The sequence below is a fragment of the Daphnia magna genome, linkage group LG5 (assembly GCF_020631705.1).
Source record: "Daphnia magna isolate NIES linkage group LG5, ASM2063170v1.1, whole genome shotgun sequence".
In the NCBI taxonomy this organism is placed as follows: Eukaryota; Metazoa; Arthropoda; class Branchiopoda; order Diplostraca; family Daphniidae; genus Daphnia; species Daphnia magna.
In genome coordinates, this window is record NC_059186.1 from 5,091,304 (window position 1) to 5,160,916 (window position 69,613).

The 69,613-nt window shown below is 38.6% G+C and overlaps 10 protein-coding genes, 3 long non-coding RNA genes and 2 pseudogenes across 17 annotated transcripts in view; 9 read left to right on the forward strand and 6 right to left on the reverse strand.

The window, feature by feature from the left end:
* LOC116930786 (glutamic acid-rich protein) overlaps positions 1-794 on the forward strand; it is a 2,655-nt gene extending 1,861 nt beyond the window's left edge. For both annotated transcript variants that reach the window (XR_006646618.1, XM_045173544.1), the window contains one exon: positions 1-794. This exon is cut by the window's left edge. The gene's annotated coding sequence lies outside the window, so the exon portion shown is untranslated.
* Positions 795-10,186: 9,392 nt separating this feature from the next.
* Positions 10,187-10,725, reverse strand: LOC123472615. Its single transcript, XM_045174486.1, has 2 exons — positions 10,497-10,725; positions 10,187-10,428 (listed from the first exon to the last, which is right to left on the reverse strand). The coding sequence occupies exons 1-2, from the start codon at positions 10,633-10,635 to the stop codon at positions 10,187-10,189; spliced, it is 381 nt and encodes a 126-aa protein (XP_045030421.1). The 5' UTR covers positions 10,636-10,725.
* A 323-nt stretch (positions 10,726-11,048) lies between these two features.
* On the reverse strand, positions 11,049-13,325 carry LOC123472616 (annotated as a pseudogene).
* Positions 13,326-13,356: 31 nt separating this feature from the next.
* On the reverse strand, positions 13,357-13,959 carry LOC123472617. The gene is made up of 2 exons (XM_045174487.1): positions 13,647-13,959; positions 13,357-13,557 (listed from the first exon to the last, which is right to left on the reverse strand). Exons 1-2 carry the CDS (start codon positions 13,957-13,959, stop codon positions 13,463-13,465), a joined length of 408 nt encoding a protein of 135 aa, XP_045030422.1. The 3' UTR covers positions 13,357-13,462.
* Positions 13,960-21,684: 7,725 nt separating this feature from the next.
* On the forward strand, positions 21,685-22,215 carry LOC123472270. The gene is made up of 2 exons (XR_006646625.1): positions 21,685-22,013; positions 22,097-22,215. It is a non-coding gene; the product is annotated as an uncharacterized LOC123472270 (long non-coding RNA).
* A 449-nt stretch (positions 22,216-22,664) lies between these two features.
* Positions 22,665-23,302, reverse strand: LOC123472419. The gene has a single exon (XM_045173888.1). The coding sequence runs from the start codon at positions 23,252-23,254 to the stop codon at positions 22,703-22,705; it is 552 nt and encodes a 183-aa protein (XP_045029823.1). The 5' UTR covers positions 23,255-23,302; the 3' UTR covers positions 22,665-22,702.
* Positions 23,303-25,234: 1,932 nt separating this feature from the next.
* LOC123472259 lies at positions 25,235-26,408 on the reverse strand. Its single transcript, XR_006646611.1, has 3 exons — positions 26,195-26,408; positions 25,951-26,132; positions 25,235-25,893 (listed from the first exon to the last, which is right to left on the reverse strand). It is a non-coding gene; the product is annotated as an uncharacterized LOC123472259 (long non-coding RNA).
* A 2,433-nt stretch (positions 26,409-28,841) lies between these two features.
* LOC123472618 lies at positions 28,842-30,115 on the forward strand. The gene is made up of 4 exons (XM_045174488.1): positions 28,842-29,154; positions 29,243-29,323; positions 29,410-29,885; positions 29,948-30,115. The coding sequence occupies exons 1-4, from the start codon at positions 28,842-28,844 to the stop codon at positions 30,113-30,115; spliced, it is 1,038 nt and encodes a 345-aa protein (XP_045030423.1).
* On the forward strand, positions 29,960-32,489 carry LOC116922357 (annotated as a pseudogene).
* A 42-nt stretch (positions 32,490-32,531) lies between these two features.
* On the forward strand, positions 32,532-32,926 carry LOC123466335. Its single transcript, XR_006646612.1, has 2 exons — positions 32,532-32,617; positions 32,686-32,926. It is a non-coding gene; the product is annotated as an uncharacterized LOC123466335 (long non-coding RNA).
* Positions 32,927-34,801: 1,875 nt separating this feature from the next.
* LOC123472257 lies at positions 34,802-38,923 on the forward strand. The gene is made up of 6 exons (XM_045173532.1): positions 34,802-34,905; positions 35,234-35,457; positions 35,531-36,583; positions 38,107-38,299; positions 38,368-38,479; positions 38,536-38,923. The coding sequence occupies exons 1-6, from the start codon at positions 34,802-34,804 to the stop codon at positions 38,695-38,697; spliced, it is 1,848 nt and encodes a 615-aa protein (XP_045029467.1). The 3' UTR covers positions 38,698-38,923.
* A 3,310-nt stretch (positions 38,924-42,233) lies between these two features.
* On the forward strand, positions 42,234-43,665 carry LOC123472258 (heat shock protein 110-like). 4 transcript variants are annotated; one of them, XM_045173536.1, is made up of 5 exons: positions 42,234-42,303; positions 42,451-42,607; positions 42,669-42,896; positions 42,967-43,261; positions 43,343-43,665. In XM_045173536.1, exons 4-5 carry the CDS (start codon positions 42,971-42,973, stop codon positions 43,571-43,573), a joined length of 522 nt encoding a protein of 173 aa, XP_045029471.1. In that variant the 5' UTR covers positions 42,234-42,303; positions 42,451-42,607; positions 42,669-42,896; positions 42,967-42,970; the 3' UTR covers positions 43,574-43,665. The 4 variants fall into 4 exon arrangements, with proteins under 4 accessions (XP_045029471.1, XP_045029472.1, XP_045029469.1 ...); XM_045173537.1 differs by having other exon boundaries at positions 42,240-42,394; XM_045173534.1 differs by having other exon boundaries at positions 42,240-42,390.
* A 1,914-nt stretch (positions 43,666-45,579) lies between these two features.
* On the reverse strand, positions 45,580-47,399 carry LOC116926095. The gene is made up of 6 exons (XM_045173533.1): positions 47,189-47,399; positions 47,059-47,126; positions 46,757-46,990; positions 46,357-46,693; positions 46,130-46,297; positions 45,580-46,064 (listed from the first exon to the last, which is right to left on the reverse strand). Exons 3-6 carry the CDS (start codon positions 46,974-46,976, stop codon positions 45,623-45,625), a joined length of 1,167 nt encoding a protein of 388 aa, XP_045029468.1. The 5' UTR covers positions 46,977-46,990; positions 47,059-47,126; positions 47,189-47,399; the 3' UTR covers positions 45,580-45,622.
* Positions 47,400-48,985: 1,586 nt separating this feature from the next.
* Positions 48,986-51,055, forward strand: LOC116923895. The gene is given in 6 exon segments (XM_045174489.1): positions 48,986-49,026; positions 49,103-49,456; positions 49,571-50,106; positions 50,109-50,375; positions 50,470-50,643; positions 50,703-51,055. Coding segments are annotated over 6 exon segments (1,725 nt in total).
* Positions 51,056-56,056: 5,001 nt separating this feature from the next.
* On the forward strand, positions 56,057-57,900 carry LOC123472352 (jerky protein homolog-like). The gene is made up of 5 exons (XM_045173752.1): positions 56,057-56,546; positions 56,664-56,792; positions 56,863-57,104; positions 57,169-57,352; positions 57,683-57,900. The coding sequence occupies exons 1-5, from the start codon at positions 56,057-56,059 to the stop codon at positions 57,898-57,900; spliced, it is 1,263 nt and encodes a 420-aa protein (XP_045029687.1).
* Positions 57,901-69,613: the final 11,713 nt, after the last annotated feature.

The window sequence follows — 69,613 nt, forward strand, 5'->3', positions numbered from 1 at the left end:
AGAAGGAAGGGAATCAGATAATGAAATAGTACAAAACGAAGAAAAAGACGAGGAAGGATGGGAAAAAGAAATGAAAAAACGGGAAACAAATATATACCAGAATAAACATACTAGTTTGAAACATTCTTTTTTATAATAGAAAGAGGAAAGAAGGCATCCGTCGACTGAGGCTTCCGAGGCCAGCGAGACGGCTGCTGCTGAGGCTGAATCGTATGAAATCATGGTCAAAGCGAATCGATCATTCGCGGACAGAATCGGGGCGGTTACGCGTTCAAAATTGGCAATTGAAAATAGAGCTACTATTATTCACATAAACTACAAAGAATGGAAATAAAGATAAACAATTTTTGTAGATCCTAAATTGGCACAATTGCCTCATGTAAAAATAAACCGTCTGCCGTCATCTATTGCTCACCAGGAAAAAAGAACAGAAACAGGAAGAGGAGAAGGAAAAGGAGCAGGAAGAGGAACAGGAAGAGGATCAGGAAGAGGATCAGTATCAGGTTCAGGAACAGGTTTAGGAACAGGAACATATACAGGAAGAGGAAGAGGGATAGGGAGAGGAACAGGAACAAGAACAGGAAAAGGAACAGGAACAGGAACAGGAACAGAAACAGGAACGGGAACAAGACGAGTAGGAAGACCACGAAAAGAAGAAAAACGTTTGTTGAAGCAGTAAAATTAACATTGTGCGTACTTTTTGTGTATGTTTAAAAATAACTGGCAGTAACCTAGTCCTTATTTTGATATTAATCCGGTCAGGCAAGAGGAATACAACGAATTCAGAAGCAGAAGATTTTTTAAAATTTTGATTAAAAAAATAAATAATACGTCTTCTTCGGCAGTAATCTGGGCTTACCGACGGACGAATTATTTATAATTCCGGACTTATCGACAAATATATTTATTCTTAAGAGATAGCTTTGTCTTAAGTTAGTTGCACGTCATTTTTTAAAAAGGTTGTTTCATCTTTGAAAGAAAATGTATTTGTAAAATTTTTTTTACATTCTACGAACCCCAAATTTCACATCATTGTCAGCATGAGTTAGTAAGTCCTTCAAGGTCATTAATACTGGAACATTTTAATTTCAATTCGTTTGTAAATAGTTCATATTCAACCGCTAGATGACGAATTGGTAGAGAATATTTTGTTAAAGAAAATATATATGATGTAAAATCGACCATTCGCAGGTATGAATGAATTTAATTGGCTAATTAAATTTCCCGCACAATTTTTTCATCTGGTTAAAATTTTAATAAATTTCAGGGAGACCCGGGTCGGATCGGGTTGCCCAAAACTTGATCCTCAACACGCCCCGAATGCCCTTATCAAAACCCACCCAAATATAAAGTAAAATGGAACCAGTTTTTAAAAAATTAACTTTACTTGAACGATTATTAATGAAATCAACAATTTTGAAACATAAGAAAGAGCTATGTCTTAAGAAAATATATGGTCTATGAAAGCCTCGCTTAGGGCGTAAATCGATAAAATTATTTACAGTTAAAATTTAAAATTATGGTAAGTGTGATGAAATCTCCTGTTCAATAAAGCAACCGTTTAAGGTCTATAATTATTTAGAAAATAAAATAATGTTTTCTTAAGACAACCCTTCTTCTGTTACTTTGAGAAAAACCAAGACAAACCTGTGTCTTAACTTTGTGAGCATGTGTTGGATAATTGTCCTTGATGAGATTTTAAGGCTTTTCGGCATCTTTTTTTACCCTTTTTAGATCATGCAACGCAGCAATCGATGGTACGTTTTGTCTGCTATGGAAGTGCTATGTTTATTTGGGAGTTACAATTTTAAATAGGTAATTTTTCTCTATATGTTTTTTAATTTATTTGAAATGTTAATTATTTATTTGTTATTTCATTTAAAGAATGTCGGTGTCATGTTATGCAAACGGTCTTGAACCGGATGCAAAACAGTGATAATTAGAAAAATTAAAGCTTGTAAATGTTGATTGCCCTTACAGTATTTCCAAAACTCTTTGGAAATGTGGGTTTGATTGCTGTCCAATAGTTCCTAAGTTGTCTACCCCTGAAATTTTCATTTATCTAGTGTAAAGTAAAAGCTACGAAAATCTATCTTAAGCCCCTGTAGCTTATAAGGGGCTCTCAATAGAATCGAAACAGGCAGTAAAGGACGGATGGGTACAGGAGTTCAGGGCCATGATTCCTTCCTCTGTGTAGTAATGGGGTCTTAACTGCTTCACACTCTGGATGAGACTGATGTATTGCTCAAGCCCTCTATCGGATAACGACGACGGTCAGCTGACTACACAACATCTTCCTTTTTATAACCAAACAAAAGAGAAACAAACACAAAATTGTTGCTACGGTACAAACACCAGGAACAAGAAATAAAAACACCCACATGAATACAATTAGTTGACCGTAGTAGAATGAACACAAAACGTTACCAAATTGAATTAGTACAAAAAAAAGACATAACATGACACGGTAGAGAGTCATCCAGGATAAGACGTGAACACTGCATACAATAATTACTGTGTGTACAGCTAACGATTAATGCCATATCAACGTCCGGAACGGGTCACGCGTACATCCCGGGACACACCGAACACGATCTGGGTTAACGTTCCGGAGATGTAAAAATTCCCCTTGCTTCCGCGGAATGAGAGTGCCGTGAGGGGAATTGAACACGACCGGTTGTATGACGGCGAGAGACTGATTTGAATCCGTGGAAGGCCTCCATGAAATCTTCAAACGTGTCCGCATTTGCCACTGCTTCGGGTTGGCCCACAGGAGGATTAAGGATAACTGGACTAGGTGTGGTCGGAACTGCAACTCAAGAGGTCTAATCATCAAAGAAAACACTCGACGATCTGGTTACTCTAGGAGAATTGAAATGCCGGGGACAAACATTATTGCAGGACTTCGCAGCCGGTGCCGTTTGAACTTGTCGGAGGGCCGCTTTATTCACATTTATCGCCTGCCGATTTCTGCGGAATAACCGCCCACAGTTTGTGCTGACAATGTATGAGTTTGGTCAACTTCACTACACCTTCAATCCACTTTTTGGAAATACGAACTCGCACAGGTGTGCCAACCGCCAAATTAGAGAGCACTTTTGAGCGAGTTGAAGAGTTAAAAGCTTGATTCGCCTGATGGCGTTGGAGTAGTATTTTCACAGCCTTCTCATCGACATTTTGAAATTCTAGAGCTCGCTTATTAAACAATAATCCGCCAAGAAGATTTCGTTTTTGAAGTAATACTGCTGGAGAAGGCAATCCGTTTCCGACTGGTGTGGAGCGGAGAACTTGTAATATATCCAGAAGAGTTTTTCCTTCACCCTTTGATTTGATGAACGACTCCTTGACTGTCTGTACTGTCCTTTCCGCCAGGAGCACGAGGGAGGTGTTAAAAAAATGGCTGCTAGGCTGGGTGGGAAACTGGCCAAAGGAGCCCTTTACTAGATTGCGAATAACTCGGCCAATCAAATCCGGAAAACGATTTCCTTTCGGATTTGCATTGAGGGATGGCCAAGCAAACTTTTGGTACAATAATTTTTTTTTAAACGCTTCTCTTTTTCCCAAAAAGCGATACCAAAGACCCCCCAAAATTTAAAAAATTTGAAAAACCCTGACTTTAACATGAAATATCTCCCGAGCGGCAGGGAATTTTAGAATTCTGAAAAAACAGGCAAATCCGGAGTAAAAAAATGGATAGGTCTGTATTTTTTTTAGAATTTTACATCCCATAGCGGAATAAGAAAAAAACAGGGTCCATGAATTTGGTGCACTTGAGTGGTGGATTGCTTGTTAAAAGGTATCCGTCGAGCTGGGCGAACTACTGGGACAGCTCCTTGCTTGATTTGAATATGATGCTTTGTTGGGAGTTTAGCAAATCCTTTAAACTCTTGCAAACTTATTGAGAAGAACGTCAATTGTAGGGTGATTTAAACTGGTCGAAGGGCACTTCAATTCCCGAGGAACTTCTACAGAGTTAACTAACCTTACCACATTCAACTGTTTGCAGGAGGGCAATCCCAGAATTGGAACGTCCACTTCATCAGCAATTACAAATGGCACTTGTAACTGAAGCCCATTATACACAACATTTAGTCGCTGTTGGCCGACCACTTTAACTGGTTGACGATTGTACGCCGTCACACGAGGACCTGGTTGCAATCGTTTTGTCTTTGCAATTGAGTCAAAGAGCTGTTTTGGCAACACATTACGCTGAGCTCCTGTATCCACTTTAAATTTTTCTGGGACTCCGTCTAGATGTAAAAATAGGAACCACGAGTCTTCCAGATCTGGGACACCAATTGATGATATAATGAACTCTTCAAGTGTTACCTCCGTTTCAGTTTGTAAAGACGAGCAGTTCTTGTTTTGTTGATTCAACTGCTGCTGAGTGTTCAACTGCCAGTCCGGTCTATCGGAGCGTTTCAAAGTCCCGCGCTGAGAATGTGGATTAGATGATTGTCCACAGACTTTTGCGAAGTGATTGTTCAGACCATACTTAGCACACGACTTGCCGTATGCAGGACATTTCCCTTTAGCATGTTGATTTCCACAATATCGACAGAGCCATCCTTGGCTTTTTTCCTTGGCGCCGTGCGATGTTTTAGGACTTGGCCTTTTGCTCGCGCCCAATAAATTCACGTGCAACTGCGCCTAAGCGGCTTCCGTTCCCAACTGAATTTGACCAGCTAATTTTCTTGCTGATTCACGCGCCCGACAAATTTCAACGGCTGTCTTCAAGTCAAGTGTCGATTTGCACAACAATTGTTCTCTGGTGTCGTTGTCAGTTATACCAATCACCAACTGATCCCTCAGTAAGGAGTCTTGTTGTGTGCCATAGTTGCAGAATGCTATCAACCCTTTAAGATCCAACAAAAATTTATCAAAAGGCTCGTCGAGAGCTTGCCTGCGCGACATGAACTTAAACCTTTCGAAGGTTTCACTCTTGTGTGGTCGAAAATAATTGTCGAATTGGGCAAGCACTGGATTGATTTTCAGTTTGTCTCCTTGATCGGTAAAAACAAACGAATCATAAATTTTTGCACCTTCCAGTCCCAGACACGTGATGAGCACGCTGACTTGAACATCTTCATCCTCTTTGTTTTTCTTAGTCGCTTTTAAAAACCAATTAAACTGATTCTTCCATGAGTCCCATTGTGAGGCCTGATCACTGTCGTCGAAATTAAATGCTCCTGGAGGTCGGAGGCCAAAATCCGCCATGATGACACTGATTTTATCAGATTTACTTCTGACACCATGTAGTAATGGGGTCTTAACTGCTTCACACTCTGGATGAGACTGGTGTATTGCTCAGGCCCTCTGTCGGATAACGACGACGGTCAGCCGACTACACAACACTCTTGATTTGTACTAATTAAAGCTATGGTAAGTATATAATCAATTACAATAGTATCTATATTCTTTTTTAATTCATAATTATTTGCGATACAGGTTTCACCTTCGCAAGCCCTAAGCAACACACCACACCAACCATGGGCAGCAATTGCAGCGCAAGGATGTGCAGTAGCCTGTTCACACTGCACTTGTGCTGCAGGGTAAGATGCTACGATTGTGCTATAATACATTCGTTTTCTTTATATTACATTTAACAGATTGGGAGAAGTCTGCAACCATGTAGCCGGCCTACTTCAAGTATGCATGGTGTCTTCACAGATCCACGAACAAATCAGCTGTACTGAAGAGCTCTGTACATGGCAGGAAACTATTCCAAGCCGGTAATATTTTGATATATATTTGGATTTATGTGTAGGCGTTATTATGTCTATTTTATCTGTTTGAGGGTGTCTTCACAAAAGTAGCTGACATGGGCGTGGTTATGAAGGAGAAATTACTCAAAGTGAAAATACCATCTAAGGAAGATATATTTACACTCCTGTCAAAATTATCAGAAATGCCAGGTGACCCTGCTGGAATACTATTAGTTACAGAAAGCTCTAGCAATTACATACCTCCTGCGTTGAAGATCACGTTGTCAAAACCTCTTGGAGTTTTGTTCAAAATGGATAACATTGGCAAATCACTCCCTGAGCTGAGAGATAGAAGTCTTGAACTCTACAACAAAATTTCAGTTACTATTCAGCAACGGGAAGCGATTTGTTCATTGACGGCTAATCAAAGGGATAGCAAATACTGATTTAAATATCGTGCATACCGCATTACAGCATCGAAATTTCACTCTGTATTGAAAACTAATCCCAGTAAACCATCCGTGTCTACAATAAAGGATATTTGCTACCCAGAAGCTTTCAAATTCAGTACTGAAGCAACAAGGTATGTAGGCCTAATGTTTTACAAATAAACTATAAATTTTTTTTGAAAATGGTAACATTTTGTCAGACTTTGTTGGGAAATAATGTAAGGGCAATCAACATTTACAAGTTTGAATTTTTCTAAGTATCGCTGTTTTGCATCCGGTTCAAGATCATTTGCATAACACGACACTGACATTCTTTAAATGAAATAACAAATAAATAATTAACATTTCAAATAAATTAAAAAACAAATAGAGACAAAATCACCTATTTAAAATTGTAATTCCCACATAAACATGGCACTTCCATAGCAAACAAAGCGTACCATCGATTGCTGCGTTGCACGATCTGAAAAGGGTAACAAAAAGATGTCGAAAAGCTCTATTGTGGAAAAAATGCATTGCAATAATGGTAAATAAAATTATTATGCTTAAAAATACTTACCTAAAAACAGTAATTTGACAAAATGTCTAATTGTTGCTGCTCCTTATTCTTTTTTCCATTCCATATAACTTTAATATGATTCGAGACTTCACTTGAAGTTGAAAAAAAAAAGTTTTTTACTATAAATAACGAAATAAAAATCAATAGCTTCAATTATTTGTAAACGACAGACAGATTGATAATTTTTTTTATGGTTGCCTATTATAATTGGTCAGTTGGGCTATTCAGGTCACTTTTACTACTGTTTTCTAAATGAGAACTTGATTCAATAAAAATTTCGTAACAAAATTTTTCGGTGATGGGTTTCTCTGCCATTCAAATTCAAAATTAGAGAAATAATAATGAAAAACAAATCCCTCGTGTATATAACTTTCAGTTGTTGACAAAAAATTCATTTGTTTAATTCGTCTGCTTATTTTACAATTTTGCAACAAATGGAAGAGGAGGAGCCATAATCACAGGTGTATTGTGAATTGAGGAACTGAATGGAGGTCCAGACCTCCATTCAGCTGAATTTAAGAAAAACAGGTTGGAGAGATGAATTTGAAAATTCAGCTGAAGTGAATTTAAAATGGAAATTCATGCAAAAATGGACTTTTTTTCACGTTTAAATTCACTTCAGCTGAATTCTTATTCGAAGGTTTACTTTCCAATTACCCTAGGGACTAAAGCGCAAGTCAGATGGACAATCATTCTCAGGAGAATCCTTGCACCCCTACACACTCGTTCATCGATTAAGAACACGAGCTTTTCCCCTCATAAGCACTGTGTTAAAACCTCGTTATTTTACCAATGAAAATAAAATATTTCGAACTACGCAAAATTTTTTTTTGCACATAAAAATATGGCGTTTTTTATTTGGGATGAAGTGGAGCATGTGCTTCGTCTATCTCGACGATATGTTATTATTTAGAAAGACGTTTGAAGAACATTTAGCTCGCCTAGACATTGTTTTAAAAGCCGTAGAGCTCGCGAACCTTACTCTTAATGTCATTAAATGCATTTTTTGGCCTCGGTAATGTCTCATTTAGGTCACGTGATTAACGCGAAGGGCATCCATCTGGAGTCAGAAAAGATTTGAGCAATTACGGTGATGCCAGTAAAAAACCTTAAGTCTTTGCGAGCCTTCCTTGGCCTTGCGTCATTTTTTAGACGCTTTATTGTAAAACCCCTACTTACTTCATCTTTAAGTAAATAGCTTTTACTCGATTAAGGAAAGCTGCGGACTTCGTTCGATGGTATATTCCCGTAAAATGTTAACATGATTCAAACAAGTCGATGAATGTCTCAAACGATTGGAGGCATACATACAGGCCATAGCCGTATAGCCAGCGTCAAGCACAACAACGACACAAATAAGACAAGTTTAAACGGGGAACGAGCAAGCCAGTAGCAGGTCGAATAAACGACCTGACACTTGACTCGCGAAGGGGTGAATCAACACTAGACTGGGTAAACAGCCCAGCGTTGACTAACGAAGAATTACAATTGATGGGGTTTTATACGACAAACAAAGTCAACGCGATCACCAACGCAAGGTGAGCGTAATGAAAGGATGGAAAGGAAAATTACTTGTTTCCAGGAATGAGAGGGAGGATATTTTTCCAAGAAAGAGTGAGCTGATGCATTCCTTACATTATACTCGATTTCACAAAAATTGCACAACCCCTACACCCATTGTTAAAGAAGAATGTCGTTTGAAGATGGACGGACCAGGAGGAGGCGACAAATAAGGAAATCATTAGCCGAATGACGTCAGCACCAGTGCTGGCACACTTCGATGACGCGTTGAAAGTGACAGTATATACGGACGCAAGTCAGATTGGACTGGGTGCCGTTATTTCGAAGGATTCAGGCGATGGACAGCGGCCTGTCGCCTTTGTGAGTAGACAATTAACGAAAACTGAAACTAGGTATCACGTTAATGAACTGGAATGCCTTGCGGTAGTATGTGCGCTCAAGAAGTTAAGATCATATATCTACGGTAGACATTTTAACGTAAAAACGAACAGTTCTGCGGTAAAATGGCTGATGAATAAAAAAGTTTTAAAAGGTAAATTTTGAAGGTGGGTACAGGATTTGCAAGAGTTTACCTTTGACATTGAGCATGTCAAAGATGTAGAAAATCAAGTGTCAGACGCTTTGTCAAGGAATCTGGATGAATCCCGCTCAGGAACCAGGGATCCTGGGACAAAGGACGCACTTGTGCCGTAATGATACCTCAAAAGCCTTTTGCCCCGCATAAACTCGCCCTCTTGCAGCAGCAAGATGACAAATTTCGGCCAATTTTCACTCTCTTACAATTCGTAACGCCCAATAAGGTCTCTCAAGGGTTTGTCATCCGGGAAAAAATTCATTCCAAAGTTAGCTTAAGAAAGATGAGGAGTTATTCGTTCAACGGTATACAACACTGCTGCAAAACCCCGTTAAAGGAGTCGCCATCGGGTGAGCTCCTGGAGTTGGCTAAACTCCGTTAGAGGAGTTCCCTGGTTACCCTAGAGGTCTTCAGAGCTTTTCCGAGTTTGGTTAAAGTACAGAATTCGGATGGCAATATTACAGTGCATAGACCTTCAGCGAATGCTGAGTTGCACCATCTCGCAATTCAGCCCAATTCCATCTATGTTTTAGTCCCATAAGGCCATGTTGAGAAAAAGTTTTTTAAAGTCTTAGCATTATTATTAGTGCAAATTTTTTCTTGCGTGTAATTTTAATATGTAGTTCGAATTTATTACGATTTTACAAAAGAAACTTCCCTAGTAGTTATTTTGAGTCGAAAAATCGTCAGAAAAAAAAATGCATTCAAAAGGCATATTAAATGCATTGGTTTTTTATTGATAGTTTAAATGCTTATTTTAACGTTCAAATATGCATTTTCTTGACGCATTTGGAGCTAAATCTTCAAGGGGCGTTTTTCATCCTACAAGACGCGTTTTTTAACTTTAAAATTCGCATTTTCTTGACGCATTTTGAGCCAAGTCTTTGGGGGATGTTTTCCATCCTTCTGGACGCATTTTTTTACTTAAAATAATGAATTTAGATTATAATATATTAATTATAATTTATATTAGATTATGAAAAAATTATGCGTTTAGATATCGTATTATTTTGGATTTCTTTATTGGAAAAGAAACGATTTTGTGGACAATGTTTGGAAAATTGTCAAGTGTTTTTGGGGGTCAGTTTTCTAACTTTTTGAATGCATTTTTAAACGTTAAATAATGCATTTAAAAAGCGTAAAAATATGCATTTATTTGACGTATTTTTATGCATTTTTTATTTTAAAAAAAGTTTTTTTGGACGATGTTGCGACAATTTCAAAGTGTTTTCGGGGGCTGTTTTCTACATTTTCGAACGTATTTTTTTACTTTAAATAATTCATTTAAAAAGCATAAAAATATGCGTTTACATATCGTATTTTTAGGCATTTCTTTAAATAGAAAAAACGAATAATAAAAGATCAGACAAAAATTTTGCTACTCGTCCAAAGCAGTGTAATACTGTCTGTATTCGGTTGGAATGAAACGATCCCAACTGCTCACACTGAAATCTACTAATACATGTACTTGCATAACAGTAGGTTTCAAATCATATGGATAGTGCTGAAGCTTAAAAATATCTTGAAAATCAGCTTCCGTTGAAATTTCCTTAGATGCATGATATACGGTTGTCTTCAAATGTGTTGCTCTTCCTACCATGTAACGGCGTGTAATAGAAACTGCAAAGAAAGACAGAAATTGTTTGAAATGTTTTCAAAGTTAAACCGTTTAAAAGTTAGGAACTTACCAGAGTCAAGGAATGTCTCGAGACTAGTTGCTTCCTTGAGGGAAGTTTCCTTTTTGTAAAAATTACCAACGTCCATTACAAAAATTGAGATTTCAGTTTCAATTTTATGAATTTTTTTGCCATGATAGTAACGTGCCATGATAGTTTAACTAGAATCAATTCAAAGTTTTCTGGAGAAAAAGTAATCAGAATGTAAACGCAGTACGCAGCTTCACTAACGAACAGATCTGTCTGACTGTCTGTCTCGTGTCTGGTACAAACAATCGATACCACCCACGAGGTACTAGCTACTAGGTATCGTTAATTGATATCGATAGACTTTTTTTAATTAAAAAAATGCCCTTCAAAGACATCGATCAAAATGCGTATAGAAAATGCGTATTTGAAAGTTAAAATATAAGCATTTATACTATCACATTAAATGCATCGAATTTTCTTTTTAGAAGCATTTATTTAGGTGTTCTTAATCTTTAAAAATTGTGTGTTATTATTTGCTTGCCGTGACTTACATAAAAAATGAATTGTTTGAATCCTATTGTTTTTGTTATACTTTTATTCCTGGAAAGTATGGTGGATGGGAACAACAAACCCTTTTTGTTTAGATCTCGGTGAGTCAATTACAGGGAATTCAATATTCTTTGTTGCGACAAATTTATAAGGAATTGCCTCCATTTTCCCCTGTATGAACGTAAAATCCCACTCATCAATAGAACTAACATTAGAACCGAGATATGTTTTGAAATGAGACGAAACATATGGTTTGACCAAAGCATTTTCCAAAGAACGGAATTTCACATCAACTAGGGTATATGTACCACTGCCTGTCGGGAATTCGACAATATCTTTAACAATTATTATTGAACCATTGCGCAACATACATACGTTGTTTGGATACTCGTTGCCTAAAACAAAAGTAGAAAACACCAATTTTTTTTTGTGTTTTCCTTCGATTAACAATGAATTTAATGAACACATTTTTGCTACTTTTACCAGCTACGGATTTTGATGCTTCAATTTCAAATGATTCATCACTGTTCAAAATCAGTCCGTCCGCGGAGGTAGGTAACAAATACAAGCTTCTCTCAATAAGGCGATTACGTAACTGTTCTACGGGTAAGTTACCCGATGCTAGGAAATGACGGAAATAACCTTGAAAATTTTTATAAACGAAAGCACTCAGACATTCTACACCAACTTTATATTTTTCCACGTCGTCTGGAAGATGAATCATACAATGCGATAGATATCTTAGTGGGATTTCTTTGTCCATAACAATTTGAACGTAATCTTTAATAACAGTTCTTGCCTTTTCAATATTCTGTATGGAAACTGGATTAGGATTGAATGCACCCAGCAATAACATGAAATACGGAATCATCAAAATATGTTCTAGGTCGCCATCGACCATCAGGCCTTGAAAGACTTGAAATAGTAACACATAAGCAAACCTACGAAGTTCGTGGATCTTATAGCTGTTTCCACATTCGGATAAACTCCGCACTTGGCTTCCACCATACTCCCAAGGCGTGCATTTCCTAAACAGCATCAAACGTTTATCAACTAGCCCCAATGATTTTTTACTCAATCGTCCTTCACTTCTTTTAAACACGAACCCTTTAAGACGCCTTCCGAACCCACCCGCCCAAAAAGTATGCATGGGATCCAAAATGAAACCCGTCACCATAGGGAGATCGATTGGCTTAGTCATGAAGGGACTTAAATCGTCAACATTCAAAAGTTGATTGTCGTTACTTTTGTAACTCTTTGTGTAACTTAAAAAATTGCAATCTAAGCGTTTGGGCGCATTCAAATCTCTTAATTCAATAAAAGCCTTCTTACGACCCTTAAACCGCTTGGGAATTCCCATTTGAACACATCTTTCACACGCCCAATATCCATTACACGAAATAATACGTTTCAAATACGACCTCATAGGAGTGTCAGCGATGATGCAGCGTAATGAAACAGTAAACTGGAGTCCACTGGTCTCCGATGTATTACGATTTTTGAGATGCAGACGTTTCAGCTCTGATATCAACGCCCTCAAGAATTTCTTGATGTTTGGTTTGCTGGTTCCTTGGAAAAATGCAAGGATACATGGCTATGAGTTATCGATCCTTCTAGGGGGGGCAGCAGAATCATAACAGTGGCTAATGGAATGCACTCTCCCCAATATAGGTGTCAATGTCGGTTTCTCAGCATTTTTGAAGATTTGTACACCATCAATAAATATATCGTATTCAAAATGGGGTAACTTTTCAACAGTAGTAGGCATACTTTGCGCCCGCTCAAGATTGCCACATAGCAGCCCACGTTTGACATTTGACTTATGCAATCGGGAGTCGAGGGTTTCAACCTGAAATATTTAAGAATGTTGATTAATTAGAAAAATTTTGCAGTGGTGAAAATATGACATACCTTTGTACGAATACAAGTTGGGAGAAGTGTCGAATCTTCTTTGTAAATTGAAACATATTGCAACAGGTCGGAGTGCTTAAAAAGTAATCCAGGAGAAGAACAAGATAACGCGTTTTCTAGACCAAGGTGCAAATATTTACCACCACTAATTTCCACAGTTTGTGGTATGTCACACTTTGATTGGTTTTGTCTTCCACTGGTTGTCGTACTTGCACTTAAACCATTAGATGAAGAACAAAACGATTTGTTGATTTCAAGGAGAGTTCGACCAGTACTCGGTAGGCTGTCGTAACAAGGATCCGGCTGATAATGTTTCAACAGTTTCAGCAAATAACTCATATGCTCCAACTTTTGCCTCGTGTGAACCGCAAAATGTTGAAGAAGTTTCAGAAATGATAAGGGATTCCCCATGTTTACAGAGCTACAAAAATCAAATGAAATGTCCTCAATGGAATCTGTAACCTCAGCATGAATGTCTATAAAGATAAAAAGTGTTTTTATTTCTAAACAATTATGACCATTCTCGATAACTAAACTCTTTCACCAATTTAGTACACCATACCTATTGGTACTGGTTGAAAATCTTGAGGTAAGCATTCTTCGACTTCAGTATGTGGAGCTGAGTTGGATGATAAACATTCTGCTGCAGACATTGAAATGCGAAAATACAAATTACCCACTGCATGTTAGAAAATTATGTTAAAGAAAAGTAAATACTTAAAAAGGGAGTACCATGGTTAACATGAAGTTCTGATGACTCTGTTTGTTGTTTGAGATTGTATTTTTCTATCAGGATTGCAGCATTTGATTGTTGGATATCATGAAATGTATTCCTGTTCAGGCCCTCTTTTATCCACTTACTAATGATTGCATTTGCTTTCTTCCTGTGGAAATTGGCACGTTCATGAGTTTGTAAATTTAAACACTTGATTCTTCTGCCGAACACTCCACCAAGCAGCAAAATATCCGGTATAAATTGGTCATCCACACTAACTTCCATCTTGAATCTGCTGCTCTTAGGTGAACTACTCATTCTGGCTGTCATTCTCAGTTTCGTCTGCTATTCTAGCGTGGTGTAAAAAAAGGTTGACACCTTTTTTAAAATACTAGGTGCAGGACCAATCTTCATCTGCAGGTGCAGTGCAACAGAGTCCAACAACATCAGACCAATCTTCATCTTCAGGGCTAGTGCTAAATAATCCAACAACATCAGAACAGTCTACATCTGCATTTACAGTGCAGAATAATCCAGCAATATTACATCAGTTCATGTATCCAGCTTTTCCGCAGCCTGATCATCCAACTGTTGATTTGGTGACAGATAATGCCATTATGTCACAAGGAATGCGGAATGAGATATCACAGTTGATACGATCTGAGCTACAAAATTTGTTGCATCCTATTTTCAATTAAATGAACACGAAGCTGGAACATATTTCTCAACAGTATTGTGCTAGTGTTGTAGGGGAAATTTCTGAAAGCCTACCAGCAACCACACCAGCAGCATTGGCTGCCTTTGATAAGGCAATAGAAAATAACATTCATGTCCAAGTGTGCTTGGTGAAATTCTTTGCCAACAGTCACTGCTTGGAAACTGACAAAACTATGAACAAGGCCATGTCCTTGATTTTTGGATTTGTAGTTGCAGACTCAGCCGCAAATAAGTTGCAGTGGAAGGGAAGCTGTAGGGGCAAAGATAAACGCCCTGGTCTATCACCATTACTCACCGTAAATTCTATCCTAGGAGGTAAGATCTCTCCCTCGTATCTTCAAATTGTCTCCGAAAGTTTTTAAGAATTGTTTTGTTGCTTTATTTTTAGTCACCTTAACAACGTGCTGGGCAAAAAGAAGCGAAATGGAAGCAAAATCAATAACTGTACCGCAGATCGTCAGCTTGATAAAAAAGGCGAGGACGGCTGCAGGCGTCCGCCATCGTGCCGATTCGTGTGAGGCAGCTGATTCTGGCAATTCTTCGGATGAGGCGGAGGGGAGAGGATCAAATACTCCAAGTCAATCACATATCGCATTAAGTGCCAGAATAAAATTGATCATGGAAGCAGTAAGACATTTAAAAAAAAAACTAGTTAAGTCAGGAAAACTTTGAAATGTAGTTTTTTATGTGAGTTGAATAAAAGTTCCTTACAGCAATGTTTGTTTGAATGCCTTTGTTTTTTGCTTGAAAAGGATAATTTTATGGCGAAAAATATGCATCTAAATATCCTCCAAATAACGGTTTTAAAATGATATAAATATGCGTTTTTTACTGTTAAAAAAGCCATATTTTTTGGTTTCATAAATGGATCTAAATGTCGAAAAAATAAAGAATTTAAAATGTTATAAATATGCGTTTTTTACTGTTTAAAAAACCTTATTTTTTGGTGTCAAAAATGGATCTAAATATCGAAAAAACAAAGATTTTAAAATTATATAGATATGCATATTTTTACTGTTTAAAAAGCCATATTTTTTGGTTAAAAAATGGATCTAATTATCGAAAAAATAACGATTTTAAAATTATATAAATATGCATATTTTTACGCTAAAAAAGTAAGTTATTCGACGCAACGAAGCCCTCTAGAGATCCATTTTTAAAATGCATTTTTTAGCAAAATGCGTCTGAAATATGCGTTTTTTTTGCATATGTCGACGCAAAATAACTACTAGGGTTAAACAACCAGGGTCACACTTTTCCACTCAGCAGATGTGTCATTTTTAAAAACCTTACTAACATTACAGAAATATTAACAACTTAATAAACATAAAAGCTAAATACTTCCAGGACAATGCACGTATTCCGTAGCTACGTAACTATTGAAGGAAAAGAATAACACTGGGCTTCATTATCAGGCAATCAACAAAGAACGGGTACAAAAATCCGAAATATAATGAATTTTTTCGCTGCAGTAGCTGAGACACCTCAGTCCCAGTACCCTCATCCTTCTTGACTCTTGACCTGAGAAACCCGGAAAAACACACATTCCACCCATGCGCACCATTCCACCTGAATCGGGAGGTTAGAGACTGGCTGGTTTTGATAAACGTCACTACTGATGACGCCACAGACCAAGGAATCAAACCACTCGTGGTAAAAAGCGGTCCCACAGCAAAAAAAGTGGTCGTAGCCCAGGATCTCTAAACCAGCATCTTCTCACACACTCTTCACGACGTATGGGTGTCCCAGATGGCGAATACCAACAAACAACTGATAACAACCCAAAACGTTATTAAGAAATCAATCCCTAGCGGATTTCATAGCATAGTCTCAATGATAACAAACAAAATCCAGCATGAATTCCTTTACCAAAAACATCCGATCTTACTAGAGAAACAACAGGCGTGATGACGACTATGACCAGCCACCCTACCGCTGCTTCAAGAAACACGATTGTAACGAGTATAACGGCAGGCCAACTGAGCAAACCAGCGTACCAGCCCAGGGTACAGCTAACCTTAACTTGACCCTAAACCCCGGCCCTTCAACCAACAATTAGCCGCACCACAGGCCTACTGGAACCCAGCCATGCGCAACCAAGTGCACCAGCCAGAGGAAATGCTTATATGCCCCGGCACCCCAGGACTTGCAAAACCAGACGTAATACGGTAATAACTAACCACATGCCGTAACACAACTATTTTGAAATACAAATAGAAAACCCTAACGTATTATTTTTCATAAGGTAAAGAAATACCCTACCCCAACTGCATTACAAGGGTAAGCTCTGACTGCAAACCTCACAAATTCCCTAATACAGGGCCCTGAATAAGATCCTCCGAAATAAGGTACTGATCAACCAATCCCAGTAAAACCTAGCCGTCGTCGAAATAGAGGCGTTCTGCCTAGGCCTCAGCTCCATTACGTCCAATACAGGGGAAAACAAGGGATTTTAACAGGAGAGAACCAACTTACGCAGCGGACTCGAGCAGTTAACATAAGTTTTCACTTTGGCAACCAACCAAAGACTACAAATAAAAAAAGCTTAACAACCAAAAGCTGTACACTTGTGTGATGAATTGGGTCTTCCTTACGCAAGAGAGGGGGAGGGACAAGAAATGAGGATAGTCGTTTCCCGGTTTCCTCTGCTACCTTGGTAGCTGTGGAGGACAACGCCTCTATTTTAGTGGAATCTTCGAGTCTTACCCTCTTGGCCATTGAACCATTTCCTGCTGATTTTAGGATGCCGGCCCATCAGTCACCGTTCCCGCTCCTGTTCTGGAAGAGACCACTCCACTACCTGTTAAAACTAGTGGTAGAAAAAGAATTTTATCCCCCCATCTCGACGATTGTGTCGTAAAATTGCCTAAACGTTTATAGCTCTTTGTTGTTTAATTTTGATTGGAATTTTAAATCCCATATTTTAATTATAAAAAATTTTTTATTGATTTTCGCTCTCAATGAAAGTGACTGGCTATATCGAAATGTGTATTTTACCATGTGTACCAATGTGTACATTTACCTCCAAACGTTAATCAGAGGTTTTAATCCTTGGACTCTTCTTCATCCAAAGAGTTGAGAGAGTAGAAATCAAACTAATTTTATATTTTTTTGCCATTCAATGTCCCTCCTTTACCCCTCTACTTTCGTCTACCACTCCACTCCCATAGTTCTTACATTTCACCCAGCTCCCGTAACCATCATCATTATTACTTACGGACTGCCTCCATGATGAAAATTCCGAACAAAAATTTTAATTTAAAAGCCATCTATTGGCTAGGTAACGGGTCTTATGAATATTTGTCATGCATTGAAGAGGTAGAGTAGACAGGGATATGAACCATAACAGGCAGGGTTAGGTAAGTCTAGACACCCTGTTTTTTATATGTCCTACGGGATTACAACTAAAAAATTAGGAATAGTAGTATATTACCGATTTTCATGTGTAATTGTTATTACATGAACTACTATAGTAACGTTAAGCCTATCAAGCCGGGAAATACGTGGTGCTAACATATTTTACCCTTCGAATCACTTGTTAGAATTGTCTAAAATTCTGTTGTAGATCTTGGTGTAGATTACTTTTAATATTTCGTTCAACTCTAAAAGTCTAATCTTTCCTCAAAAAATGTTAAATTTCCCTTTAATTTTTCCACTTAATTAACAAATTTTTAAAGAGGATGAATAGGGTAACGTGAGCAATGTAAATTCATATGAAATGTTTTGGAGCTAACGAAAATTAAATTCATTAAAAGAATTTCCAAAGTAACTAATTACGCGTGAAAAGATCAGTGTGTGAAGCGTTGGGTCAGTTTGAAAAATGAAAAAAGAAGCCTTAAATGTTTTTAAAGCGTACGACGCGACTTCACCGGCAAGACTGAGCTTGTCCAACGAACGAAACATAGGGAAACCGTCTATTCTCTACTCTATAAAGCAACAACGAAAGAAGGAGGAGCCTAATGTCTGTGCTTTTGCTGTGGGGCTGGTGGGGTCGGCTTCCGTGAATCGGTGGGATGGCCTTTGGAAGACTAAAACGTGGAAATTAGAAATTTTTCAGTCGGCGGGCGTTGCTTATAATGGGGGCATGTGAGCCGACGGGCAGATAATGTGATAGACGGGCAACTACATTTTGACTGTGAGGAAAAGGACGGGCAAGGGCAATGATAAGGTAGATGAGCAACTACAATAGACAAATTGGCGAGCCGGGGGTGGATCGACGGGCAACTTTAGTGGGCAATTTGGCGGGCCATGAGTTGGTCGATGGAAAGAAACTGTGAAGGGGTAGACGGGCAAAAGCAAAAAATTAGTTGACGGGCAACTACAGTGGGTGTTTTGGCCGACAGAGACTTATGAACTGTGGACTGTGGAAGGTTGATTGTCTTTAGGCAAATTGTTTAAAATTGTTTTTTAGGCAAACTAAAAAATGAGTATGGGTTGGATTTACTGGTTACATGAGGGCACCCACGACAACAGCAGTGCATCATTTTTGTACACTCCACTTAAAAACGAGGTATGTCAAGTGATTTTAAATTTATGTCCTAGTTCGTACTGAATACAGACATGGAACTTCCCATGGAGTAGTGTGCAATAACAAACAAATCCGTAAACGTGCTTTGCGGGGGCTGCACTAATTAAAAAAAATAGAAGTGCATCTTGTGGTTAAATTTCATTTATTATTTAAAAATAGTTAGAAATGAAGGACAGAGCCGCAAAAGATAACAAAAAATGCACCGTTTCCTGAACTTTAACATGTTTTTCCCCCAGACTGTTAAGTTAACCAGTTTTTGCTAAAATAACTGAAAACTCGGGTTCTTCCATAAGGGTCCACGTTAAAGTCGTCATTTCGTTTGAAGCTCCACCACAGACTACGAAGTAAAGACTGATATCATCGCCATAAGGCTGAGAGAAATCCAGTAGGTAAGGCTCGGTCTTAACCGCTAGGGGCATGGCGTACGTATTGGACAAATTATTCAGCTTTTTCACATTTTAGTACTGAATACGTGCTTCACACACACGTATTGGCGGGAATTGTAGTTAACTTTAGTTCATCAATTGTACACCTTAATTTTCTAGATCCCCTTCCGATATCCCGTGAATTATTTCAGAATTTAATTCTGATTTTCGGGTGCGTTTCTTAAAATTCTTATTTACCCCATCTTTTTCACCATCTCTCGGTAGTTTACAGCTCATCATGAAACGCTGCATTTCAGACAGCATTTTTTATTGCTCTGAAATGAGCGCGAAGTTCTGTTGTTACCGTTGCTACTCTGTTATCTTTATGTTGACATTTATCAAGATCAAATTCTTATTAAGTCAATAGTGTTTGAATTTGATGTATTTTTGGGACTTGAACTTTGAAAATAATTTTTTTTGTATTATTATTCTTAGAAATATTTAGCTCACAGCTTACTTTTTAACTATTATCCTCTGTCCTTGAATCTTATTTTACTACTGTGTAATTTGTCATTGGATACCGTATAACTTTAAATGACTGCTACTTGATAATGATTTCTTCCAAATGTTATTCAATGTATTTTTCTGACTTGCCAATGAAGCGAATACTACTTAATGTCTAACAAAGATTGTACAATACCTTTTTCTTTGTGCAGATGGTCCCAAAACTACATTAAATTCAAACACTATTGATTTTATAAGAATTTTTGGGACTTGAACTATCAAAATATTTTCTTATTACTATTCTTAGAAAAATTTAGCTCACAGCTTACTTTTTGACTATTATTCTTGGTCCTTGAATCTTATTTTACTACTGTGTAATTTGTCATTGGATACTTTATAACAACGTACAACGTATAACTTTATTGATTGCTACTTGATAACGATTCCTTCCAAATACTATTCAATATATTTTTCTGACTTGCCAATGAAGCGAATACTACTTAATGTCTAACACAACTTGATCTCGGTCGCCGGGGCGAACCCTACCGTCTTTCATGGGTACACAGAAAGGTGGTAGGGTTTGCTCCGACGACACTAGGGGGAATTATTTACATCGTGAAGCTGAGCATCTTCCCTCTTCCACACAAAACTCCCGAGCCGTTATTTTTTTGTTTTGGTATTTGTTATTATTTATGTTAATTGTTAATTTTTATTTATGTTTCCTTCACGAAATACAATGACTTTTAACTTTATAATTTTGTTTTCATTTATTAGAATATTACTTAATTAAGCAACGGTATAATTTCATAAAAATTACTGTTATAATTGTGAATTTCCACTCATGGGCATTAGGGTAGTGGAACCGGTTTCCAAACCCAATATCATTACTATGTACCCTATTTGACTATTGTGCAATACATTATAGTTTTATTTATTTTCCTTCACTTACTCACCCTTTTTTGAGTAAAGGCTGAGCCATATCTTTTTTTAAGTGGGTATTTTGAACGAAAGAAAGCCGCTTGAAAAGCACCTACCCGAGTAATGACCGATCAGCTATTTTTCAGGTAGGTAGGTCGGTGCGGTTTAACGTGTCTCGGGTAATCCCTCTATCCCAGTACACAAAATTAAAATAGTTTCATAGGTAAAAATATTGGGTCTAAAACTCTAAATAAACAAATTTTGCAGAAATTACATTCATACAGAAAAAATTCAAACACCTTAATGTAGCAGTTTAAAAGGGGTATTTCCATAAGAGCCTACGTTTAAGTAGGCCCTGTAGTTACACACCCGGTCAGAGTTGACGATAGTTGACGATTCCAATTTTCTTCCCATTTTCGCAGTCGACGGCTCTGGGAAGTAGGGCTCAGCCCCGCGTTGATCGAGGCGACTTTTTGGTGATCGGGGTGGGTTTACTCTTTTTATTTCTCGGGGGGGCAAGCAATTCACGCCCCGATCATGATCGGGTGTTTCGGGCTGCCCGGCGGGTTCGTCCCACGCTCTGACCTGGGTTCGCCCCGCGGGTTTACCAAGGGTTTAACACGTCATTTACTACAAACTATGATTTGTTCTACGAGAGAAGTGGTTTTACTAAAGCTTTTTTCAACCTACAAACAACAAATTATACTGCATGTGAGCGTAAGTTAGTTCTTCATCATCAATGTCACCAACACTCACATTCTCGATTTCACGAAAATATGCATCGATATTCACATCTTCTAGCAATCCTGCTCTGTACCATGAGCGCAGACATAATAAGGCTTCTACGGTTTCAGGACTGAGACTCATTCTTGTTATACCGAAAACATCTTTCCCGACGCTGAACGCCCTTTCGCTTTATGCGCTTGTGGCGGGAATGGTCAAGATGTCCCTCGCCATGCACGATAAACGCGGCCATTTGCGTGACCTCTGTGCCCAATACAGTAGAATGCCATCAGAGTTGCCGCGAGCGATTGATTGATCGAGAGCGATTGAGCGATCGCTCGTTTTTTTGCGAGCGAGATCGAGCGATTGATCGCACCAATTTATCGAGAGCGAGATCAAGAGCGAATGGTGTTGAGTGATATCGATCGTAACTTCAGCGCCATCTAGCGGTCGCAATTAAAAGATCTGTAAAAACGTTGAACGGTTGCCTTTTTCCGTTTCCGTTGTAACATGTAAGAAGTGGTCTGCCATTGAAGACGCCACTTTAATTGACAGTTTTTCTAGCAAACGAACAATTATGAGATGGATCCCACGCCTTCCACATCAAAAAATGACCCTGTTATTGATTTGTAAGTTATTTTATTGCCATATCTATGATACCAAGTTTCACTTTCGTTTCTTTTTTGAATTATCTCCATTACTAATTTACTAGAACTGAAACTGAAAGTCAAGATAAAAACTCAAACTCTTCAGGGAAGTCAGGAACGAAAATTTGTAATTGTTTTGATGGACAGTGGAGTCATTCCAGAAATACAATGTTTTGGTGAGCGATTTGAGCAATATCGACCAGCGATTGATCACTTCATAAACGATCGAGCGATTGGAGCGAATTGACCATAAATTTCAAGTGATCAAGAGCGAGAGCGTTGATCACCAAATGGTGAGCGAACGGCAACTCTGAATGCCATCATGATCACAGTTGCTTGGTTCAAGCTCTTCCGCCTCATATTCCCTCAATTCATTTTTGTATGGGCGACGCTGTTTGAAGAACCAGAGAGTATATCAGCAATGAAACTTTGGTCAAACAGCGATGGTTTCGTTTTGTCAGTCCGGTTACTCTCGTTAAGGTTAATAGTTAGTGGATTATCCATTTGGGAGATTTCAGATGACAACGGCATTGACGAGTAGCTGCTCCATACATCTGCAATAAAAAAAAAAAGAGAATATTGTGAAATAAAAACTTAAATGACCCACTGAGATTAGACATAACTTACGCTGGTTTCACTCTTGCTGAAATGAGGTCTTCATCAAGAGATGATTATGAATTTGTTAGCTCTGCGCCAACATTCCAGTCGTTGACCAAAAAATAGTTCATTCTGCAACGTGCATCCATAAATGTCGCTGTCTTTACCAAAGGAGAGGATTTCTCGTAATACGACGACAATTTCTTCAATCCAGCTTGTGCCCCTTCTTGGATCAATGAAATGTTTTCTTCGGTCCGTTGACACTTTTTCGAGGAGATCCAGAAGCTTTTGTACATATGAACCACCAGGAAAAGCGTTGGGTACTTGGTTGCCTCGATGTAAGTCGTGATGATGGCGAAACTTTTAAAAAACTCGAAGATTTCTTTCACTATCTCCCATTCTCCCGGTTGCAATTCATTCTTCCTAAGATCCCAATCTTTTGCGATTTCATTTATTGCATTTTTCAGCCGTAATGAGCGCTTAAGAAAGTAATAAGTTGAACTCCAACGAGTCTGATCATCCAATATGGGCAAGAGATCTCCCGTAATCACTACTCCATTCAGCGTGGACAACAATACTTCTTCCTCTTCGTATTGCAACTTAGAATTATTCAAATTAAGGTCCATCAGAATTTTGTTTTATTTGTGAATTCTTTTTGGGGAAGCCCTGATTGATGTTACTAGATTGCGAAAGTGTAAAGAAATTACATCAGTAAACTCATTCAAAACTTTATTGTAATTTCATTATTACCTTGTCAATAAGCTCAGCCATGCACTCCAGTGCACATTTTACACAGAGATCCAATACGTGTGCAAAACAACGTATCCACTTGTCCTTATTGAATGGGTTTGCATTTTTTTCTGTAAGCTTGACAATTTGATCGATAAATGTTCCATTTGAACTCGCATTGTCAGTGGTGATGGCTAACAAAAAAAAAACAAAAAAAAAACATAAGTATTGATTGACCACATTACATTAACGATATGTAAGGAAATTGCCTTTTCCTGAAGATTATATACGACTGAATGGTTTCGTAAAAACTGTTTGCCAGATTTACACCAGAATGCTCCCCTGGCCCATGCTGGAATCCAATAATAATATCGGATGGATTGAACTTTTCATCTAGGAACGTTGCCGTTATGCCTATGAAAGCAAGATTATTTGGAGATGTCCACATGTCGGTCGTTAAGGCAACTTTGTAGTGATTAAGCTTCTGGACAACAAGATGCCTCATCGTGACATGGGTTTGATGACCCTGTTTTTAACACTGGTACCTCCCAAAGTCTTGAAGAGTGGTTGCAGTTTGTTTATAAATCTCTGAAATGCAGCTTCTTCGACGATGGTGAACGCATGATTATTTGTAATGACGAACTCAATAAAGGCCCAATGGGCTTCTTCAGCATCACACTGTTGATACAAATAAACAAATTACGTGGAAAGAAATTAAAAGGAACCACAAAGAGAAAATTCAGTGTTACCTTATATGGTTTTACTACCTCCCAATTAAAATCTAAAGTACTTTGCGAGGGTTTTGGGATCTTAGTAGGATGCTTTGAATGCATATGTCTGGACATGGTTCTAGTCCCACTCCAAACATGAATAACTTGACAGTAATTACACTTGCACTTGTCCTCACTTATTTTAGTGAAGTGATCCCAAACCCAGGAGGCAGGGCTTCCACTCAGAAAATTGTCTTGTAGCCTCCAACGATGCCAGATATAGCCTGTCATAGCCAAACCTGCTATTCCAAAAAGCCAAGAAAATAGCCAGAACGATAGCCAAGAAAATACACGAAAAACATTGACTGATCACAGATTTTTTATTTTAATCAACTTGTTTGGCTTTCTTTGTTTCTTTGTTTCAAACGAATTATAACAAACATATTAAACATATCACATTATCACTCAATCCGATTGTGAATCTTGGATTCCTGCATTGGTTTTAACCTTTTTGGCTAAATTTATTAGATTATCCGGTATTTCCACTTTCTCAGCAGTTGTTCCTTCATTTTTCAAACAATTATTAGCCTTCAACAACGCACTTATAGATTTGTCATGTAAGGCGTTGCGTACGGAAGTTTTTGTGAGTTTCATGGAACTAAAAAATCTCTCCGCAGAGGCATTGCTAAACGGCAAAGAAAGTAGGAGAGAAATACAGACTTTTAAGCTGGGGAATTGTGGCTCCCCACTGGAAAGTTTGGCAGCCTATACACGATTCCAATAAAATTCGACATCCATGTTGTAAAATTCAAAAGTAGATTGACTAGAATCAATTTCAAAGTAATCAATGGGCATATTGACATGAGATCTCCATTCTTTTTCTGCCTCAACAACATTGGAGTGGTCACTAAACAAAGGAAAACGTTTGAATAGTGAAGACAAGGATGCAGGACAAAGATTAGGGAGTGTGACATCAGCACCCTCCGACACTAGCTACCCTTTTTTTACGACACTAGCTACCCATGACACTGGCTATCCATGTTTCCCGACATTAGCTACACAAAAACTTTATTTTCTTTAGTGGTTTTGAAATAAACGCTTGTATGTTATAACAGTTATGTATTTCATGAATCAGTAAAAAATTCTTGGTGATAAATACGCAATATATATAGTCAAGTCAAATACAAACAATAAATTCAATTGGCAAGTTACTGGTAAATTTTGACTGTGAAAAGGACTTCGTCGGCGCAATCTGGACAGCATCTGTTGTCTTCTTGAATGATGGTCGCACATCCATCGCAGAGTTGGTAACCACAGCAGATAAAGCGGACATCCTTGTTGTTGGTTATGCAAAGGCGGCATTTGGAAGGCCTTCCTCGTGCTCTGGCAGTAGGAGCCCTGGCTACTGCTGGTGCGCGAACTGATCCGGCTGATGTGGAAGCGACCGCTGTCTGTGTCCGACGAACTGATCCGGCTGATGTGGAAGCGACCGCTGTTGGTATACGGCAAACAGGTCTTGCGTCGACCACGTAATCTGATGAAAGTCGAATGGGCAGCTGGCGCAATCAAAAAGACCGTTCATGATTCGAGTCGTTCAGGTGAACGGTGGTTGCGGATACATCGGTGGTTTCGGATACATCAGCGTATTCTATAGGATCGACGTGTTCGGTCAGATAGGTTGCGTATTCCGTTGCGACAGCATCGTCTACATGCTCGGCAAGTGGAAGTGTAGCGTGCGGCTCTCTAGGTGGCCGGTTGAATCCTGCTGTGTAACGGACTCTTTCCTGAAGAAGGGGTTCGGCAGTCAGAGCCATGGCTGTCTTAGACTTTAAAAAAAATAATTTAATAAAGAGCACAATCAGCAGATGGTGTTAGATTTTTACCTTCCAGCTGAGCTCAAGAAATTCTCGACGAGTGATGTCACCTTGGGTAAATACATTCGCATTCTTGGTTATTTCAGCATCTCGAAGCTCATGCTCAGGGGTTCGCCTTCTTCCAGTCTCACCACCATTAACAGCGCAGAAGTAGTCCCGACTCTTTTGGTTTTCGGCTTCTCTAAGAGAATCTAAGACACACATGTTGTATTAGTAACGTGCTAAACGAAGACTAGAAAGATTAAAAATTTACTCAAGAAGTCCCAGAAGTTAAGGTGAAGGCCACGGCAGAGAAAATTGAACCATTGAAGCCAACTTTTGATTTAGTTGTTGGTTCGGTCACTTAGATCGTAAACGGAGAACGTTCCAGCGCCAACTTCAACAATCCAGTAATCGTTGTAGTAACTAAATAGCTTCTTTACCGCTTTTTGAATCGGTTCTGATTCTCGGCGAAGAGCTGCTTTGTAAAAATCCTTGATGTTTTGGTAGTAAATAATACATATAATAATTAGATAGATATAAGTACGCTGAGTTTTAAAAACATACTTGATATCCAAGTATTATGTCATCAGCTGGAAGGAGAGACAGTTGTCGCAGCTCTTGGACAACCCGCTAAACTGTTTGGCCAGCCCCATTCAAGCCCAGTTTCTGTGCTCTACGTCTGATAGCCTATGCTAGACAACAGTTTGCATTTAGTTTAACATTTATGAAAAGAAAAAATGTATGTAAAAGACATTTCGTCGCAGTAGTGGAAAAAGCAGCCTACGCATTCACAGTCCAAGAATGCAGCATTCAAGGAACCTTGAAGATCGGCTTCGAAGTCGGTCATTGTTCGCTCAATGTTGAAGGTTAAATTAGGATAATCTTCTTTGATTACGTCAAGAACTTTCTGCATGACAAGATCATACAGCTCCCGGGTCTTCTTGTTCATCATTGCGAAAGCAAACGGATAACACTGTAAATACCACAACAAAGAGAAGGATTAATACTTGTGCAACTCTAAACAAGACTAATTGTCGTTACCTTGTTTTCAAAACTAAGCTGTATAGTTAGGAGCTGTTTAAACTTCTACGGCAGACTCCGAAAGGTTCCATCTGATTGAAGTTCAGTCACGTTCGTAAGTTCGGGAGTTAGGGAAGGGGAGAGAAACACAAGCGCTTCCCCTTCGCCGTTCACCTTTTCCACATGACCGCGATAGAAAGATTCCAAAGTCAAACTGAAACATACAAGTTGTGTTAGATTCGTCAATTAAGAAACTAGGCACCAATAGTCAAACATACCCAAGTTCAGGATTTGCCTTCAGAAGCTCGGCAGCCATAGAAACCGATTGTGGGATAGCAGGTAGCCGCTCTCGCTTCTTGCGCTGAATTCGACGTTGGACTGCTTCACTGAACCCAGTGTTCCCCGAATGACTGAATGGAAACAGGATTAAAATGAAGGTGAAATTAGAATAGAATGAACATGAAAGATTAGATAGTTCAATGATTACGCATCGTTTTGAGTGTACATACGTGGAGCGAACGCGATCAAAAATACACCTGGGGTTCTCCTTTGATCCTTCAGTAGCTTCTACAACAACATTGACAATGATGAGCTGCTGCTGCTTTTCTAGTTCTGGGAAATGATTATGAGAAGGCCTCCCGTCCTTTCGGAAAATGCCTGATGTTTCACACTGTCGGACCCTAGCGTTGCATCCACCATTCCTTGGTTTTTGATTGGTGGAAATGAAAACCTTATCCTTTTTCCTAAATGCACAATAAAATGAAGTAATGAGCAGTCGGTAAATCACATTTAAGAAAATATCATTCTTACGTTTCCTTGTGAAGGGTGTATATGAAGCTTTTTAACGAGTTGTGGCGCTTGCCATTTTTTTTGCATCCAACAACTTCTTGTAACTCTGGATGATCGTCTTCAGTTTTATTCAAAATGTCTTCGTCAGATTCCAGTTCACCGTTGCCAAGGTCATCTTCATCGTCACAACTAGAGGGTTTTCTTTCGAGAGCTTCACGATCGCTTTGACTCACACGAGAACACATGTTGCTGCTGAGCGAGTTTAAAATGAATTAAAAACGATACAGGCAATGCACTGAAAACTGAAAAATCAGATAAATTGAATTATTAATTAAACATCGCCACTTATTACAATGAGCTAACCTGGTTGTTCTCCACTTTCAATTGTATGCGCTGTATACTCCATCCAAACGTCATTTGGATAGTAATAACGACTGAAAGTTTTGTACGCCCAGTTATATGCCGTTAACCCAGCTACTACCATTTCAGGTGGAGGAAATAAAAAGTTTGTCGAAGCACAGTTAGTACCAGAGCTAAACCAGGACTGAGGAATGGCCGAATATAAGGTAGTGACAATGCCATCTTCGTCATCTTCTAGAGTTTTGACTACTTTAAACAGTATGACTTCTTTTTTTGATAGCTTGTACTGGGTGTTTTTTTTGGGTAGGTTCCAAGCCAATGGATCTGTACCCGACCAAGCTGCAATATACAATTACGATTTAGAATTAGACCTCAACATGCAAATATACAATATACATTAAGGACATACCTGGAAATTGTTTCTACCACTTGCATTTTTAGTTGAACTTTCCTCATTATCACTGTCTTCTGACGAACTGCTATGACTATAATTATCTCGGACAGACATAATATTTTTTCTGCATAACTCTGCTATTTTATATCAAACAATTTTTTTATATTTCATAAATTAACAGTGTAAATGAAACTTATAACTCACCAAAAAATTCTGAAAGCAACACTTTTTTTACACCACGCTAGAATAGCAGACGAAACTGAGAATGGCAGCCAGAATGAGCAGTGCACCTAGTATTTAAAAAAAGGTGTCAACCTTTTTTGACACCACGCTAGAATAGCAGACGAAACTGAGAATGACAGCCAGAATGAGTAGTTCACCTAAGAGCAGCAGATTCAAGATGGAAGTTAGTGTGGATGACCAATTTATACCGGATATTTTGCTGCTTGGTGGAGTGTTCGGCAGAAGAATCAAGTGTTTAAATTTACAAACTCATGAACGTGCCAATTTCCACAGGAAGAAAGCAAATGCAATCATTAGTAAGTGGATAAAAGAGGGCCTGAACAGGAATACATTTCATGATATCCAACAATCAAATGCTGCAATCCTGATAGAAAAATACAATCTCAAACAACAAACAGAGTCATCAGAACTTCATGTTAACCATGGTACTCCCTTTTAAGTATTTACTTTTCTTTAACATAATTTTCTAACATGCAGTGGCTAATTTGTATTTTCGCATTTCAATGTCTGCAGCAGAATGTTTATCATCCAACTCAGCTCCACATACTGAAGTCGAAGAATGCTTACCTCAAGATTTTCAACCAGTACCAATAGGTATGCTGTACTAAATTGGTGAAAGAGTTTAGTTATCGAGAATGGTCATAATTGTTTAGAAATAAAAACACTTTTTATCTTTATAGACATTCATGCTGAGGTTACAGATTCCATTGAGGACATTTCATTTGATTTTTGTAACTCTGTAAACATGGGGAATCCCTTATCATTTCTGAAACTTCTTCAACATTTTGCGGTTCACACGAGGCAAAAGTTGGAGCATATGAGTTATTTGCTGAAACTGTTGAAACATTATCAGCCGGATCCTTGTTACGACAGCCTACCGAGTACTGGTCGAACTCTCCTTGAAATCAACAAATCGTTTTGTTCTTCATCTAATGGTTTAAGTGCAAGTACGACAACCAGTGAAAGACAAAACCAATCAAAGTGTGACATACCACAAACTGTGGAAATTAGTGGTGGTAAATATTTGCACCTTGGTCTAGAAAACGCGTTATCTTGTTCTTCTCCTGGATTACTTTTTAAGCACTCCGACCTGTTGCAATATGTTTCAATTTACAAAGAAGATTCGACACTTCTCCCAACTTGTATTCGTACAAAGGTATGTCATATTTTCACCACTGCAAAATTTTTCTAATTAATCAACATTCTTAAATATTTCAGGTTGAAACCCTCGACTCCCGATTGCATAAGTCAAATGTCAAACGTGGGCTGCTATGTGGCAATCTTGAGCAGGCGCAAAGTATGCCTACTACTGTTGAAAAGTTACCCCATTTTGAATACGATATATTTATTGATGGTGTACAAATCTTCAAAAATGCTGAGAACTGACATTGACACCTATATTGGGGAGAGTGCATTCCATTAGCCACTGTTATGATTCTGCTGCCCCCCCCTAGAAGGATCGATAACTCACAGCCATATATCCTTGGATTTTTCCAAGGAACCAGCAAACCAAACATCAAGAAATTCTTGAGGGCGTTGATATCAGAGCTGAAACGTCTGCATCCCAAAAATTGGAATACATCGGAGACCAGTGGACGCCAGTTTACTGTTTCATTACGCTGCATCATCGCTGACACTCCTATGAGGTCGTATTTGAAACGTATTATTTCGTGTAATGGATATTGGGCGTGTGAAAGGTGTGTTCAAATGGGAATTCCCAAGCGGTTTAAGGGTCGTAAGAAGGCTTTTATTGAATTAAGAGATTTGAATGCGCCCAAACGCTTAGATTGCAATTTTTTAAGTTACACAAAGAGTGACAAAAGTAACGACAATCACCTTTTGAATGTTGACGATTTAAGTCCCTTCATGACTAAGCCAATTGATCTCCCTATGGTGACGGGTTACATTTTGGATCCCATGCATACTGTTTGGGCGGGTGGGTTCGGAAGGCGTCTTAAAGGGTTCATGTTTAAAAGAAATGAAGGACGATTGAGTAAAAAATCATTGGGGCTAGTTGATAAACGTTTGATGCTGTTTAGGAAATGCACGCCTTGGGAGTATGGTGGAAGCCAAGTGCGGAGTTTATCCGAATGTGGAAACAGCTATAAGATCTACGAACTTCGTAGGTTTGCTTATGTGTTACTATTTCAAGTCTTTCAAGGCCTGATGGTCGATGGCGACCTAGAACATATTTTTATGATTCCGTATTTCATGTTATTGCTGGGTGCATTCAATCCTAATCCAGTTTCCATACAGAATATTGAAAAGGCAAGAACTGTTATTAAAGATTACGTTCAAATTGTTATGGACAAAGAAATCCCACTAAGATATCTATCGCATTGTATGATTAATCTTCCAGACGACGTGGAAAAATATAAAGTTGGTGTAGAATGTCTGAGTGCTTTCGTTTATGAAAATTTTCAAGGTTATTTCCGTCATTTCCTAGCATCGGGTAACTTACCCGTAGAACAGTTACGTAATCGCCTTATTGAGAGAAGCTTGTATTTGTTACCTACCTCCGCGGACGGGCTGATTTTGAACAGTGATGAATCATTTGAAATTGAAGCATCAAAATCCGTAGCTGGTAAAAGTAGCAAAAATGTGTTCATTAAATTCATTGTTAATCGAAGCAAAACACAAAACATAGTACACTTTTAACTTTGGTAGGAATATACCTGGAATGTCAAGGCTGTGCAAAATTTTGTTTCAAAGAATTGAGTAGTCAGACTTACTATTCAGCTGAAGAAACTTATCTAGACCTGATTATTCCTCTAATTACCAATGAAGGTATCAATTTATATATTTAGTGACAAGCAATTTTCAATATTTTTATTATGTTATATACATTAATTGTTTTACTTGCAGGCAGAGAAACATTTGAACTTGTCAGTGGAGTTCACCAATTTCCATTTGTGTTTGTACTTCCAAAAAAATTCCCTCTTCATTTCAAACTGAGATGTTGAAAAAATTTGGCTATGGCCATGTCAAATACTCAATCAAAGTAGTTTTGAAGAGATCTTCACGTCAAGCAAATGGAAAAACCTGCTACATTCCATTCACTGTTAGTTTACTTTTCAAAAATTATTTTTGAATGTCTCGAAAATACCATAAAAAATAACTTTTTTCTTAGGGAGTTTTGAAGCCGTCATGGAAACCAAATTACGAATATGTGCTCGCTTTTACAGTTAAAACCATTGTTGACTTAAATACAATCCCAAAAGCAGCAGTAAAATTATTTCTATATGAGATGTTAACATATTTTTCAAAATCACCATCTTTTAAATTTTATTGATAGCTACCAACACAATCAATAAAAAGCAAGCCCGTTTTTCGTTGGTTTTGCTGCCGATCTTGACTTATAACGGTAACACTGTATCTAGACCGTACAGGCTATATGTCGCAGGTAAAACCATTCTCTTGCATGCAGATGGAAAACCAAAGCATGACAACATTGCTTGGTGCAACGGTTTTTCTCATTGAGGTAGTTTTTATTTTAATTTTGTTATTATTATTGTGATTATTCTTTTAGTTTATTTTAAAACCTTTGTTGTCCTGAAGAGCGTTGATTTTCATAGACATCATCCAAGAAGTACCTCAAGTGTTCCCAATCGTCGTCCCTACAATGACACCATACTATTTGCATTTTTGCGATATTATTGACGTCTCCTACAAAATTGAGGTAAAATGGGTCTGAGAACGTTGTAGTCTCGTGTTGACAAAATTGGTTTTTTTGGCAAACTTTGAATTGATTCTAGTTAAACTATCATGGCAAAAAAATTCATAGAATTGAAACTGAAATCTCAATTTTTGTAATGGACGTTGGTAATTTTTACAAAAAAGAAACTTCCCTCAAGGAAGCAACTAGTCTCGAGACATTCCTTGACTCTGGTAAGTTCCTAACTTTTAAACGGTTTAACTTTGAAAACATTTCAAACAATTTCTGTCTTTCTTTGCAGTTTCTATTACACGCCGTTACATGGTAGGAAGAGCAACACATTTGAAGACAACCGTATATCATGCATCTAAGGAAGTTTCAACGGAAGCTGATTTTCAAGATATTTTTAAGCTTCAGCACTATCCATATGATTTGAAACCTACTGTTATGCAAGTACATGTATTAGTAGATTTCAGTGTGAGCAGTTGGGATCGTTTCATTCCAATCGAATACAGACAGTATTACACTGCTTTGGACGAGTAGCAAAATTTTTGTCTGATCTTTTATTATTCGTTTTTTCTATTTAAAGAAATGCCTAAAAATACGATATGTAAACGCATATTTTTATGCTTTTTAAATGAATTATTTAAAGTAAAAAAATGCGTTCGAAAATGTAGAAAACAGCCCCCCGAAAACACTTGGAAATTGTCGCAACATCGTCCAAAAAAACTTTTTTTTTAAATAAAAAATGCATAAAAATACGTCAAATAAATGCATATTTTTACGTTTTTTAAATGCATTATTTAACGCTTAGAAATGCATTCAAAAAGTTAGAAAACTGACCCCCAAAAACACTTGACAATTTTCCAAACATTGTCCACAAAATCGTTTCTTTTCCAATAAAGAAAAACAAAATAATACGATATCTAAACGCATAATTTTTACGCTTTTTAAATTCATTATTTTAAGTAAAAAATGCGTCCAGGAGGATGGAAAACATCCCCCAAAGACTTGGCTCAAAATGCGTCAAGAAAATGCGAATTTTAAAGTTAAAAAACGTGTCTTGTAGGATGAAAAACGCCCCTCGAAGATTTTGCTCCAAATGCGTCAAGAAAATGCATATTTGAACGTTAAAATAAGCATTTAAACTATCAATAAAAAACCAATGCATTTAATATGCCTTTTAAATGCATTTTTTTTTCTGACGATTTTTCGACTCAAAATAACTGCTAGGGTAAGGATGAAAAACACTTTTTACGCACTTGATGGAGAAGGACCCCATTTTGCGTCGAGTTTCAATATGTAAAAACCTCCGTGCAAATAACGCTGCCGGATGCACGAACGGAATGCCACCAGGGCACATATCCATTGAATTGGGTCAGAGCTGATGCAAGTGGACCTGACTTTGCATTTCGCCGTTCGAGTTTCCAGGGAATTCGGTTAAGCATCTCTACAATCACTTCACTGTAACCTTTGTTTTCGATTTCGTCAAAAATCGTATTCCTTCCGAGATCTCTTCCGCCACCTTTTGTTTGTGGCCGAAAATTAGGCCTCAGACTGTTGTTGTCTTTGTTGTAGTAATTAGTAGAATGAGCCTTGTAGTTCTGCATACCTCCTTGTATAGAATTAAACGTGCGGAATTACCCCGCCTATTTGTCTCCCTACATTTTTTAAAATCACACCTAAGATATAAAGGGTAAAAATGAACACTTGTTATTATAAAGCTTTATATATATAAATCAAACTTGTTACCATCCGTGGCTTATCGATAGCCAGTTGCATCAAGAAGATCATGTTATTCAGACCTAGTTATACCACAACTTATATCCTAATGGGTGGTAAACTGTCTTGACTTAACTGAACTATGAATACCAAAACAAGTTAATAACAAGATCTCAGGTTTAATACATCTTAGTATTACAAGTAGCGTATCATACTTACACATGCTTTGAGAAGGATGTTAGACTGTAGAAAAAGTAGTCCCTCCATTTTTTCCTCCTTCATTTTCGAACTTTATATTATGAATTTGTAAGATAATACATGTTTAACAAAGGGAACGAAACAATTAAAAACAGTAACACTCCTCACAAGAGTGTGTCTATTTGGTTAACACACACACAAACTGTCAAACGAGAGTATTCTTTAAAAAAAATGATTGGGTAGCTAATGTCGGGAAACATGGGTAGCCAGTGTCATGGTTAGCTAGTGTCGTAAAAAAAGGGTAGCTGCTGTCGACTCCCCCACCCAGAAAACACACACCTGAGCCAAATGGATTTTGGATTGTGACCGGAGCCAAATTGGATGTGGCAAGGTCCGCCTTGCCAGCATCCAATTCCTGTTCCTAGTACAGCCCATGGGACGACTCTTGGACGGGGGATGTACGAACTTTACACCAGTTTTTAAATCATGGTATGCATATGTATGGAACGCCGTTTGTAGCAGCGAAACAGACACCCCTTTTTTTCTTTCGCACCCCTCTTTGTCTCGTTGTCTGCTTTAGTCGTCTGCTAACCGTTGCCAGGTAATCCTCCCGCAGCGTTTATTTTTTTGAATTCAAGTTATTAAATCCACTTTATAATTAGATATTTATTACTTCTATTTAATTTTAATATTTTTTCGCATTTATTAGTATCTCCCTTTTACTTAATTTTCATATATTTGTGAACAAAACAACACCAGCCCACACAGCTGACTGCTCAGGGCTCACAACAGTCGGAAGCCATTCACCGAGCCATTCACGTGCTCATTGTAATTATCAGAAGGAGCATGCAGTTTTAATTGCGTAAAACTTTGATTTAACTTTATTTTTGTAAATGTCATGTGAATTGGAATCATTAATTTTCAATTAGGACTACGAAGTCTTCCTATCCTAGAAGTAAAATGAGCTGGAAGAAAGATACTTTAGTTCGTATGGTGATCAAGTTACCCACGTGTGGAACATTGCTAAACATGCCACTTCACCTGGATTTTGTTGAACGCCTTATCGACAATGAAGAAGAACATAAGAAATTTGTTTTGCTTTGCGAAAGGCAGTTCAATGCTGGTGTTCCTTCTCACACCATTTATGAAATAAGTAAGTCGTACTCACTCATTCTTGCCCATTTCATCATTTTTCAACTGCTAACCATTCTGTGTGTTTCTTACAGAAAAGCCAGATGAACACAGTTATTCGAAGAATAACTCAGAAATAGATTCTGAAATGGAGGAATTTGATAGGAGAATCACATCGCTCAGTAAACTTTCTTCAGATGAAGACATTATTGTGCAAATATCAGATGATGAAAAAGAAAGTGAAGAAAAAGTGAATTCAAGACTCAATCTGTCCACGGTTTTGTCTCCTTACTCATTAAATGAATCACTTGATGAACAACTTCACACAAATTCTAGATCTGCATCTCCACAAACAGATGAAACAAGAAAGAAGAAAGATGCTAAGAAAGAAACAAAGAAAAAAGAAAGTTATCTGGGCAAGCTAACAGAGTGTCATCCCAAACAAGGCATTCGAAAAGCTGTTTCCACAGAAAAGACTGCACACACATACGATGATGACTGGTTAAAGGAATCACAAGACGAAGAAAAATACCCCACAACTTCAAGAACATTCCGTGCTCGTCAGAACGTTGGAATGACCCAACATACTGAAAGCCATTCTCCAATCATTAGGTCTTCCACACCAAACCATGAAAGCCGCGGAGGTTCATCAAAACTAGATTCTCAGCCGATTTCTTCTTACCACTCTTCCGTTGAAAACCGCAAAACTTCAACGGATCGCCAATATTTTCATGTTCGCGAGAATGAAGGTTCTCGCTCTTCTGTGAAATCTCAAAATGGAAACAGTCAACGTCGTACATATGAAACTAAACGCGATTCTCGTCATGGAAGGAAGGAAAAGGATCCATTTGTCAAATCTGAAATTGAACGTTATGATCGTCGCAGAAATTTGGATAGTCGCAATTCTCACAACTCAAAAAAGAAAGATCATCGAAGCCGCTCTCCTATCGACAAGAGAAGATTATCCAATGTATCCAGTTCCTCATATTCTGACAACGGGTCCCCATCTTACCACAACCGATCTCGTTCTTCTTCGCCTGATTTTCCTGGGCCAAAATACAGTCAGATGGTTAATCGATCACTAAAGGACCTTGTGAAAGAATCAAAGAAAGCTGTAAACTCAAGTTACGGTTCATACACCCAAAACGGTATACATTTAAAATTGATACGATTATCTCAATACCCACATAACACAAGGCAGTCCGTCGGATGTCCGACAGATGTCGGGGTCGGATGTTGAGTACATCTTTTTGATATCCTCCGGACAGCCCGATATCCGATTTGGATGTCCTACGGATGTATTTTTTTTTGGTTTTGACCGCCCTAAACAGCGCCGTCAGACATTCTAAGGATATCCGAGCGGGCTTTCATTTGGCTATAAATATGACATGTATTGGACATCTATTCATGAAAAAACATTAGGCTATACCAGGATTCGAACTCGGGTCTCCAGCATCACAGTCGAATCTTATTCCACTGTGCCAATCTACAGATATATTATGTATCATTTTCGAACGATACAATCGAATTGTTGTAAAACACTTGAGCTTTTTCGACTACAAATCACATACAGGATTTTTAAAAAGTCAAGATGATGTCGAACTTAGGTTAAACCAGAGGTGTATAAATTGAAATTAAACAATTTATGCTAAATATTTTTTGAATTTTAAACTTCAGCATGATTTATTAAGTTTAAAGTAGTTTTTTATTATTTGAAATTATAATCCTATCATAAGTAAACTTGCTTTTAATATTATTAGATGCCGAATAATATTTATTTTCTGTGAGTTAATTTTCAATGGCTTGGTTCCCATAAGCTAAACGGAAAGCTTGTGCAAACAAACTCACGACTTTCATATATTTTATTCATTTTTTGTAATAAATTTTAAAATAAACCATCCGGCAAATAGATCATTACTCCTTTATTTTTTAAATTTTTCATTTTAAATGCTGGACTTCAAATAAAAATACGTTCAAGGGAAAAATTTGAACACGGTTAAGTTTTCCCCCTCTCAAGAAATTTTGACAATTAATAATGAAACTTAGTGATCGGCCCCAAATTAGTTCTAATCGAGTTAACCGCCCCGCACCGATAAAGTGCATTCGGGGTTGAAATGAGGTGCCATTTTTTCAACCGGGGCGGTGCGGGAAAAAATTTGAGGTTAACCCGTTGCCCCGAAGCAATAAAAAAAATGCCGTTCTTTCGGTTTCAGAGTAAAAATCGGGGCAAGCGGGTAGAACGAGCTATTATCGGGGTTGTTATCGGATAGATCGGGTCAATCGATAATGTTTTTTGCATTGATGAATCGATTGATTGCAATCCAATTGATTGCAAACCCCAATTGAATTCGGGGAGAAGAATTTTCCACCCTGAGCCACGCCTCCTTGGCCCGAAATGAGAAACCCGATTTGCAAAAAAGCGCCCCGATTGGCTCGAGGCCGATCCTTAAATGAAACAATTGAAAATCTTTTTGGCTGTTGGAAGGAGGTCCGTAGAATATAATTTTCGCACATCCATTGCACTTCCAAGGTGACTAGCCGACGGACATCCCTGGAACTACCCATTGAGTACAAAGATATCTAACGGATGTTCGGCCATGATTCGGACATCCGACGGCTGAAATGTGCTATATGGGTACGCATTAAACATGAGTTGTTTCCTTTTCTATAGGAAAACTTTCAATTGGGAAATCGACTGTCAAGTGTCAACACGTGGAATTCTATTGTTTAAGAAAGTTGGAGTTTCCCATTCGAATCCCGGAAGACCAGGAAGAAATAAAATTATCGAACGCTGGTTTGGGTTCAAAAGTTATTGAAGTTCCCCTGAACCAATCAGGCAAAGAAATGAAAAATCTGATTCACTCGTAAGCAATAATTTAATCTTGTTAAACATATTTTTCTGTGACCATAAATATTTTTTCCTTGTGCATAGAAACTTTCCGTCTTTAAAGGGAGACTTCATCATTGCATGTAGATTGAAAAGAGGAGATAAAGTTCTAGAACCTGTCTTTAAAGAAGTACCGACAATGGCTCAGCTCTTACAGGTATATGTAACAATTTCAAAGTCGAATTCATTTTCGTTATCTTACATTTTTTTTAGAAAGCTCCGACAAAAACTAGCACAATGTATGTCGTCCCTTACGAGGAAATTGATATCGCTGATCGGGAGGAAAGAGTTCGATGTTCAATATGCAATAATTACATTAAGGTTTCAAAGCGATTTGAACACCACTTGAAGTGCTCTGAGAAAAATAATGCTTAACTTCCATGAATGTGATGCTATTAATTCAGTGCCAGTATACACCAGGCCAAATTTTATGTAATTCAATTATCACATTGCCACTATTCAATTGCAAGTTCTTCATTGCTGCAATTACCAGGATGTGTGTTTTTAACTTTAACCGTTTTGTTTGAATGTTTTTATATAATCCAGTTATTGCGGAAGATTCGGCTCGTGTTTGTTTAACAATACAACGAACTGAACCACATTTTGCGTTTTTTAACTATTACAAAAATGCATAAATGAAGTCTACAGTGGCCGTAATAATATTTAAAGATATTCCGGAGAAGTTATAGTCCCAGGTAGCACACAGAGCTGTTACAGACTCCTGTAACCGATCTGTTTCACATACTTGTGAAACAGATCCGTATCAGGCTTGTTACATCTCTGTTTTACAGGAAATTTGTCTGGAATTGCTCTGTTTTACAGGATTTGGTAAAAGTTTGTTTCACTGATCTGGAACAGATCTGTAATCTTTCTGTAATACATAATTCTGGTTTTTCACTGTACTACAGACCTGTTACAGATCTGTTTTTTACTTGAGAAAATTGTTTCTGATTTTGCTCTGTTTCCCATGTTTGTCACTTGTCTGTTTTTACTCTGTAAAAATACATTCTGTTTTTCTTCTGTCTAACACGTATGTTACATGCATGTTTTTACTCTGTATTACCGAGTGAAATATATTTCTGTTATGTGTCTGTACTACATGTCTGGTACGGGTCTGTATTTCCCTTGTAAAACATATGACAGAAATCATCTGTTCTCAGTAGGTACCCCCGATATGGTACAGGTCTGTTTTTTCCTTGTAAAACATATGACATAAATCATCTGTTTTGTGTCTGTATCTCAGGTATGTTACAGGCCTGTGTTTTCTATGTAAAACATACTTCAGTGATTATCTGTTATGGGTTTGTGGCCCAGGTATGTTACGGGTTTGTATTTCCCTTGTAACACCTATGTCAGTAATAATCTGATCTGTGTCTGTATCCCCGGTATGGTACATTTCTGGATTCCCAATAGCAAACAGACTTAAATGTTTTCTCATATATTACAGTGTAATACCATGCAGCCAGATGACATCTTATATAAGTCAGTGTTAGGCTAATGGTTAAGAGTTAAGCTCAGCACTCGAAAGGTTGAAGGTTCAAATCTTGGTCAAGGCAAAATGAACACATTGTTAAAGGTCGAAAGAATATTTATAATTTGTTGAAAAGCTTCCGGTTTCCGGATATGGAAGTAGAAGATCGGTGGTAACTGTTAAAGATCGTGATAAGACCGTGATAACTGTTGAGAGGACAAGGGAAGAAAATAGAGATGACCCAGAGCTTCAAAATGAGTATATGCACACATTTTTAAAATGTTCCTCAACTTCTTTGTTGATGACTAACTGTTAAAAAATGACAACGTGATCAAAGTTAAATAAATGTATTCAAGTTAAAGAGATCACACTTGAAAACATACAGTACCCACCAAACTATTAGGTACACCCCCCTTTTTTCAGTGCATTCTTATGGCACTACGTGTCTTAGAAAAAATGCAATAACTCTTGAACCGCTTGGGCTAGATTTTTTTCCTTTTTTTCCCTGAGTAGATCTAATGATGATCTACATTTTTTATACACATGAAATCGTCGTAGGATTAACCCCCACGGCGCTACGGTATCGTTCACTTTATTAGGTACACCCCGTTTTCCCCCATATGCGCCCTGTTAAATACGGCGTTTTCAAAAATATACAAAAAATACAAAAAATAAAGCTAAAATCTTTTTCTTTGTACCAAAAGATGCACAATTCTTCACTCTATACTAATCCAAAGTATGATTTACAATCAAACCAACTAAAAGAACCCTTCTCTATACCCCGAAGTTTACCCCCCTCAACATTTTTACGGCAAAATCAAAACTGGCGATGTCGCCACCAGAGGCACTGCAAGATTCGGGCTGTTGCTACCAGCCGCCAGCTTTTACAGAATATGGTTTCAATTTTAATCTTAGTTCCATTAGAAAATAAACAATGAAATATGCAATATGTGATGCGAAAATGAAAATAATCAGATTTTTTAAAATATCTTGTGTGCCCCTCATCGCATTGGCGCAGCAACAGCCCGAATCTTGCAGTTCCTCTGGTGGCGACATCGCCAGTTTTGATTTTGCCGTAAAAATGTTGAGGGGGGTAAACTTTGGGGTATAGAGAAGGGTTCTTTTAGTTGGTTTGACTGTAAATCATACTTTGGATTAGTATAGAGTGAAGAATTGTGCATCTTTTGGCACAAAGAAAAAGATTTTAGCTTTATTTTTTGTATTTTTTGTATATTTTTGAAAACACCGTATTTAACACGGCGCATATGGGGGAAAACGGGGTGTACCTAATAAAGTGAACGATACCGTAGCGCCGTGGGGGTTAATCCTATGACGACTTCATGTCTATAAAAAATGTAGATCATCATTAGATCTACTCAGGGAAAAAAAGGAAAAAAATCTAGCCCAAGCGGTTCAAGAGTTATTGCATTTTTTCTAAGACACGTAGTGCCATAAGAATGCACTGAAAAAAGGGGGGTGTACCTAATAGTTTGGTGGGTACTGTAGATTTTGTCAGACTATGTTATGCTATATTTCATAGCATAACTACATTCATCATTCAAAATCACGTCAATAAATAAAAACCTTTGTGTTGGTCAGACTCGTCGGGCAAAACATGCCAATGTCAAATAAATAAAAATGAATTCACTACGTACACATGGGGTTGAGTTGGCGGGGATTACTTATTTTGGAGTAAAAACTAAAGACGGCGACGGTGACAGACTCGCGTTTAGCTCTACCTTTATTTGCAATGAATTATTAAAAATATCTGTTAGGGAAAACTTTCCGAAATCCGAGTTGGATGAGGAATTTTTTAAAAAACATATTTCCAATTGGCTGAATGGAAGTAAGGATACGAGGAAAAAAAATTTAAGTGCTAAACGGGATTGAAAATTTAAAATTTCGTGTTATTAATTTAACTTAATACTTTTTCAAATACAATATTTCTGCATCTCCAATAAAGAATTTTTTTGTTTATTTCTTGTTGCTCAAGCTGTTTTATAAACGCTTTTCATGCCGTTTATAAAACGAAATAAAATTTTATACACACATAGAAATCGTGTTTATGTGGCAACGTCTTTGAAGATGAGTTTAGTCTATACCAGCGCCACCGCACCCACGCTGAGGCAGCTACGCTACCATTAGTCGCGTTTTGGCGAAGTTGCGAGAAGGAACTGCTGCCGGTCGTTTTTTTATTAGCTTTTGGTGACATTTTGTGTGAGTCGAAAAAGAAATTTGTGTGTGTGTGTGTGTTTATGGAAGGCGTTCCAGCTGAAATATTTTGGGAATTATGGTGAATATTTTGCGTGTGTGTTGATGGAAAGCGATTCCGGCGGATTGGGTGGCGAAACTGTGTGTGTGTTTGTTTATGGAAAGGGAAAAATCTATTAGCCCCCGCTAGGGGGACTCTCTCTTGCGCCTACCAGCAGCCGCCAGCCGGGTGTTGTTGACAAGTGATAGTTCGTCGTCATGTCTTTTCATTGGAATTTTCATGTCTTCTCAGCACACTTGTAAGTTTTGGCATGTTAAAGTATTTTGTGTAATTGTTACATCATGATGAAAACATGTGCTACATGTGTGTTGATGGAAAGCGATCTGTAGGTTATATAATAGTTTTCATTATTCTTGGTTTATTTCTTATTTTGATTTTGCTTTAGATTTGCATTTAGACTGACTGAGAGCTATCAGTTTTTCCTTTCGAGAAAAATAAAAGGCCAACACCATGGTTAAAAAAGGGTTTTTGTTAACCATGCTCAAAGTTGCCACTACTCGTGTATCATCCAAGCTATCATGTGTGTTGATGGAAAGCGATCTGTAGGTTATTGCAATAGTTTTCATTATTCTTGGTTTATTTCTAATTTTGATTTTGCTTTAGATTTGCAATTAGACTGACTGAAAGCTATCAGATTGTCCTTTCGAGAAAAATAAAAGGCCAACACCATGGTCAAAAAAGGGTTTTTGTTGACCCCTTGGTTGCTACACATTCAATCCTCATATCCTTGGAATGGACCCACTCTTATTTAGAGGTATTGCTTTCTGTCGTTACACTTCCATGATATTTAAAAAATCTAAAGTCAGCTGGCGGCGAAGACGTTGAGCACGGGTAAGTTTATCTTTTAATTTGTCGATCGGTAATTGAAGTCGCTGATCTTTTATATTTCATTTATTTTTAGAGAGATGGAAGTATTCCCCAAGTTTCACAGCGTTCCTTTCTCCAAGATTCTAACATTCTTCCGAAAGAGTCCTTTTGTGTTTGCTGCTTCGTTGAATCGTTTCAAGAAAGCGTACACTGCTTACAATAGCGGTGTTGCAGCCTACGATCACTGGACGCCCGAAGAAGCAAAGAAGTTGGAACTAGCAATTGCTGAAAAAGTTTCTTGGTTGGATGCCAACATCAGCCGTGTGAAGGCAACTCTTAAGACTAAGGACTTGCCTATTAAAGCCGCTGCCTTCCATAGCGAACACCAGGTAAATTATCCCACTCTCCCTACCTCATCACGATTAATTCTTAGGTCACGATAATTAACATGCATTTAAATTTCCTTGCAGGCTTTTGAAAGCAGCATGAATCCAGTTTTGAACAAACCCAAACCACAGCCTCCTGCCCCACCGGCTGAAGCTGCACAGTCGGGCAAGCCAGAGGATGCTGCCAACGGCTCAACAATAGTGCTCCCAGAATTGATCCGTGGACCGCAGTCCCGACTCCATCATGCGAAATTAATTGGCCGTGCATCACCAACTTATATCGGATGGGCGCTCCGTATTGAAAACTATTGCTAAATTTCATAAAGCTTTACATAATTTTGCTTGGACAATCATGTGTAAGTGGTGTATAAAATGAAATGCGTGTTGAATACAAATTTTAAATCGCGTGAGTTGTATACTTGTATTATTGAAACGACGGATCTGTAAACAGTTGGTAGTACAAAGACTGTGGTACGCGTTATGTAACAAACCTGTTATACAGATTTTGTAAGTCAGGTCTGTCACAGACCTGTGTGACAGTCTGTAAAAGTGGGACACTACAAACAATTTACAGACTCTCAAAAACAGATCTGTAACAGACCTGAAACAGAGTCTGTGTGCTACCTGGGAGTGATTTCTTACAAGTAAACATTTGGAAAAAGTAGATTCGATAAATGCCATTTCTTCTAAATTGAACGTATATATCTGAAAGCTTAATATTTTGGTATTCGGACTTTCGAAATGTGATCCAAGATATGACGAGGAACAGCTACCAGATTGATGAAGGCAGCGCTGATTGTGTGTCTTATCATTTTCCACTCCTTATGGATTGAAAAGAGTCCTGAATAGCACGTAGTTTTCAAACAACTCTACTAAGGGCCATCTGCTTTCTTACCTACTTAAGTTTTTTTCTTTTGTGAATTTGAAACGTAGTGTTGCTTTTATGGTTATTATTTCGCCGTTATGCCCTATATCATCCGTATTTTATTTTCTTCCGCGATCCCTACAGACGAAGAAAAAGAACAAGTAGCGAGAGAGGTGTTCACGCCAATGCCACGTGAAAAACCCCATGCTTTTCTTGCTCTTAAAAACCATTAGGGGAAAAAAATACGTTCAGCAGTTAGTCGTTCACTCTTTATGATAATAAACGTAGGAGGACCCCACACAGAAAAACTGTTCCATTATAGCAATGTCCCCATCACTGTTTTTGGAATGAATGATTGAAAGAAGCAAGATGTTATTCATCCCAGGCAGTATCAAAATCCCGCATGCTGGGATATTCCGACGCGGTCAGAAAAATACCATTGAATATTTCTGAAAAAAACAATCATATTTCGATTAAATGTAACGGGAAAATGAAAAAAAGAACTTCCGCATGGAAGAATCTCTTGTTTAATCGTATAGGTATAAAAATTTGTTTGTTTTCTGACCCAGTGAGCGTTTAGAAGATGGTTGGGAGACGCGGGATAAAGATGATGAGAAACGACACGCATGGAAAAGAGAAGTAGGCTACAAACGAATAAAAGTCAACGCACGGATGTATGTTGGGGGAGGGGGTGGTGGGAAAAGTGCTCTATCTTGATACATTAACAGGAGTGTATAAATTCAAGATCGCTAAAGAAAACTAATAAAGACTCACATGTGTGTACTCGCCCTTCGGCAGAAAATTACAAAAATATTATGATGAGAACGTTGAACCACAAAAAGAGATGATCACTAATAATCTATTTGTTGACATTTTCTGAGAATGCGGATTGAGGAAATAAATAAGTAGCGTAAATTTCTTTGCTTCCCATATTTAACACCGGCGTATCACCCGGTGTTTTGTTTTGGTGTAAAATAACTTTCGACAACTAATGACGGGAAATATCGTAACTCATGGAATAAGATGTAAAGTTATTTCTATGGCTTCCAAGGAATCTTAATTAAACCGCCGCTCTTTGTATTAATTTTTTGGCTTTGAAAAACAGCCCATTCACTTCACATCAACCCTTTTAGCCATTTGAAGAATATGTAACATCAAAAATTTTTCTAGCACTGTTCTGTAGAGTCCGTAACGATCCTATTGTATTGTCAAGAGTCACAGAATCTTAAGCGCAGCAGTTTTCCACGAAGTCTTTAAACAGCAGGTCACACCGGAACACAACCTACCAGTTTTATCTACATGCTAATGTTCACTAGCTACCCAATTTGGTTATTCTCTATTATCATATTTACTATTACAGCACACTTTACTTGAACAGAAAGTAAAGAAAATATAAAGGTTTTCTTAAAAGTGTAAATGAAGTCAAAGGTGTTGAAATACGAACACTGAATTTTTCATCGATTTCCCGTATATTTTGAGAACAGTACCATACATAACGTCTAAACGTTACTCATTGCGTTCAGTACATAGCGGAAGGAAAGGTACGTTTCTACGGAATTTTCAAATGTAATTTTAGTGATTGGGAAATGGTTTCTCAATTCCGCCAAGGTATCTTCAGATGGACAGACAATATCAGGCACTTTGACACCACGAACTCCTCTGATGCAATGATTTTGTATGGTATTTACAAGTTGCATGTCGGCATCAAATTGCTGCAATTCTGTATAGCTTTTCCCGTCTACCAAGGATCGTCTTTTCAATTCTTCTATTCCTAAAGTGAATAGTTGAATGGGAGATAAACCCTCGGTGCGGAGTTTGTGGGAGTCCCACATAGCACAGAATTCATCTAAAGATTTTTCAATCAGGGATCGGAAAACAAAATGGAGTGAAAATATGTGCATGTTGTTCGAAACGTCCAGGATTCCTTCACCTTCCATAAGACTGAAATTAAGTGAGCATTAAAAACCACATTCTTTTCCTTCACAGAACATATTTAGAAAACTTACTAGAACAATTCTCTGAAAGGGGATAGGGCAACACGTAACACTTCCCTCCATGTTCGTTCAATTCTGGTGTTGTGAACTGACCGACCGCGGATGAAACTGGCCCGATTACCACCCCTTGTAAGGAACATCAAATGAGCAACACCAACATTCTCCTTTCCTTTGTCAGTTCTAGAAGAAAGAAGTATTTAGAACAAAATTGAGTTGGAATCACGGGAGGAAATTGATACCTTACTCGTGATGGCAGACCAAGTTCTTTGACACCGGTTAGAAAATGCTTCAAGACCGTTTTAGCTTTATTATTGGTGTCTAACTTCATACAAAATATTTTTCGAGAAAACCCGTCAACTGCTCCAACAACAACAAACCTCCATCTAATGAGTTTATGATGAGTGTCCAAATGTACCATAGACAACGGAGCTCGCACTTGATAACGTCTTCTCTTGATTGTATTCTTGGCTCTTGGCTGGGATCCAAAGATTTCATGAACACATTTTCTTATACGCCATCGTTGGACAAAGACACCTACATTTGTTTTGAGGTGGTGTCTCAGATATACATCTCCTCCTGCAAAGGAAAATGAAACAATTTAAATAAAAACACAGAAATTAAATATAAATATAAAATTACCCATATTTGGTTTATCAGCCAAGACATTTGCTATGACTTGCATGAGGTCACAATCATCAATATTAGAAAATTTCTTTCGAGAAATTTTGAATTGCTTTAGTTTTCTGAGTATTGTCCAGCGGGACACACAAAACCATTTTGCTATTTGTTTTACTGAAAAATCCCAGTCAACAAGTTGTAAGAGTTTTTCATGAGATATAGGAATATTCATTGGTTCCATCACTAAAAAGCAAGCTGATACCCAAAGAAGACATTTAAATTAGACTACATGAAGGAATCGAAACCACATTAACTGAAATTACCAGGCCAGTAGTTGTCACAAATAAAAAGTATAACCCTGATGATAACTGGTGTCTTGAAAAGTGACAAGCTGTTAACAATGAAAACATTAGGATTACAAGAATGAAAGAAATCAATTTGTTGTAAAATTACTTGCCCAATAGTTGACAGGAACACAAAAAGCCTTAATGCTTTCCAAAAAGAACGCGGTTCTTCCTCGATGTTGAAATCACAATTTATCTTATATTTTAATGAAATTTCTATAAGAATAATCACTCCTGGACTACAGGTAAACCACAGTTAAAACTGCATGCTCCTTCTGATAATTACAATGAGCACGTGAATGGCTCGGTGAATGGCTTCCGACTGTTGTGAGCCCTGAGCAGTCAGCTGTGTGGGCTGGTGTTGTTTTGTTCACAAATATATGAAAATTAAGTAAAAGGGAGATACTAATAAATGCGAAAAAATATTAAAATTAAATAGAAGTAATAAATATCTAATTATAAAGTGGATTTAATAACTTGAATTCAAAAAAATAAACGCTGCGGGAGGATTACCTGGCAACGGTTAGCAGACGACTAAAGCAGACAACGAGACAAAGAGGGGTGCGAAAGAAAAAAAGGGGTGTCTGTTTCGCTGCTACAAACGGCGTTCCATACATATGGGATATGTATAATATAAAAGATTTTCCTAAATAAATTTCAGTAATGTGACTATATATTTTTGGCTTATTTTTTAATCTTTAGTAAGACAGTAATAACTATAACAAAAGGATATTTGTAAACAAATCAATTTTTTATATTTTCCCGAAATCTCAAATAAACAAACTTCTTGTTTTGAGATCAGTTTCAAGTTAAATGACAAAAAGGTTTAAATTAACAGAAATAAGGCTTCTTCTTTTGCCAATAATTTGATTAACACGGGACAACAACATTTACAGAACAATTTAAAAAAAACATCACTATCATCTTGAAATTGACAATCATAAAAGATGTCTGTTACTTCGACATTTTCTTCCACATAGAATTCTCCGTCGCTTTTACTCAATGGATCAAAATCACTTCCATTAATTCCACTTTCTCTTTCTGCTTTTCCAGAGTTTACGTCAATATTTGAATGGTCACTAAAGTCACTCTCGGGAACCACATCTCCATTTTCCCACACATTAACCAGAGAAATATAGTTGTTTTCAACAAATATGTCGTTATCATACAACCCTTTAGTTGAAGCCAGATGATTCTGGAGTTTTTTTCTTTTTTGCCGTCCAGTTAAACCTATAGCAGTCATAACAATCACAAGTCAAGGAGATGACGTAAAATAATCAAATTGTTTCGTCGACGACTCCATAAGCTTTACATTGCTCACATGAGGTTGCAAGCAGACGACAACTGAAGTGGAACAGTAAAGAGGAGAAGCGTTGCCATATCATAGCTTTCTATGACCAAAGAAATTGAAATATTTGAAAAAATTATGCGTATAGACCTGTACCGTCTCTGATTATAAATTTTGAACATGGAGAAATTTAAAGAATGACGTTGACGAGAATTTTAATAGATAAGTTGTGAAAAAACTATTGAATGATGAAGCTGAAGCCATCTAGTGAGCATGACGTCAAAAACGATGGGTATGAAAAATTTACCCGCGTAAAAACGAAGGACTCGATTAGTGTAAACATTTCCTATAAGTGTTTTGTTGGAGCCAAAATTTAATAAATGGTACGGATAAGGTACATCCACAAGGGACTGTGAGAATTTATCGCGTAACGATGCAAATGACTTTATTTTTGTTTTAGAATAGACCGCTTTGAGATGTCTTATACTTGAGCCTGTCTCAGACGTCCCATTGGTACCTCTCTGGGACTCGATTGGGACAAAAATTCCTATCTGGGTGGAGCTGTTTCATGACGGACCAAATAAGAAACATACTAACGAAGTCTATAAAGGGTCACAGATGGAGTCAAGAGGTGATACGATTCTGCATAATCCTACATGGTAGAAGTCCCGGAGCATATAATATGCTGAGAAAATCTGGAATGGTAAACTTACCATCACCAAAAACACTCTGAAGCTATCTTGGAATTTCAACCTTGGATGTGGGTTTCACTGATATCGTCAAAAAAGCGTTAATTGCAAAACTTGAAGAACTGGGAAATTGCTACGGCAAAAATGTAAACCTCGCGCTGGATGAGGTTGCAATTAAACCAGACAAATCTTACATGAAAAATGTCTACAAATTAATAGGTCATGTCGACATGGCCGGCATTGTCGTACCTAAAGACAACCAAAAACTTGCAAACAAATTACTAACTTTTGCCATAAATGGACTGGCCAATCCATTTTGTATCGTCGTTGGGTATTTCCTAGTCAATAAAATGTCCGCAGACGAACTGTGCAAGTTGACTTTACACATTATTGAACAAGTCGAGAAAATCGGCTATACTATAATAGGAGCAGTTGCTGATAATGCCTCAATCAATACTAAAATGTTTAGACTTATTAATCCAGAAGGGATTCTTTCTCACGAAATTAGACATCCAAACGATCCCGAAAGGAAGCTTTTTCTCAGTTTTGATTCTTCGCATATTATAAAAAATTTGCGAAATCAATTCAGAGATCGACCTTTACAAAGAAATGGAAAAGCCCTTATGTTTGATTTCGTGAAAAGGTTGCACAACAAACAAAAAAAATTCATCCTAAAAATGCTAGAAGCTCTACGTCGAAGACAAGTTTCTGGCTTCATGGGCTCGGAAGAAACCATTGCGTTTATGTTGAAAATTATTAAATGGTTTGAAATTCATGATATAAGCGACTTAACGCAAGCTACATTTAAACGACTTCCAAATAAAGCCTTCTTTCGTTCTAGTGGTGACGAAAGAATAAAGTGGTTGGAAAACTATGTAACATGGCTAAACGATTGCAAAAATTCGGTCACTGACAAAGGAAACTTTCTAACCGCCGAGACGTTTGAAGCCATAACCATCACTACAAAATCAACAATAGCCAAAATTTTGTTTTTACTAGATACTGCCGAATTTAAATACGTGTTAACTCGAAAATTCAACAGCGACAACCTATGATGTACCTGATGTAAGCTAATGGCGGAAACTATAGCATGGACGCTAAGGCAGCTATTTACGGGATGGAAATACTGCTGTGCACAGGAATAACCTACAGCGCAATTAACTGCAACGTTCCACTCTTACGAGAAAAGCAACAAAGAAAAAAAGAAAGTTTCTTACGTTCAACAACCGAGCATATTCCGAAAAAGAGAGCTCTCGATGTTCTTTTGACTCTTGGCAAAGAATATCTTGCCGTGTTGGATGAACTAAAAAAGCCACCAGGTAAACCTGTGCGTATGGATACGTACGCATTACAAACCTAAACGAAAAGAAAAAATAATTATAATTAATGCATTTGTTAAAATAATGTTTTCAGATTACAATACTGACACTGACTGCGCCGCAAAATTATCAACGGCAGTGACCTGCGGATTTCTTCTTTTAGTTCTAGATGAACGAGAGATTTGTGTGGAGTGTAAAGAAGGTTTAGGACATAGCGAATTTCACGATCCGCAATCCACCGCAGTCAACACCTTAAATTCCTGTCTAGGTAAAAAGAAAAAAAACGTTATTAAGGGACAAATAATTTTATGAACTTATCACCAGTAGATCGCGGCGGATTAAATTTTCCTTCTAAGGAATTTGTGGAAAGAATGTGGACGATCCATAGATTTGTGGAAATGTTCTTGCACAAGGCACACAACACAAGAAAAATTCGTGAAGACACTGTAAATTTTCTTGCACAGCACATAGCTGCTTGTTCGACCTTCTGCTGCAGCCGTGGAAAGGAATTGCCACCTGAAAACAAACATAATGAACGTCTTGTACTATTAATTCTATTGAAGTTTATAAATCCAATGATTAATGGTTACGCAAGCAAACAAACAGATTTGCAGGCCAATGCACCAACTGTTGGTAACAACAAGATTGCCAATCGTAAATACAACACACATTCCAAATGAAAATCTATGTTGATTACTTATACCTACTGACGAGTTATTCCATGGCAGCTCTGGAGGTGTACACTTCCCTCATTTTAATTTTTGAAACCATCGGGGTAGAAAACATGTTACGATGGTATAGTAGTTTATGTAGTGTAACTATTATACCATGATCATAGACAACGAAATGGAAGACCACGAAGGGGGCCATAAGGCTGAAAAATAAAATGTTTTATTTTTCCCCATTTTCCCCCATTTTCCGAAACAAGTTTGTATCAATCGTGAAACGCTGCATTTAAAAAATTGAAAACTGCAGTAAAAGTCAGTGTTGTTTGGCGGGTCTTTTTTCCATACCATCATAGAACGTGAGCTATGTAGTCTGTCATTGATCGATCCACTCTCAAAAGTCTCTATATGTGATCCAAACATAAACATTTATGTTTTGGACTCTGAAATTATTTATTACATTTGCGGGTACGTTGTACATTGTTTTCGTAAGAAAGGCAGAAGGAAGAACTCGGCATTTCGTAAAGATTGTTTGAAAACTGTCGATGTTAGTATTGAAGATCTACCACTATATTTCACTGCAAAAATGCTCACAGAAATAAAAAAACGGGGACAGCTAATTTTCAGCTCCTATAGCTTGTTCCAATTGTTATGTGAAGTAGAATTAGCTTTTTTGTCATTGGTGAAACGTGATATGGTATTTGTTCGTGATGCCTTTGAGGCAACTTTAACAATTCTCGCTGCCAAAAAATTGCCATTCGTTGGTTGTCCGCAACACCAAAAATCTCTCATGGTTAGTGTAATATTTCAGTATTTAATTCTACGTTTCCGTTGTTTCGGGGAAAAGAAATTTATCGATATAGTGGAAGAGAAAAGAACGCAATCTCAAGCAAGGGTGAAATTGAAAAAATTAAATAAGTCAGTTAGAAAATAAAGTCAAGGGCAAATTACTGTTCGTGAATTTCAAGGAAATACAAAAAACGATTGAACATTAATGTATTTTCTTAACATATATTTATTTCTTAAATACAAATCATAAATAGAAGTATGCAACAGCTATTATATCCAATATAGCAAAATTAGTAAGTTACCACAATAAGAAGTATCAGCAAATCATAATTAGCGCCCAACAATTGCACTCTATAAATACAAACAAAACAATGCTGCGAGACAGATTAATAAAATTGGTCTCGGAAAACGGGGAAAAATAAAACATTTTATGAACGAACATTACCCAACCACTAAAAATATGAAATAATTCACACGATATGCTGAATTTTTGCGCTTAATTTACATGTTCATACCAAAGTGATACCGTGCATGATTTCATTTTAAAATGACGGTGTGTGAAGCATTGGATCAGTAGGGAAACACAAAATTATTATATTATGGGACTCAGCGCCACCATGCGGCATGACACGTGCATCGCTACAGGGGGATATAGGCGTTAGTGGTCTTCCACTTCGCTGTCTATGCCATGATGTTACTGATGGCTTTGCAAACTTGAGTTTTGAGTAAATTTCAGATTCTGTAATTAAGCAAAAATATTATGTAGAAATGTGAATTTGTTACAAAAAAGATTTTTTATACCTGCATAGTTCACTAATAAAGAAGTAGTACAATCCAAATAGTAAATACAACAAAGCAAGTAAAAATATATCTTCAACTAGCCACAACAACAAACTGTCGAAACCTGTACGTAGCACTGACATTAGAGTTCTGCTTGTGTTTCCGTTTACGGATGGCTCAAGGCACTGTCACGTTGGCTCGATTTTTGGTTGATAGATGGCACCGGCGGTACGCCCAATTCCCCCTCCTACCAAAATTAAAATCGCAATATCTTCTTAAATGATACGTTTTATAAAGAAAACTTAGATGATTACAATCGCCTTTTAAAGCTGAATTTAATGGTGTGTTTTTTTATTTTTCTATGAAAATAGCCCACAGTGACACCCTTTAACAAGGCGGGATAGGGAAACAGTCCCGTCCTTAACAATAGAGTAGTCCATGGCTAGTGTCGGAGGTAGCTGGTGTCCACATCCCAAAGATTACGAGCATTTTTCGGTTTCACTAGCGGAAGAATTTGGAACACATGGTCCTTAAAATTAAAGCGTTTCTGAATTTCAGAAATGGAAGTTATAAAGAATTTCTGGACGGACACAAAAAAATAATTAATCGGGGTGAAAGAACGTTCAAATTCGTCACTGAACGCGAGTTGAAAGGTTCGATCGTAATTCATACGAATCGGATTACTTTAACGAGCATTTTTAGCAGGAAGCTGAATTTGATGTTTACTGAGAGCCAGTAGCAGTAGCGACTAGCGAGTAGCAGTAGCCAGTCGTCACTTGGAGGCATTGCCAAATGTACACTTTTATTTATTAAATTAAATTGGACAGTTTAAGAAAAGAAAACAAATTCATTGCGGTGTCTGCTGCTCTAATTTTTTTGTAAATTAAATTTAAAATTTCCCTTAAAATCGTTGAAATAGCCATAGCCATAGCCATAGCCCGACACCTAAAAAATAGCCAATTTGGCTATATATAGCCAAAAAAGGAAGCCCTTCCAGGAGGTAGTCAACCATGGACTTCTTCGCTGAAATAGGAGTGCCTAGAAAAGCTGAAATTATAATGAAATGAAATTAAAGGAATTATACTAGTAAATACCATTTGAGTTTGGTGTTGAGATATCTCGAGTCTCACTGCTGCTAGTACGAGTGCTTGTGCCACTATCGACTGAGTGACTTGGAGGCGGCCTGCCTGATATACACAATTATTTTATTTCCTAAGTTTGTAAGGGAAACCAATGCAATACTTAAAAAACTACTTACGGAATGGTGTACGTCTTGCTGAAGTAGATGGTTGTGGTTCATCATCGTAATTGTCTTCGTCACTGAGATTTTGCAATTCCAGACTGGTATCTGATAACACCGAAGTCGATCGAATATTTGGTCTTTTATTTTGAGACCCTACTGCAGTCTTAGACTTTTTATTCTTCACCATTATTCAACAAATTCTGTTCGTACGAAGGAGAGAGACAGCCGGACAAGTAAGTCGCTATTTGCTAATAGCTTCGTCTAATTCATTGTCAAATGTCGAGTATCTGACTCAATAACTCTGTCTGACCATGATCTATAAACTGGAGGTAGAAGAACTGTGGTCTGCTAGGGCTGTTTTCCTCGTCTCGTCTGCTAAATCTTGAGAAAATTTTGGGGCATCCATTAGGGTTGCTGTCTACTCGGGTTAGTCATCATTTTGCCGCATAAACCATGGAGAGTGACGGCTGAGTGGTCTCAGTTCATGGTTCAATAATCAAAAAATTCGGTTTTAAGGTAAAATAATTACAAATTAATTCCCGTTGTTTATCTATTTTTCAATATCCCATGTAATCAGCTCTAGTTTATTTGTTTTCATTCGATGTAAGTGACACTATGCTCATGATATGTGAATCCCCAAGTCTTATGCAGTTCTATTATCCTTTAATCTAATATTTCAACATTTTCTTCAATAGGACAAATAAGATGCCGAACCGTTTTTATGTCCCCGGATGTAAATCTGGTTTCCCAGATTACCCAAAAGATCTTGGTAAATTTACCATGTTTAGTGCACCTAAGGATGAAAAGTTATTGAAGCGTTGGAATGAATTCATCCCCAGGAAGGGAGCTTTGAAACCTTCTTCTAAAGTCTGTTCACATCATTTTGCAAGTGACGATGTTGTGAAAGGAAGGTGGATTGAAGGAAAAAAATGGCAAAAGGATATTCTATTCCGGAAACAACTGGATGCTGAAAGAAGGTGCAATTCTTTGCATATTTCCGAGTGAGTATTTTCCTCTAAAAATCATTTTGACCCTTTTTTAGTGTATGCTTTTGGGAATATTAGATTGCCCATATTATCTGAGCAAACCTAAAAAGACGGTTAAGAAGAAATTGCCCACTGAAAGGAAACCGGTTACTAGGAAGAGGAGGAAAAAAAATACAGACATGGAGTTGGAAGACATTGTTGATGATCTTCCTGAAAACTGGTAATGTTTTGACGTTGAAGACAAATTTCATCTTCAGGATCCCTGGGCACTGTTCGATCCCAAAAAGTGTGAGAGGTTCCTCCGTCATGGTACTGGATTGACTCCAAAGATGAACCCTCGGTATGTATGAAATTCAATGCAATATTAAAAGATATATTTAATTATTATTATTCTGTAGGTTGCACTCCGTGTGCAGTTTCAGTTGATTGCTGGTAAAGCTGTCACGTCAAAGAGTATGCGCTTCAATAATGGATCAGCATTTCTGTGTGTGGATGGGGCCGTCATTGGCAGCTCCATTTTACATCCTTTTGACGAAGAAGAAAGTCTTACACAGCAGTTTTCAAGGATAATACTAGATTTCGATTCATCTGAAATCTGCCCCGGGGTAGCTGACGAAAAGTATTCTTGAATAAAGTGTTGTGCTGGTGCAGTATCTGACAAACACGGGAACTGGCGTTCTGTCAAATGCACAACAATTTACGATAAAAACGGAAAAACGTGTTGTTCCTCATGTGCCTCGGTGAAGCGTGCGCTGGGAACACTACTGAGTAAAGGACAAACATCATCGAGCGCTAGAAAATTCCAAAAACTCAAATTTGATTACCGTATGGCAAAGCAAAAGCTTGACCACAAAGAACACCAGTTAACTGTAGGTTTGAAAAGGGGGATCACTGTAATTTTTTCTATATTAACACATTACAGTGCCGGTCCACTTATACGACCGCCTACTCATACGACCAACCCGGTTATACGACCACCCTTCTGCTTGCACCACTTTTTGGCGCGAACAGCCCCTGTTCAAACTTTTATGCCGCTAAATGTACTGACAATTGGATTATTTTAATCCCTTTTCGAGGTCTATTTTTTAAAATGACCTTGACATTCAATTGACCTTCATTAAGATGAGAGGGCTGGACTTTTTTGAACAAAAGAGCATTACGTCATCTAGTGTTCTGTTGTAAGTGGATCAGAACGCATCGCTATTGTACTCGTGAAGAATGGGAAAAGCAAAAGAAAATTTAGATCCGCGTAACAAGACTTTTAGTGCTAGACAACGTGACGGTTTTAAAGTTAAGAGAGTAAGAGCTCCTCTAACTGTTAAAGATAAACTGAAGGTTATTGACATGTTAAAGAGTGGCAATTCCCAACGTAAAATTGCGATCGAGTTCGACATTTCAAAATCCCAAGTGCAGCAGATAGGAAAAAACCAAGATGAAATTTTAAAAGGTGTAGATAGTGGTGATTTAAAATTATCGGCTAAGGTAACGAAGAATAGGTCCGAAAACAGAGAACTCGACGATGCAGTTTACACCTGTTTTACAGAGATGCGTAATCCAAAATTTCGATGCAAACCATTGTCGATTTCACGTGCACACATTCAAGCTCGTGCGTTACGTGAAGCTGAAATCCGTGGTGTTTCTGGGTTTTCAGCATCGGATGGTTGGTTCCGAAATTGGCGAAGGCGCTATGAAGTTGGCGCGAGCATTCGCCTTTACGGAGAGGCTGGCGATGTCGACACGGCCGCGATTGAGCCGGTTATGCGTGAATTGCGTGTCCAGTTGATCAATTATGATCCGAAAAACATTTTTAATATGGACGAGACAGGGTTGTTCTACCGCGCCATGCCTTCGCGGACTTATCTCGCTTACAACGAAAGTCGGAAAACAGTTAGAGGGACCAAAGCATTGAAGGCAAAAGACCGTGTCACACTAGTGTTGTGTGTCAATGCTGATGGTAAGTTAATTTGACAAATGCGTTGATGATTGCAAACCGTTTACATTCAAATTAACTTTGAATTTTTAAGGGACCTGCAAAGTAGACCCTCTGATTGTCGGCTCAGCCGTTAAACCTCACTGCTTTCGTGATTCACCTTGCCCAGTCCCTTATATCAACCAAAAAAATGCTTGGGTTGATTCGTTGGTCTACCGACAATGGTGGGAAAATATTTTTTTGCCTGCCGTTCGTGACTGGACAGATGAGCCCGTTGCTCTTGTTATGGATAACTTCTCGGGCCATGATGTGAGTTGTGAAGATCCTACAGGGCAGGTAATATTTATTTTTCTTTCCTTTTAATTCAGTTTTCTAATTCTAAATGATAATTTTTTCTTAGGTTTCTGTCTTCTTTTTCCCACCCAATTCAACATCGGTTCACCAGCCACTCGATCAGGGAATCATATCTGCTGTCAAGATCGATTACAAAAAGCGAATGCTTTCAAAGTTCATCGAGGCATATGATGACATCGAACGAATCCAGCAGTTAGCCAGTACAATAAAAAAAGGAAGAAAAGGACTCAGTGTTGGTTGTCCAGCTACCATTTTAGACGCAGGCCAGATTATTCGCCAGTCATGGGACAATTTGTCTGAATCTGTCATTCTTAATTGCTGGCGTCATTCGAAATGCCTTCTACATTTGTCCGAGACTTCAACACCTGAAGCTCGCCCGGTTAGGTCTAAGCAAATTGAGTCTGCCGTTCGCGAATTGACCAACGCTATATCTAACGTCCATGTTTCAGCCGGCTTTGCCGACTTAATTGACGGCAATGAAGCCCATCTAGTCAATAGGTGGATCAATCTTGAAGATGACCCTGAAATTGTTGCAAATGATGATTTGCTGCTAGTCACAGAGGTCGATGAGTTTTTAAACGCATCCGTTGGAGATACATTCATGTCAATAAGCCAGTGTGATAGTCATCCAATTAGTCAGAAAGATATGTATGATCCCGAAACCGACTTGCGTAATAATCTGTGGAAATATGCTGTTGAAGCCATTACTATGCCTATTAATGACCCTGTTCTTCTTGAACTTGCCCAAAAGTTGCGCACCCATATCCTAAATATTTAATTTTTTTATTCTGTTTGTTTTCGTCATGGCGTATTTTTTCTAGTCTTGTTTCTATTTGATTTGAGCCTACATTTTTAATATTTCATACACTTTTGTACTGAGACAAGCCAAACGATATCGCATCATATCAAATTTTAATCAGTCGTCACCTGCTAATCACTACTATAGCGTCCGACCACTCATGCGACCATCCGGTTATACGACCGCTGCACCAAGTGGTCGGATAAGTGGACCGGCACTGTATTTCCTTCTTTTAATTTAGGATATGAAAACCAGAGATCGCTGCAATGGAGCACCAGGAGCACATAAACAAACTGGAGAAAATGCAGATGGCAGCAGAATTGTGGGTGAAGGAGGCCGTCATTGTTGCCCAGACTTTTGATATGTTACAACTTCGGGAAGAATTTATGATGCAAGTAAAAAAGGCAAAAGAAAATGAAGATAAATTTAAGAATATGCTTGACGGGCTCAGCCCCAAGGTAGTTGATTGATTTGTGTATTTTTAGATTCGTATTTTTAGATTCGTATTTTTAGATTATTAGTCGGCATGTGATCATGTGCTTTAGTATTTAGTGTTGCTATTCAGAAGACCATTATAATTATTTTACACAACTGGTATACCATTTGTGTCCCACCCACCTGATTAATTATTAATTGATTGAATTATGATTTATGATATCTTCTTTTATTTACACTGATTCAATTTTGGGCAAATCTTAAATAAATGAAAACTTTGACGGTAGTAATTCATTCCTCTACACCATCTTTTTAATTTTAAAATATCTAGGAGCGACTGGTCGTAAAAACGATTATTGACAAAGCGAATTGTTGTCACGGAAAAGGGATGAGGTATGATGCGGAGTGGCCCATGGAGTGCCTTCTCATGCGTATGAAAAGCCCAAGAGCTTACAAACATCTAAGATAAAACATGCTTCTTCCACTACCTTGCTCTACTACCATCCGCCGACTAATCAGCTCAATACCATGCACCTTTGGCTTCAATGAAGAATCTTTTGAGTCCATCAAACGGACACTAGCATCACTTGATCTTGATCTAAGAAGGGGTTCCCTCGTATTCGATGAAACTTCAATCTCAAAGTCACTCAATTTCGACGCACAGAAGCTGCGGTTTGAAGGTTTTGCAGATTATGGCTTGGACGACATAAATGAGGATCCTAAGGCAGCTACTGACCAGCTAGCTGACCATTGTTTAGTTTTCATTTTCCTACCTTATCGCTCTTCATGGGTGCAGCCCATTGCCGTATTTGCCACCAAGGGATTGGCACCCGGGCATATAATCTCACGCTTGTTATTGAAAGCTATTGTGGCCTTGGAAACCATTGGAGCTCGTGTAAACTCTGTAACTTGTGATGGGGCGCAGACTAATAAAACCGCATGGGCGGATTGCGGAATATCTGGAACACGAGACGAAAATGGCGAAATCTCTTGCTCTATGAAGCATCCAACTGCAAAAGAGCCTGGATTAAGAATTTGGTTCTTGCAAGACGTACCTCACCTTTACAAGTGCATTAGAAGTTTCATTTATTCCCGCCGAACGCTAGTCAAAGCAAAAAGGAAGATCACTAAAAAACAAAAAGCAACCGATGCTGTCGTTACGGAATCTCAAGTTCAGTTAAAAAGGAATACCCCTGAAAACCAAAAGAAACCAATGCTTTCGTTACGGAATCACATCAGGCTCAACTATCTAGTTCACAGTCCACTGAGAAATTCATCGGTGAAAAAAATTCAGGTATCCCATCACATTATTTACAAATTTTGATGTTAATGAAGACATATTTTTGTATTACAGTTCAATGGGAGAGAGATCCGCTACGCGGATTTCATGCTGCTTTTCCACACCGCGATTAACCCAGAGAGGGTGGAATGGGAATAGCTTTTAAACTTGGAAAAGAGCATATTTATCCCAACAGTTTTGAAAAAATGAACGTTAGACTAATGGCGCAAGCACTGAAATATAACCAGAATTGCACTTAAGATCTCTTAACTTATATTTCGCATTATTTTATGTTTCTGGCGTTCGGTTTCCAAGGTGTTCAAGTGTTATCGAACCAAAAATAATAATACCGTACATAAATTTCGAAATACGGCAGCCATCGAAGACCTCGTTCTGCTCCTGAACAACACATTTGACGCCCTAAACGGCAGGCAGTTTAAGTACCGTATCTTTTCCGGAAATTGGCAACAGCATAAAAGGGTTCTTTTACAACTACTACAAGCACTTGATGATTCCGAAGCACATTGGAAAGCATCTAAAGACAATTAAAAGCCGTTTCTGTCGGACATCAGCCTTAAAGCTATGCGCGTCACACTCAACAGTGCTATTCAGCTTGTTGAGTTTCTACTCGACAAGTGTAACTACAGTTTGGTTTTGTCTGGCAAATTTAACCAAGACTGTATTGAGGTGTTTAAATATTTTCTTTTATCATCTAGTATAACTGTGAATTTTCATAACAATCTGGTTAATTTTCAGAGATTCTTCGGTATTGTACGATCATGTGGGGGGTGGACAGGATGCCCCAACAGCCACTTCTTTTCTTCGAATCTGCCGTATGTTGTCGATGTATGTTCCAGTCCGCAACGCCCTTCGTGTTCACGGAAATATTGATGACGAAGAAAGGACGCACATCTTAACTAGATATAAGGACTGTATGTTGCAAAGCCTTAGAGATAACGCCAAAGAGGTGGCAGCCGTACGCAACAGCCTTAAAGATTCTCTATTGAAAGGCATCATTTCTTCTACTGAAAATGAAAAAAATGATTCAGCGGGAAATGAGCTTGATCTTGTACAGGCAAACTCCACTTATTATTTATGCGACTATCTCGTGCACACTAGAGCCGCGCAAATTTCATGTGAATCGTGCATAGAATCGCTTCTAACGATGGAAAACGAGCTGCCCAGTGATTTTTATGCGGCATTCCTAACACGCATGAAAACCATGGGATTCCTTCGTTTTGCATCCCTCCAGATGTACTATGCTTTTTAAAAAGTAGAGAGGCTTCTCCAGAAACATTTTCAAACAGACAACGCCTTTATAAGAGACTCCTTTGACCAGATCATCGCTGCAGTTGCGAAAGATAGGATGGGGGGTGGGTTTTCCAAAATTTGTTGTTCTGAACACAACCAACAAACGGTCTCTTTCTTGATTTTGGAATACGTAGAAATAAGGTATCACATCGAAGCTAAGCGGTACAAAAAACATATTATTCAGGAGGTGAAAACAAAGCATCAAAAATTACATAAATTGTAATTGATGGTAGTTTAAATAAAAAGCCGGAGACGGATCATGAGATAAATGATAAAGCGTTGAATTATTTTTTATTATTATATTATATTAGGTTATTCTTCCTAAAGTCGTTAACAAAATTGGTTTTGCGGTTACTGCCATTGTAAGCTGATGGAAAGTATGCATAGAGTTGTGACGAAAAAAATGTTTCTAACTCTTTGTATACTCGCTGTACCGATGCATAACACTATGCGCAAAAACAATTTTGCAGCGGTAGATGATTTTTATTTTCCGCACCTTTTTGGGGGGGTAGATATTTATGGACTCGGGTGTACAGTATCCTGCACAAAAATCCGAACACCGGTTTAATTTTTTAATGCCACCTATTGGCGGGGTAAAGGGTTTTTTGTTGGTTTTTCTTTAAGAGGGAGGGTAGACGGGGTGATGGACACATAGGGTAGGGTTGGGTAAGTCTAGACATTTTTTTATGCCATAAGGTATTACGCTTTAAGGCAAGTAACAGGTCGGAACATTTTTGCAACCCCAGGGTGGTGTGTTTTTTTTTAATGACAGCTGCAAATGTTTAACTTAGGCTGTGTAATATTCCTTACCCAAATAAATTAGATAGCTGCCTATGCACAGTTATGTCGTTACCGATGGCATATGTGTAGAGCCTCTGATTGCGACGCCGTAGATCAGTGTTCGATTCACGATAAGGAATTGCGAAATATTTGGTATCGTAATAATATTCTTCGTTTGAATTTGCTGGGAATATTAATTTCTTTAGAACGAAGGGGATTATTATTTTTAAAATTATTTAAAAAACATAAAAAGCACAGATTGCTCGATGAAAATTTGTTTTATATATGAACGAGAATTTCTCATAATTTAACCATAATAATTCATCACCTCATCTGGAATCGAACACTGATCTACAGCATCACATTTTTTTTTTTTTTTTTGTAAAATTCTCTTTTATTTTCTGTTAATTTTCAATTTTCAAAAAAACAAAACAAACAAAAGCAAACAAAAACAAACAAATAATTTCGCCCCTCGGATGCAGACTTTATTAGGGCAGAAAAAAGAAAATTTGGCAATGGGGGTCTTAGAGCAAAACAGAAACAAAAACAAGCAAATGCAAGGGATCATAGGTTGTGCTAAACAAAAATAAACAAAAGTAAACAATAGCAGATGACATTGGGGTAGGATATTACAATAAACAAAAATAAACAAAGATTTTACATATTTAGGTATTAAATAAAACACAAACAAACTAAATGAACAAAAAAAGGCTACACCTACGCCATTGACAACGACGCAAATATTTCCAGGCAACCGGAACATAAGCTAAATTGTTCTGGTAAGCAACATTACCAAGCCCAATCCCTAAATTTTTAACTGTCGTTTTAGAAAGCACACCACCCTGGGGGTTGCAAAAATGTCCCGACCTGTAACTTGCCTTAAAGCGTAATACCTTAAGGCACTTTTTAAAAATGTCTAGACTTACCCAACCCTGCCCTGTCGTGTCCATCACCCCGTCTACCCTCCCCCTTAAAGAAAAACAAACAAAAAACCCACTAACCTGCCAATAGGTGGCTTTAAAAAATTAAATCAGTGTTCGGATTTTTGTGCAGGATACTGTACGTCTACTGCTTAAGGATTCCCCCTCCGCCAAAGTGTCGTCGTTTTCAGGAACGTAGGCGGCAGCACTTGTTCGTCGAAGTCGAACTTATATGTAAGGCATAGGGAAAAAATGGTTTTTCCGCATTTTTGGGGAATATGTAATTAAGTTATTGCCTTAAAATATTTTTATTTTTATTGAAAACAAAAATAGAAGTGCAGAACATTTTGCCAAAATGTCTTAATCCGTAACGGGAAAATTATAGAATTCTTTGAAAAGGCTAGAAAGGGAAGGAAATTTGGCGCATTGCCATAAAAAAGGATGCTGTTCAGCAGTGTTTTTTTTTACTTGTTAAGTCTGTTAGCAAGTGTTTTGTTGAAAAAACACTTGAAGTAATCCAAGTATTCCTTGAATAATCCTGGCCCCTATCTGGGCCAGGATAAAATGCGGACGCGGACCGTGGACTGTGGACTGAAGAAACTGCGGACTTTCACCTGCGGACTGGCTCAAAATTTTTGACAGACTTTTCGTGGACTTGAGGATAAAATGCGAGCCGTTTCGTATATGGACCGTTTGAAAGTGTGGACGAGGCAGGATAAACTGCGGACTGGTATCTGCGGACTGCTCATACCCATTGATGCGGACATGCCTATTTAAATTTTAAATTTAAATTTCCAACTTAAGATATATTTAAAAATTAACACATAATGTAAAACAATTATTTCTTGGTAAAACAATGCAAATAAAACATTTAATAAACTTAAAGACATTTGGGGCACTTCCAGGGGTTTTTTAAAGACTCGAAGACTGAAAGGCATAGAGCTATTTTTTTAGCAAGACATTCATTCTGTACAATGTTTCGTACCACACTGAATCATCTTCTCCTCGTCTCTAAATTTACTTCCAGCCTAAAGCCTACAGGGGCGGTGGCATGCGCAATACAATTTTTTAAAGGAGTACACGACGTTGTCATGTTGTCTCCAATACGGAAAAATTAAATTTAATGCGGCGTCTTTACTCACAATGTCTTGTATACTTAGCAAGCATAAAACAACACGCACGCAATAAATAAAAAGCCGTGTATTATAAACCGATTTGCAACAGGTACCCGTAGAATAATTAAACAAGCTCGTAAATTGAGGAAAGAATACTCATGAGACTTAAATGTTACCAATAGGTACTAACTTCAAGGCATAGACGTAATAAAAAAAGAGTCAAACAGCTACTTAGTGATTACTTAAGGGGTACTTATTCTGTGGCTTGCAAGAGTTACGGTAGCGGGCTCGGAGGGAGAGTGGCAGAGGCCTAAGTTGGCACACGGAACAGGCAGAGTAGATCTGACTGTCCTTTGGGAGTTTGCGGTGGCTTTTTATATGTTAGTCATCATCCCGTGGGGGACATACAGGACAATGTTAAGGTATAGGCGGACAAAATCGGGCGGTATCGGGCAATTTTGGACGTCACGAAGAGGTACAGTACTCACCAAACGATTAGGTACACCCCCGTTTTTTTAGTGCATTCTTATGGCGCTACGGGTCTCAGGAAAACTTAAATATCTTTTTACTGGTAAGAACTAACTTCTTTTTTTCCTTTTTGCTCTATCAGAAGAGAAAGTGCTCTAAAAGTTATCTGCACATGAAAAAATTGTAGGAGTTACACCCAGGGCGCTAAAGTATCGTTCACATGATTAGGTTCACCACTTTTCACCCCATAAACGCCATGTTAATACCAGCGTTTCCAAAAATATAAATAAAGTTCTTCAAAACATCCTTAAATTAATGTTTTTATGCCAAACGACGCGTTTTTCTTTACTCTATTAGAATATAGTGCATGTTTTTGAATTATTCGAACTAAAAAATTGCTTCCCTGTACGCCAAAGTTGTTACACTCAAATGTTTTACAGAGAAAATTAAGATTTGTGCTTGCGCCACCAGGGGCACTGGGATCAATTTCAGGTGCTCAGATTTTGTTTTCTTTAAACACAGCTAGATTATTCGTATTTCCTTTATTTCGTGGTTTGTGGTCGCTGTCGTGGGGCCAGAATAAAATGCGGACGCGGACTGCGGACAGGAGAAACTGCAGACTTTCACCTGCGGACTGGCCCAAAATTTTTGACAGCAGTCCGCAGTTTCTCCACAGGGTAGCTGTCCGCGTATTATACGGGAATAAAGCATTCCATATAGACATGTCTATGCGTTGGTAAGGCAGAAAATTGGTAAGTTAAGTCTTCATTTCATAATAGTATTTAACATTAAAATTTCAAAATATATATAGCAGCAAAATTTGACTTGTTTTACAGGCATTGAATTTACTCTAGTCAAGACCGATCAACCTTATTTTTGTCATGCATTGGCTGTTGTTCGATTACTGTTGCTTTTTAAAAATATGTATGCATGCAACAATTCCAATGAATAAAAATAAAATGCGCACAGCTCTTAGCAGCTGAATATTTTATTTAGGTAAAATCTATTGCACCGTGGAGTCCACGGCGCTCTAGTGTCAAGTAGTGCTATTGCACCGTGGAGTCCACGGCGCTCTAGTGTCAAATAGTGCTATTACGCCGTGTATACCAGGTGGCGCAGAGTGTATCACCGGCTGCTGGGCTATACCTTCTTTTGCTTTCTTTCGTTACCTAGTAACGAAGACCTGATTGAGTGATTGTAAATTTCGTCAGTGGACAGTGGTAATGGAAGAAACAAAGATAATTCGTGTTTAAATCAGGTTTATATTTTCTGAGTTACAAAATAGGTATAACAACAAATTTACTGACAGTTTTTACAGAACCATGCAAGGTTAGTTTTTCCTGGGTATTTTTCACACATTCGATGAAACAAATCAAGGCAGTTGGCACACTCAATCATCGTCCAATTCTCTGATGATGGGCTATGGGCTGTTCTTCGGCAGTGACAGAATACAGATATTGTTTGCTGCCTATCCATAACAATTCTGGTGGAACGTTTCAGGCTATGAGGAAACAAAGTAAGTTTGCCAATTTCTAAGCAGGTTTGTAGATCTGGCCTGAGCATATGGGAATTATACTGTCACGTATGGATGACGTTTATGGTGGAGGTTGTGAATTGTAGCGAATTCATGTAAACGTTTTTGTCCGTTTGCCCTTGTATTCCGAGAAAAAGACGTATTCCAACGTCGGGACGGAGGCAAGGGAGCGGACTTCTTCTTGTTCTTTTGTTAGAGTAGTAGTAGTTTAGAGTTGAGTTTCTGATCTGAGTCTTGTAAGTGTAGTGTGCGAATCAAGTGTTCTTATCGTGTGCGGTAGTGTAGAGTGCGTTCTATGTGTTTTGGTGTAGTAGTGGTGGTGGGCGCTATCGGTATAGTTTCAGTTCGTAGCTACCGATAGCGAACGGTGAACCTGCCGCCCGGCTGTAGTGTCGTTTCAGCCAGCGACCCGGTGAACAATTCGTATTGGTAGTTCAATCTACGTGAGTGTTTCAGACCCCTCGTGCGTTGTAATTGTGCGCGTTACAATTGGTGGAGATGCAGGGTATAGGCCTCTAGCGCGCACATTATAATCGACCCAAAGGATCCTTGCCCCAGACGATTTTTCAGCAAAGTAGGGCCGGATAGGGACAGGGACCCATTCGTAAATTCCGTATGAACGTCGTTTCTGCGAACATGCAGCGATCACTTCGAAATAGGCGGGATCGCCCGCGGGCGGACCAACGCGATGTCGACCCAGTACGTGAACCCTTCATCCCGGCATTGGCACCGGCCCCGCCGGCCAATGCCCCAATTCCGGCGGAACCAGTACCCAATCCACCCGTTGTTCCACCGTGTCCGCCCGTTTTAGCACCCATACTCCCCGCTCTACCGCCCGTTTTCGGTCCCCCTCCAGCAAGACAGAAAGACCCCCCTTTGTTCCGGGGAACGCGGGAAGAGGATGTAGTCAGTTGGATGTTCCGTTTCGTTCAAGTGGCCGACTACAACCAGTGGACTGCTGAGCAGCGGCTACGGATTATAGGCATGAGCTTTGAGGGAGTGGCCCAAAAATGGTATTATGGGTTGATGCTTAGGGAAAGGCCCCCCGACACCTTCGAAGCGCTGCAAACTGAACTCTTCCGTGCGTTTAAACCAGTAAACTACGAGGACCATTTGGAAGTTAGGCTTCGCTCGAGGCAACAAGGGGTAGCCGAACCGTTCACAGATTACTTCCACGACGTTCTATACATGTGTTCCAGGATTGAACCCAACATGAGCGACCGAGTTAGAATTCAACACCTATACCGTGGACTCCCACCAGCTACCGTTAGGGGAATCTATCGGTTCATCACCCCGACAAGCACCACCGAAGAGTTTTTTCGCGAGGTACAGGTATTTTTACAAGGGGAAGACATGGCTTCGCGACGGGAATCACTCTCTCTCCCCCAGACACCCGTATTCCAATTACGAGAGGGAAGGCAACCCCAAACAGACAGTTCTCCCACCCAAGGACCAACTTCCCATGCTAGTGGTTTTGTAACAAAGAGTGATCTGGAAGCCTTCGGTCAAAACTTGCTGAGTAAAATTCTACAAGAACGCTCTGATGCCAGGCCGGAACGACGACGCTTGGAACCAAGCGCAGAGAAATGGGCCAGGGGAAGTCGAACTGAAGGGGAAATGCGAAACAAACGGACCCGCGACGGCCGACCGATTTGCAATAGATGTAATCGGCCAGGCCACATCGAACGCAATTGTTACTCTAAAGTGCGAGGGCGGGATGCGAGCGATAACACAAGTGCACCCTCCGAAGATGCTCCAAAACCCGATCCAGGCGTCGGAAGCGACCAACAAAAAAACTAGGAGCGGTGGAGAAAGGGGGAAGGACCACCGCCATTACTCTTAATATACCCCCCGCCAATCGGTCGAATCTCGTGTTTACTAAGGTGACGTGTCGAAATCGAACTCTTGAAGCAATTATAGATACGGGTGCCGAGATCTCAGTTATTTCCCCCAAAGCATGCGAACTTTTGAACATAAACTCTTTGCAAAGCTGGGAAGGGCCCTTTTTAATTATGGCAAATGGTACACGCGCACAACCAAACGGAACAGTTACTCTGGAAATGGTGATTGGTTCTACTCCAGTTACTGCCGTTGCGGCAGTTCTACCAATTAATGGGTTTGACCTGCTTTTGGGAAACAATGCTTTACGTCAATTACGCACTGTACAAATTGAGTATGATCCGGAAGGTGCGGCGGTATTTTCCAACAACCCCGAGTCGGAACCGAAGGCAGTTAGCGTGTCAACACCTACCATCGTCAGCCGAGAATCGCGAACCATCCCTGCGCTATCGATGGTCACAGTGGCTGTCGAAGTCCAAGAGAATGAAATAGACTTTTTAAATTTGCAATTGATAATTGAACCCTGCAACAAAATTCTCGTGACTAAGGGTTTTTCGGTCGGACACCTCTTATTACCTTTTGGGGAAAATCCATGCATCACGAACATCAAACTTGTAAATTTTTCAAGAACTGATCAATGGCTAAACAGAGGTACTGTTTTGGGAAAGTTTGGTACAGTCGAGGTAATGGGGAGGGAACTTGACGAAGCCGATCGCCCCAACGAACCGGTGGTGGGTTTACTTTCCATAGCAGACCCTACGACACCCTTCGCCGACGTTATTAACAAACAATTGCCACCGGCTGATCAATGCGCAGTTCTACACCTGCTGAATCGTTTTTCCGATTGTTTTGCCTCCTCTAACAGCGATCTCGGACGGTCCAACATAGTGCAGCACCGCATAGACACTACGAATAGCACACCCATTCACCAACCCCCATATAAGAGCGCATGGAAGCAGCGAGAGGTGATAGAGTCCCAAGTTCAAGACATGATTAGGGATCAAGTGATTGAGCCATCGAGTGGTCCCTGGGCTTCCCCAGTTGTGCTTGTTAAAAAAAAGGATGGCTCATGGCGCTTTTGCGTCGATTATCGGAAGTTAAATGCCGCCACCACCAGGGATGTGTACCCCCTACCCCGAATCGAAGACGCCCTCAGTCGCTTGGAAGGGGCCCGCTATTTTTCAATAATGGACATGCAGGCGGGGTACTGGCAGGTGGGGCTAGATGAGAAAGATAAAGAGAAAACGGCGTTTGTTACCGCGGACGGGCTTTTTCAGTTCCGCGTCATGCCGTTCGGGCTGTCGAATGCGCCCGCAACATTTCAACGAATGATGGACGTACTCCTAGCCGGGCTAAAATGGAACACCTGCCTCGTTTACTTGGATGATGTCGTTATTTTCTCCCAAACCATCCCAGAACACCTATCGCGTCTTGAGACAGTTTTGTTGCGATTCCGGGAAGCGGGCCTAAAATTAAAATTATCAAAGTGCTCATTTTTGGCTACTCGCTTGAAAGTGTTGGGGTACATTGTAAGTGGGACAGGCCTATCACCCGATCCAGCGAAGATTGAGGCTGTTCAGAATTTCCCGGTACCCTCCACTCGATTGAAAGATGTCCAAAGCTTTATAGGGCTTTGTTCCTACTATCGGAAGTTCATCCGCAACTTTGCTGTGTTAGCGCGACCCTTGACCAACCTGACTCGGAAGAATACACCTTTTCATTGGACAGATGAACACCAGTCTAGCTTCGAAGCGCTCAAGAAAGCTCTACTTAGTCCCCCCATTTTAGGACACCCTAACTATAATCTACCCATGGAAATCCATTGTGATGCGTGCGGTTTTGGTTTAGGTGCCGTGCTGGTCCAACGTCAAGAAGGGGCCGAACGAGTCATTTCGTATGCCAGTAGGCTCATGAGTAGGGCTGAATCGAACTACTCGGTGTCGGAGCAGGAATGTCTGGCATTAATTTTTGCTGTCGACAGGTTCAAATCATACCTATGGGGGATGAAGGT

Coding starts and splice junctions, on each gene's coding strand:
- LOC123472615 (XM_045174486.1), bottom strand. CDS start 10,635: ATGGCACGTTACTATCATGGCAAAAAAATTCATAAAATTGAAACTGAA. Junction 10,429..10,496: donor CGAGACATTCCTTGACTCTG/GTAAGTTCCTAA, acceptor CTTTCTTTGCAG/TTTCTATTACACGCCGTTAC.
- LOC123472258 (XM_045173536.1), top strand. CDS start 42,971: ATGGAAGTATTCCCCAAGTTTCACAGCGTTCCTTTCTCCAAGATTCTA. Junction 43,262..43,342: donor CCTTCCATAGCGAACACCAG/GTAAATTATCCC, acceptor ATTTCCTTGCAG/GCTTTTGAAAGCAGCATGAA.
- LOC123472618 (XM_045174488.1), top strand. CDS start 28,842: ATGACAGCCAGAATGAGTAGTTCACCTAAGAGCAGCAGATTCAAGATG. Junction 29,155..29,242: donor AGAACTTCATGTTAACCATG/GTACTCCCTTTT, acceptor CAATGTCTGCAG/CAGAATGTTTATCATCCAAC. Junction 29,886..29,947: donor CAACTTGTATTCGTACAAAG/GTATGTCATATT, acceptor TAAATATTTCAG/GTTGAAACCCTCGACTCCCG.
- LOC123472617 (XM_045174487.1), bottom strand. CDS start 13,959: ATGACAGCCAGAATGAGTAGTTCACCTAAGAGCAGCAGATTCAAGATG. Junction 13,558..13,646: donor AGAACTTCATGTTAACCATG/GTACTCCCTTTT, acceptor CAATGTCTGCAG/CAGAATGTTTATCATCCAAC.
- LOC123472419 (XM_045173888.1), bottom strand. CDS start 23,254: ATGGACCTTAATTTGAATAATTCTAAGTTGCAATACGAAGAGGAAGAA.
- LOC123472257 (XM_045173532.1), top strand. CDS start 34,802: ATGTATGGAACGCCGTTTGTAGCAGCGAAACAGACACCCCTTTTTTTC. Junction 34,906..35,233: donor CGTCTGCTAACCGTTGCCAG/GTAATCCTCCCG, acceptor ATTTTCAATTAG/GACTACGAAGTCTTCCTATC. Junction 36,584..38,106: donor CGGTTCATACACCCAAAACG/GTATACATTTAA, acceptor CCTTTTCTATAG/GAAAACTTTCAATTGGGAAA.
- LOC123472352 (XM_045173752.1), top strand. CDS start 56,057: ATGGGAAAAGCAAAAGAAAATTTAGATCCGCGTAACAAGACTTTTAGT. Junction 56,793..56,862: donor GTTGTGTGTCAATGCTGATG/GTAAGTTAATTT, acceptor TGAATTTTTAAG/GGACCTGCAAAGTAGACCCT. Junction 57,105..57,168: donor GTGAAGATCCTACAGGGCAG/GTAATATTTATT, acceptor ATTTTTTCTTAG/GTTTCTGTCTTCTTTTTCCC.
- LOC116926095 (XM_045173533.1), bottom strand. CDS start 46,976: ATGGAACCAATGAATATTCCTATATCTCATGAAAAACTCTTACAACTT. Junction 46,298..46,356: donor GGTCTGCCATCACGAGTAAG/GTATCAATTTCC, acceptor TCTTTCTTCTAG/AACTGACAAAGGAAAGGAGA. Junction 46,065..46,129: donor CCTTTCAGAGAATTGTTCTA/GTAAGTTTTCTA, acceptor ACTTAATTTCAG/TCTTATGGAAGGTGAAGGAA.